This window comes from Triticum aestivum, chromosome 6B, assembly GCF_018294505.1.
Source record: "Triticum aestivum cultivar Chinese Spring chromosome 6B, IWGSC CS RefSeq v2.1, whole genome shotgun sequence".
In the NCBI taxonomy this organism is placed as follows: Eukaryota; Viridiplantae; Streptophyta; class Magnoliopsida; order Poales; family Poaceae; genus Triticum; species Triticum aestivum.
The window spans coordinates 574,220,570-574,292,139 of record NC_057810.1 but is presented as its reverse complement, the minus strand read 5'-3'; the positions used below and the strand labels follow the sequence as shown (position 1 = coordinate 574,292,139).

At 48.5% G+C, this 71,570-nt stretch overlaps 2 protein-coding genes, 8 non-coding genes and 1 pseudogene across 10 annotated transcripts; 1 reads left to right on the top strand and 10 right to left on the bottom strand.

Annotated features, from left to right (window-relative positions):
- Window positions 1-33,340: 33,340 nt before the first annotated feature.
- Window positions 33,341-34,686, bottom strand: LOC123138100 (uncharacterized). The gene is made up of 2 exons (XM_044558005.1): window positions 33,489-34,686; window positions 33,341-33,411 (listed from the first exon to the last, which is right to left on the bottom strand). Exon 1 carries the CDS (start codon window positions 34,525-34,527, stop codon window positions 34,000-34,002), a length of 528 nt encoding a protein of 175 aa, XP_044413940.1. The 5' UTR covers window positions 34,528-34,686; the 3' UTR covers window positions 33,341-33,411; window positions 33,489-33,999.
- Window positions 34,687-34,825: 139 nt separating this feature from the next.
- On the bottom strand, window positions 34,826-34,906 carry LOC123140339 (small nucleolar RNA R160). Its single transcript, XR_006469951.1, has one exon. It is a non-coding gene; the product is annotated as a small nucleolar RNA R160 (small nucleolar RNA).
- A 199-nt stretch (window positions 34,907-35,105) lies between these two features.
- Window positions 35,106-35,185, bottom strand: LOC123140338 (small nucleolar RNA R160). Its single transcript, XR_006469950.1, has one exon. It is a non-coding gene; the product is annotated as a small nucleolar RNA R160 (small nucleolar RNA).
- Window positions 35,186-35,611: 426 nt separating this feature from the next.
- On the bottom strand, window positions 35,612-35,781 carry LOC123140470 (small nucleolar RNA snoR143). The gene has a single exon (XR_006470025.1). It is a non-coding gene; the product is annotated as a small nucleolar RNA snoR143 (small nucleolar RNA).
- A 74-nt stretch (window positions 35,782-35,855) lies between these two features.
- Window positions 35,856-36,023, bottom strand: LOC123140467 (small nucleolar RNA snoR143). Its single transcript, XR_006470022.1, has one exon. It is a non-coding gene; the product is annotated as a small nucleolar RNA snoR143 (small nucleolar RNA).
- Window positions 36,024-36,099: 76 nt separating this feature from the next.
- Window positions 36,100-36,263, bottom strand: LOC123140468 (small nucleolar RNA snoR143). The gene has a single exon (XR_006470023.1). It is a non-coding gene; the product is annotated as a small nucleolar RNA snoR143 (small nucleolar RNA).
- A 49-nt stretch (window positions 36,264-36,312) lies between these two features.
- Window positions 36,313-36,474, bottom strand: LOC123140469 (small nucleolar RNA snoR143). Its single transcript, XR_006470024.1, has one exon. It is a non-coding gene; the product is annotated as a small nucleolar RNA snoR143 (small nucleolar RNA).
- Window positions 36,475-36,645: 171 nt separating this feature from the next.
- Window positions 36,646-36,723, bottom strand: LOC123140341 (small nucleolar RNA R160). Its single transcript, XR_006469953.1, has one exon. It is a non-coding gene; the product is annotated as a small nucleolar RNA R160 (small nucleolar RNA).
- Window positions 36,724-37,005: 282 nt separating this feature from the next.
- LOC123140340 (small nucleolar RNA R160) lies at window positions 37,006-37,083 on the bottom strand. Its single transcript, XR_006469952.1, has one exon. It is a non-coding gene; the product is annotated as a small nucleolar RNA R160 (small nucleolar RNA).
- Window positions 37,084-37,971: 888 nt separating this feature from the next.
- LOC123138099 (putative U-box domain-containing protein 42) lies at window positions 37,972-43,896 on the bottom strand (annotated as a pseudogene).
- A 19,578-nt stretch (window positions 43,897-63,474) lies between these two features.
- On the top strand, window positions 63,475-64,587 carry LOC123134458 (2'-deoxymugineic-acid 2'-dioxygenase-like). Its single transcript, XM_044553711.1, has one exon. The coding sequence runs from the start codon at window positions 63,492-63,494 to the stop codon at window positions 64,521-64,523; it is 1,032 nt and encodes a 343-aa protein (XP_044409646.1). The 5' UTR covers window positions 63,475-63,491; the 3' UTR covers window positions 64,524-64,587.
- The last annotated feature ends 6,983 nt before the right edge of the window (window positions 64,588-71,570 follow it).

Here is a 71,570-nt window from a genome sequence, read left to right as displayed (position 1 = left end):
ATTTGACGAGGAAGCCATAAAGCCCTCACAGTCAAAAAATAAAGAGGCCGCCTGGCCGGATAGACGGCCAGATGACAGGCCAAAAGCGACAAGCGGCGCCACAAACAAGCCGACTTATGATCCTGGGAAAATGGACGGCCCAACTAGGTCCATCTACGGGCCAAAAAAGAGGGCCCCAGGAAGTAACACAACACGACAAGTGTTCGAAGACAGCGGCACACCCAAATACAGGGGCGCCGCACACCCGTTATGTTTTACCGATGAGGTGCTGGATCATGAATTCCCAGCAGGGTTCAAACCCATAAACATAGAGGCATATGACGGCACAACAGACCCCGGAGTCTGGATAGAAGATTACATATTACACATACACATGGCTAGAGGAGATGATCTCCACGCCATAAAATACCTACCCCTCAAGCTCAAAGGGCCAGCTCGGCATTGGCTCAAAAGCCTCCCAGAAAACACTGTTGGAAGTTGGGAAGAGCTTGAGGACGCATTTAGAGCAAACTTTCAATGGACTTATGTCCGCCCTCCGGATGCAGACGATCTGAGCCATATAACCCAACAGCCCGGAGAGTCAGCGCGCAAATTCTGGAACAGGTTCCTTACCAAAAAGAACCAAATAGTCGACTGTCCGGACGCGGAAGCCTTAGCAGCTTTTAAACACAACGTCCGAGACGAATGGCTCGCCAGACACCTCGGCCAAGAGAATCCAAGAACAATGGCCGCGCTAACAAGCCTCATGACGCGCTTTTGCGCAGGAGAAGACAGCTGGCTAGCAAGATGCAGCACCAGCGACCCGAGTACATCCGAGATCAGAGATGGAAACGGAAGATCACGGCGCAAGAAAGATCAGCGCCGGAATAAAGAAAAAAGCCCAAAGGGCACGGCGGTCAACGCCGGATTCAAAAGCCCGCGGTCAAACAATAAAACACTACCTCTTAAGGACAACGGCGACGAGCTATCAAATTTAAACAAAATTTTAGATCGGATATGTCAAATCCACAGTACCTCCGGAAGGCCTGCAAACCATACCAACCGAAATTGTTGGGTTTTTAAACAGTCTGGCAGACTCAACGCCGGACACAAGGGGCTCGATGCGCCAAGCGAGGACGATGATGAACCCCACCAGCAGAGCACTGGAAGTCAAAAGACTTTCCCACAAGAAGTCAAAATAGTAAACTCACTTCATGTGATAGTACGGAAAACCAACACGGCACTCGCTAAGACAAGTGTCGCACGGTCCACCCCAGCGGAACACCGAGATTGGATGTCAAAACCAATCACTTTCGACCATTTGGATTAGTCCAGAAGCATCCGGAACGCAGGATAGACTGCCTTGATACTGGATCCCATAATAGACGGACTGCAATTCACGCAGGTTCCGATGAACGGCGGCAGTGACTTAAACCTGCTATATCCGGACACAATCCGCAAGTTGGGATAGACCCTACTACAATTCGGCATAGCCGCACTTCCTTCAAAGGAGTAGCGCCAGGCCCTTACGCCAGGTGCAAAATTTCATTATTACTAGAAGTTGTGTTCGGATCACCCGACAACTTCCGACGAGAAAAGCTAACCTTTCATGTCTCCCCATTTAAAAGTAGCTATCAAGCATCACTGGGACGGGAAGCTTTCGTCCGCTTCAATGCAATACCACATTACGCGTCTCTTACGCTTAAAATGCCCGGTCCACGTGGCATCATTTCCTTAAAAGGTCGCATGAGACCCCGGACACGGCTGGACGAGTCCGGAATAAATAAGCTAGGGGCTACCTAGCCACACACCCCTTCACAAGGGTTTGTACATATAAGCCATGATGAGCTAGCATAGGATCAGCTGTATTAATCTATATTTCAATTTTTTATGCACTTTCTCGCACGATTTCTTTTCAAACTAAGTTCCTCTCTTTTTTACAGATGAACAGTGTGCACACCCGTCCAGGATACGGCACAACGGAGACACAGGCGCAGACGTGCAGTAGGGACCCATTGCAAGGACTCTTTTCAGACTAAGACCCTACGTAAACCTTTCTTACTGTCTCTTGTTGCTATATTCCCCTGGTTTCTCATTATAACCAGAGTGGAGACTGGCGTTTTGGCATCGGCCGCGCCAGAAGAACTTGCCCGTACCTGGACACAAGGGGCTTAGGGCATTGTTTTGCCCGCTATTATAAAGACCGAACACCTTCGGGAGTGTTCGGCGTCTCGAGTTAGGCCTTATATGAATCAGCTCCGAATCATGTCTTTGGTCAAATGTTGGGTTTGCCCGGCTCCTGTGTTTTGCTGCCTTACGTTCCGTATCACCGGCTAACGCGGCACCAGGAGAACCACTGCGATTGTGCCCCAGTTCGGCTGGGCGAGCACCTCAGTAGAGAAAGCCGAAAACTGACTGTCATGATACAGCGAGAGACTGGTCAACCACTCGATCGACCATGGGAATGTTTAGAATTCCTCCGCTTTGACGAAGGGCCGTTTCCCGGTCAGGCACATACGCGCCCCAAATTCAGAGAGCGCGGTGCCCCCAGGGGCTATGTCGTAGCCCCACCCTCGAACTCCATGGCTAAGTGAAAGTGTTAAAGCATTATAGTCCGGTTGCCTCGTTTGCTACGCTACCACCTCGTTTACAGGACCGAGACGTCGGATTAAGTGTGAAAACGCGCTATTTTTTGCGAACACCCCCGCACCTTGTGCGTGGGGGCTGAAGCCGACGACTGCCATCTTTCAGGTTATACACATGTATACATGAACGGCCGCATAGGAGATATTCTATTACTTGAACGCACAAGTATAAAAGGCGCTTACATCATAAATATTGTTTTACATCGTAAAAACGTTCATTTGAACGTAACATTTTTTGAGCACTGCGACTCTATTACACGAGCACCACGCAGCACTTCGCCAAAATATTGCTCGGCGGGTAACCGGCTATCGTCCGAACCCGGGGTCGCAACAGAGGTGGCATCCATCTCTGTCCAATGTGTCTTCACACGGGCAAGTGCCATCCGCGCACCCTCTATGCAGGCTGACTGCTTCATCGCCTTGATATGCGGCACCGCCCCAAGAAATTGCTGCAATAAGCCAAAGTAAATCTTCGGCTTGGGCCTATCCGGCCAGACATGGGTCACTATATCCGTCATAGCAAGCCCGGACAACCTATTCAGCTCAGCCCACTCAGCCAAACGGTCGGTCAGCGGAAGTGAACGCTCCGGACTATGGAATTGAGACCAAAACAGCTCTTCCGTCTCGTGATCCTTCTGGCTTCGAAAATGCACAACGGCATCCGCCGCACTCGCTGCTAAGTCCATGTAAGGGTCCTCTGGACCCCACAGTTGGCCCAGCTGAGCATACTTTGGATCCGTAAACCTTCGGCGCAGCAGGAAAGGCTTGCCAGCTACAATTTCTTCGGCCTGGCGCAACTCTTCCTTTATAGCCCGCATTGCAGAGCGGGCATCCTTGGCTTCGGCGGTGGCCTTCTCCAGGTCTTCTTGCCCCGCTAGGCGCTCCTTCCCAAGAGCCTCATTGCGGTCGGTAGCATCTTTTAACTTCACGGCCATTTCGGCCATCTCTTCCCTGCTTCGGCAGTGTGCGACCCTTTCGGCCGCTAACTCCTCGGCCGCCCTCGAGGCCGCCGCATTACTCCTTCTGGCCTGCTCCTTGGCTTGAGCAAGTTCGGTCCGAAGGCTCTCCACAGCAGCAGCACTATCTGCATTTCACACACATGTTGTAAGAAGCCGGCTTCGGCTCCCTTACCAAGTGACCGCACAGAAACACTTACCTTGCGACTCATCAAGTCGCCTGTTGACCAGCGTGATGTCCGCATCCGCAACAACGAGTTGCCGCTTTAGTTCAGCAACTCCATCAGTCCGGCCGGCCCCCGGACGACCCGCCACCTGCATCGGCACGGTGGAAATTTAAACCTGCGATTTTGATCCTCGGCATGCTGTCGATTTCGACAACCTACCGAGTCTCAGGGGCTACTATCTATACAGGGTGCATTCTATATGCAAAACTGTTACAAGGTGTGTCATTTTTACGTACCTCAAACCCCGCCAGCAAACTCCTGACGGCATTATGCAACCCGCCTTTGGCGGATGAAATCCTTTCAATCACCATGCTCATCAATGCGTGGTGATCTTCTGAGATAGACGCCTTCTCAAGCAGATCCTTCAGCCGCACACCAGTTGGCGCCGAACTATCCGGCTTTGCCAAACCAGGGGGCTCCCTCCGTGACGACACTTCAGGCTCGTCCGCCCTATCCGACGGCACCCCAGACGGAGGCGTCTCGCTCTCCATCATCTCCGGACGAAGGTCCCCCGAAGACGAGCTCATTTGCGAAGGACAGAGATCCGAACTACAAGGTAAAAACTTTAGTTATCCTCAGAAGCACAAATAGGGATGTCCCTTATAATAAAACTCCTTTCTTTCTACTTACGGCTCGTTGGAGGGCTGATTCTCAAAGGGAGATTGTGCGGCCGGGGCCTCCCCGGACGCAGGGCCCTCCGGCGAAGATTTCTTCCCCCGTTTAGGGGCTTTTGCCCCCGGGTCCTCGGAGGCAGTCCTCTTCTCCCCTTGGGAGGGATTCTCGATCCCCCCCTCTTTCAAGAGCCTCCTTAGGCGAGGCAGTAGCCTTCCTGTTCTCCCCTTCGCCTTCCTCTGGAGGCGCAACCTCAAGCATCCGAACCAGCACGGAATCCGGCGCGGTCTCGGGGAGGGGGGCCGGACACCATATCAATTTTGCTTCCGCTATCCACTCCTGTTTAGAAGGAAGTTGGTCATAAGGCGAATTATCGAAAGGCAAACAAACGTTATGTCCGGACTTGGAACTACTTACTTGAGTATTCGGGCGATTGCAGCTTAGGCCAGCATCCTCGGTCAATTCCGGATGCGCCTCTTGCGATCCGAAGAATAATTTGTACATCTCCAGGGGTGTCATACCCATGAAGTGTTGAAGAATACGTGGGCCCTCCGGATTGAACTCCCACAGCCGGAGAGGGCGGCGTTTGCAGGGCAGGAGACGCCTAATCAGCATAACCTGCATTACAACCACCATATCGACCTCCCTCGTTTGGAGATCTCGAATCCGGCCCAGCAGTAGGGGCACGTCCTTTGACGGCCCCCAGTTGAGCCCTTGGTTGACCCACGACATCAACTGTCGTGGAGGTCCGGGGCGGAATAAGGGCGGCGGCTTTTGTCTGCGGCCCCTTGGAATGGTGACATAGAACCACTCTTGCTGCCACAGGCCAAGCTCCTCTTGGAAGGAGCCAGCGGGCCACGGGGCATCGGCCCTCCTACTTATGGCCGCCCCGCCGCACTCCGCTTGACGCCCCCGGATCATCTTCGGCGCCACATTGAAGGTCTTCAGCCACAGGCCGAAGTGAGGGGCGACGCGGAGGAAGGCTTCGCAGACGACAATAAATGCGGAAATATGGAGGATGGACTCCGGAGCCAAATCGTGGAATTCCAACCCATAGTAAAACATGAGCCCTCTCACAAAAGGATCCATCGGGAAGCCTAAACCCCGACGGAGGTGGGATACAAAAATGACATACTCGCCGGGCTCGGGGGTGGGGATGGCCTGCCCTTCGGCAGGCAACCTGTGCTAAATCTCATAAGCCAGGTACTTGGCCTCCCGCAGCTTTAACACGTCCTCCTCCGTGACGGAGGAGGGCATCCACCAGCCCTGAAGGCCGGAACCGGACATTGTTGAAGGTCCGAAGCGCTCGAATCTGGAGCTCTGGGTGCTGGAACTTGGAGCGGGGAGAGGATTCGATGGAGGATTGAAGAAAAGAAACGAGCCAGAGGGAGGATACCAAGAGCCGTCTCCGTGATCGTTTGGGACTCACCTTCGATAGAGGGGGCGGGGCGACGGGAGCGGTTGGGTTACCCACGTCCGTATTGATGAGATTCCCGGATTAAGGGGGAACACGATCTCTGCTTCAACAAGACGTGCCAAGGAAACCGCTTCGCTAAATGCGCTGAGGTGGTAGAGTAAAAAACGATTCAAGTAACGGCTTGGTAGTGGCGTGACGTCATGCCGCAAAAAAAACGTCAGCAGATTGAACTTGTGTATATATTATTCTCTCTACAGTGAAATGTGGAATTTATTTTGCAGAGCCGGACACTATCCTGGTGTTCAAAATCTTCTATCATTCGGAGGAGGAACCCGTCTTGCAATGCCAAGCAATACACGCGCCGAACTTATCGTCATTGAAGCCTGGTTCAGGGGCTACTGAGGGAGTCCTGGATTAGGGGGTGTCCGGATAGCCGGACTACCATCATCAGCCGAACTATCATCAGCCGGACTATCATCATCGACCGGACTCCAAGACTCTAAAGATACAAGATTGAAGACTTCGCCCCGTGTCCGGATGGGACTTTCCTTGGCGTGGAAGGCAAGCTTGGCGATACGGATATGTAGATCTCCTACCATTGTAACCGACTCTATGTAACCCTAGCCCTCTCTGGTGTCTATATAAACCGGATGGCTCTAGTCCATAGGACATAACCACAACAATCATACCATAGGCTAGCTTCTAGGGTTTAGCCTCCTTGATCTCGTGGTAGATCCACTCTTGTAAACATCCACAATATCAATATCAATCAAGCAGGACATAGGGTTTTACCTCCATCAAGAGGGACCGAACCTGGGTAAAACATCGTGTCCCTTATCTCCTGTTACCATCCGCCTAGACGCACAGTTCGGGACCCCCTACCCGAGATCCGCCGGTTTTGACACCGACAATGTGCAACACATGAAGAAACGTTTTTCTTCAATCAATGAAGAATAACACTCTAAGTGTGAAGAAATTAATGAAGAATTCGATTCCCAGAACCCTACGACAATTGTATGCGGTGTCTGAAATCATCATTCTTATACGGTGGGTCACGCCACCACAAAAAGTTGAAAATCTTCAATTTGAGTTTTTCCTCAGTTTTGAAATTCTTCAGTTTTTCAAATTCTTCAACTTTGCAAAATCTTCACTGTTCCCTTCGTTTTTCTTCATTGGCTATATATATATATATGAGTTTATGTCCTCTACAACATTCACTTATAGCTATTTCTTCAAGTTGTTTTTTTTGCTAAGTGAATGTGATCGGACCCTTCCCCCTCTATGCTATACTCAACCCAATCTATTCACAAATTCTTCATGTGCGTTCTATTTGAAACTCGTTCAAAATCTTCACTGTGTCCTTGTCAGCTGAAGAAATTGTGAACGAAACTTTAAAACAAATCTTATCCAAATTTTCGGTTTTGCCGCTCAAACTGTTCCGCATCCCACGATGCATTATTCTATTCACCCACGATCGTACACGATCTCCACTACACAGTACGTGGGTGACACATGTCGTGTGAAGGAGAAAGGGCAGGGGCACGTTCGTCCTAAATCTTCGGGCGAACAGTTTTTCACCGTGTCTATAAATACCCATGTCTCCTTCCTCACTTCATTTACTCCGCTCGACCTCTCTCTCCTGCTCGAGCTCCTCAAACCCTAGTGCCACCGCTACTCCATCATCGCCGGTGAGGAAGAGCTTCGCTGCCTCGACCTCGTCACCGCCGTACTCACGCCGACCGCGGAAATCTTCACTCCGCCGCCGCCGTAGCTGTCTTCCTCCGCCGAGTTAGGGCAAGGAAGATCTAACCTGACGAACTTCCCGTCTGTTCTTCTTAGTTCGTCTTGTTCTTCATTTCGGGTAATTAAAAGTTACTTTTATTACTCACTTTGATTCTCAAACTTTCCTGGAAATCTTCAAAGGTGTTTATTCTTCAAATCTTCACATATATGAACACCTCAAACAAACTATGCTCTTGATTCATTTCTCTAAGCAATGATTTTCCTCAAGATTCCTCAGTTGTGTGGATCCTCGATCTATACAACTCCGGAACCTAAGACAAAGATCGCTTAGTGAAATTCTTCAAGGCTCATCTGGTCAAATTCCTCAAAACTTGTTCTTTTTGAAAAACCTTCTCAGAACGCATATGACCTCTCCAAATTCCTCGCACCTGTACTCTGTTCACAGGTACTCATGTCTGCTGCTGAATCACTAGGTTCTCATCAACTTAACTCATTTGCAGCGTTCCTTGAAGAAAAACTGCATACTTCTTCAGAGAACTCATTTGTTCAAATTCCTCAACTGAAGAATATGGCAGACGGTAAGAAGCCACAGAAAGGAGGAAAGAAACCTGAGGTTATGACTGCATTTGAAATCCCTGAAGAAATTTATGCTGACTATTGCACACCTGATGAAGCAAAATATGGCAAAGAAAACAAAAATTAGCGCAAGGTGCGCATTCAGAAGATTGAACGGAGATGGGCAAGGGAATGGAGGGAATACAGATATGTGACTCCAAAGTACATGAAGAAATTCGTCCTCAATCCTCCGTGCCCAAGAGCTCCATTGGCACCTGGCCAAGTAGCTGATCCCACAAGCATCAAACGTGGTGAGGACTTTCCTGAAGAATGGGCTAAGCGCCAAGCCAAATTGGCAAGACAAGCCAAGGAGGCAGTGAAGAAATTCAATGAGGATTCTGCCACTGCTACTGCTACTGAGGCCTCAGTCAAACCGAGGAAATCCATGCCAAAGAAGCCTGCTTGTAAGCCAAGTGCTTCACCATCAGCGCCCTCACGGCCCAGTTCCTCAGCAGCGCCCTCATGGCAAATTCCTCACACTGCTACTGCTCCTTCAAAGTCATCAGCTCCTGTGCATCTGACTACATGTCAAAGGACTGCTGGTTTCTCGATTGCCTCTGGTGTCTCAGCAAGTTCCTCAGCTGCACCAATTTCATCATCTGGCCCGACTCTGCTGAAGACCAAAGCAACAGCTGGACGAGGTCCTCGGCCAAGTCCAAAGAAGAAACAGGTCGCATTCCATGTCTGATGATGAAGCTTCTGATGATGAACTTGCAGAAATCATCAGAGACAGACAGGTGAAGGCCGCTAGAGCCAAAGGCACATCTGTGCCACTGCTGTTGGATCCGAGGAAAATCCTCGATTATATTGATCTCCGGCACAAGGATCCAAACACCCCCATGCCTGATTTTCATCTAACCGCTGGTCAAAATCACATGCTGACCCATTTCATCACTGAAGAGAAATGGAAGTTTGAAAAGGCAAGAGAGATTAAGAAAGCTCAATACAGAAAGGAGAAGCTCCTGAAGAAAAACGTTGTTAGAATGACACCTAAGGAACTTCTCCAAGCTCAGTCTGAAATTCAAGCCCTCAGCAAGGACTTTGATGCCTACTATGCTGATTGGCAAGGAGCCAAAGTCAGATTCATCAATCTGACGAAGAAATTCACCAATGTTGCAGCCCCAACGCAACATGAAATTCGTCAGGCTGAAGTCTTAGCTCAGCCGACTGAAGAACATGCCAGCACCGCTGATGAAGTTCAGGCTGCTAATGAAAATGCTAGTTCCAGGGCTGATGATCCCATTCCAGCCGCTGAAGAAATTGCCAGGGCATCCACTAGTGGTGCGCCTGAAGAAACTAAAGAAGTCAGGGCAACTGCATCAGTTGCGCCTGAGGAAATTCAACCAGATTCCTCAGCTCCATCTGCACCTACACCAACACCAATTCTTCCATGTGCATTTGATGTGAAGAAAGCCAAGGCTGCAGAGCAAGCTGCAGTGAAGAAAAGGAAGGCATCAGCTGTGTCAAATTCTTCGGCTGCAAAGAAAATGAAGCCAATGACCAGCTCACTCGAAAATCCAATTGATGTTGTTCCGATTTCCTCCATGCCGTCAAAGGACCTTGTTCCTTTTGGAGAAGACTATGAGATCCCCATCGGATCTGATGAAGAACATCATTCTGCTGCTTCGTCAGAGCAGATTGATGAAGAAATTGAAGTGGACGCAATCCCTTCAACGCCAGTCATTTCCTCACCTATGCCTCAGTTCACAGCTGAAGAGGCTGGTGTTGAGGAAATTGAAGATGAAGATGTGGATATAGGATGCACCACACCTGTGATGAATGATGACTTTGGGAAAGTCAGCATCCCAATACTCCTCTCTTCATCCCGCTCCAACAGATTCCTCAGTCCCCGACACCGACAGTTCAAATGGGCTCTGAAGAAACTCAACCCACTCTCTTTGTGCATGAAGAAATTCCAGCCACTAGTGCTGATGAACCTGCTGCTACTGATCCTCAGTCTGCACCTATTGAGGAACAAGAAATTCCTCAGCCTGAAGAACCTGAGCTCGCGATTCCTGAGGTGGTGATGCAACTCACTGACATTCCTCTGCCAAAGCAAAAGAATCCGTTCTCAAGCAAACAGAAGTTCAAGGCTGAAGATTTCTTTGCCGAGCATGTATTCTTCACTGATTATAATCCATATGATTCTGCTCGCATAAGGAAGAGGCGTTTCTGGACTGCCAGCCAAGCCAATTTCTATTCCTCATTGCTCTTCAACAAAGACAAAGTCTTTGATCATGCACATATTCCTCATGTGGACATGGAGTCTCTGCCCGGCTTTGAGCCAGTCCTCAATGTTCTTCACGATGCAGGACTTCTAAATTTCTGCATTGATATCTGTGACTGGAATGAAGAACTCATTCTTCAATTCTATGCAACTCTGCACATCACCGGAGACGCTGAAGACGTGAACTCCTGGGTATTAGACTGGATGTCTGAAAATACTCACTACAAGGCACCTGCAACTGAATTGCTTCGTGCTCTACCACTCAGTCCTCCACTTGATGATGCTCGTTGTATCTACAACAAACCAGAACTTTCAAATCACTATATGCAAGTGCTGATGAAGCCACTGAAGCCAAGGTAGGCCCCACGAACCAAATTCCTCGTCAAGGAATTACTCTATGTGCCTCGGACTGTCTATCGAATTCTGACGAAGACAATGAGTCCCATCAAAGGCCATGACTCAAATGATGAAGAAGTCATTGGCATCATGAAGAATATGCTTTTCAACCTCATTCATGGCGTTCCCATAAACTTCCATGATTTCTTCATGAGGACTCTGGCCAATATTGCTATGTCACCATTCGAGCTGAAGCCCTATGCTCCTTGGATTATGAGATTCATCAGGGCAAGATCTTCACTGAATTACAAAGCTGACACTCTAAACCATGGTAGCTACTTGCCTCCCATTGAAGTCCTCAAACGGACAGTTTCATCAAATGATGACAAAGGCAAGGTCGTTGCTGTGATCGATGAAGGCATTCGTCCTTTGGATGGTCAATTTCGCAAGGCTGCATCTTACTCTACCAATGACGATTCTGCCACACATGACTCTGCCGCCAATACCTCAGCCAAGCAAAATCCTCAAGCCACAGCACCCAGGGTGATGACTGACCGTGAGTTACTCCTCAGTCTTCATCAGAAGGTTGATCGCAATCATAAATGGGTCAAGCGTCAGTTTGGTTCAATTCTTCACAACATGACCTCAACACACAATGCAGTGAAGAAAAACCAATACTACCTCCATGAAACCTTCAACCGCACCTGGGCTCTTCTCTCTCATGTCTACAGCACTGCTGATCTGAAGAATATGGGTCTCAAGGAAGAATTTGACTGGTCTGCACCTCCACCGAAGAAATTCAAGAAAGTCAAAGTTCCTTCCTTGGTGGCCAGCTCTTATTCTTCATCGTGTGACACTGATGAGTATGAAGATTTGGACGACACTGCGGCAGGCCCTGCTATAACAAACAACCCCGACAACACTGGCGCTCCTCCATCAACTTGAAATTCTTCAGGGGCGTTAGTCCTCAGTTTCAATCCTTTTGGTCATTTGATGACAAAGGGGGAGAAATCTGAGTTAGTCTTCAAGCGGGTCTATATTAAGGGCATTTTTTTAAGTTACAACTCTCGTTCTTCTGAGACTTTTATTTGGATCGAGTTGTAATCTTAAACCCGATGGTGCGCTGATACTTTTGTTGCATTATGCTTTGCATGCTTATTCCTCGTTAATAACATTGCACGCATGCTGAATCTCATCAGGCACCATATTTCATCATGCATCTCAAATTCTTCATATTATATATCAAATGCGTGTATGAATTACAAGATATAGGGGGAGATCTCCATGATTCAACTCTTCAAATGTGCAATGCTTCAAAAGCAAATTCCTCACTATGCACATCTTCAGGGGGAGTTCTTCTATATCTTGTAATCAAATTCCTCAATATCAGTGTATACACTTCATATATTTATCCCCGTTGAAAACTTAACCTATGTTGTCATCAATCACCAAAAAGGGGGAGATTGTAAGTGCATCTAGTGCCCCTTAGTGATTTTGGTGTATTGAAGACTTATAGGTTAAGGGACTAATGCGTTTGTGAGTGTACACAGGTCTATAAGTCTATGAGGAGTTTGATATTTACAGAGAAAGTCGACCCCTAAAAATGAAGTTCTTCAACTGAAGACTTTGATATTCTGAAGACTTTCTGAAGACTTTGAAAGTGAAGAAATTGGTGTGACCTTGAAGACTTGGTATTCATTTGTGGAACATGAAGCGTGAAGACTTTTTTTTCGTAGTTTCATTTTCTCTTTCTTGAGTCATAGGAAGCACCGTACTGTTAAAGGGGGTCGAGGAAATACTAAGGAAAAATTTCCATGTGATGCTCAACTCAAAATCCTACACCTACCAATCCCTTCGAGTGAAGCCTTTGGAAATCTCATACAGTTCAGTCACTTTCTTCAGTGACAGAGACGAAGTTCTTCTTGTCACTGATGAACTTGTTCTGACTGAGGAGTTAGGAATTCGCCAGTGCGAATTACCTACACAGTGAGGAACATGATAGCCCTGAGGAATTTGAGAGTCAAATTTCCGACCGTTGCTGTGCTGCGCGCCAGCTGTCCCAAAATATCTTATCCACCTAACGGTCATATCATTGAGGGGCATTTATGTCTTATCATGTCGGGCTGCTCCCTAGGCTATAAATAGCCGCCCCCTACAACCACTAGCCGGTTGGCTGCTCCGAGAGAACTTAACACTTGTCATTTGAGAGCAACCCATCCTCCGAGGACTTTGAGCAAAAATCATCAAGTGAGGAAAATCCCAAACCCAAACACCTACAAACCCCAAAGTGATTGAGCATCACTAAAGAAATTGATCCTGCGTGGATCCGACGCTTGTTACCTTTGAAGACTGTGCTTCTTCCATACGGTTAGGCGTCAAGGTCTAGAGCATCCAAGAGGAATTGTGGACCGCCGAGTGACCAAGTCTGTGAAGGTTTGGAAGTCGCCTGAAGACTTACCACGAGTGATTGGACGAGGTATGCGTGACCTTAGTTCAAGGAGAATACGGTGAGGACTGGGTGTCCTGAGCTGCGTGCTTAGTGACTGGGTGTCCGGGACTGCGTGTCCTCGAGTTTAAATACTCAGCCGCTCCAACCAGACGTACAACTGAGACAGCAGTTGGAACTGGTCTACCAAATCATTGTCTTCACCAACCTACTGGTTCTATTTCCTCAACCCTTCCATTTCCTCATTGATTGTGTTGAGTGTTTGTTCATATATGTGTTTGAAGACTTTGACTGAAGACTTTCTCAATTTCCTCAGTTCAATTTCTTCAGTCTGTTTGTCTTCATCTTGAGTTATCCTGTGATTACGCTTCATGTACTCTGTGCTAGTCTTCATTTCATCATGATGACCATGCTTGTATTCTGTTATGCTTACTTCTAAGTACTTATTCCGCTCCTAATAGTTCTTTGCTAAGGAATTTCCTCACCAGCAAATTCCTCAGTGAAGAATTCATAAAAATTGCCTATTCACCCCCCCCCCCTCTAGTCGACATAACACACTTTCACATATCATCTATATTAATCAAGCAGGAGTAGGGTTTTACCTCCATCGAGAGGACCCGAACCTGGGTAAAAACATCGTGTCCCTTGTCTCCTGTTACCATCGGCCTAGACGCACAGTTCGGGACCCCCTACCCGAGATCCGCCGGTTTTGACACCGACATTGGTGCTTTCATTGGGAGTTCCTCTCTGTCGTCATCTTTTAGGCCCGATGGCTTCTCCGATCATTGACGACGATGCGGTCCAGGGTGAGACTTTTCTCCCCGGACAGATCTTCGTATTCGGCGGCTTTGCACTGCGGGCCAATTCGCTTGGCCATCTGGAGCAGATCGAAAGCTACACCCCTGGCCATCAGGTCAGATTTGGAAGTTTGAACTACACGGCTGACATCCGTGGAGACTTGATCTTCGACGGGTTCGAGGCACAGCCGAGCGCGCCGCACTATCACGATGGGCATGATCTAGCTCTGCCGCCGAACAGTGCCCTGAAGGACGCACCAGTGTCCACTCCGACCCTTAGCTCGGAGCCGACTGCGCCAATCGAGGACGGGTGGCTGGACACCGCCTCGGGGGCTGCAATCTCTACGGCGATCGAGCCGAACACCAGCCTTGTCCTTTGTGAAGCCCGTGACTCCAAGGTGCCGGACTCCTCTCCGGACTCCGAACCTTCCGCGCCCCTGCCGATCGAATTCGATTGGGCGCCGATCATGGAGTTCGCCGCCGCGGACATCTTTCAGCACTCGCCCTTCGGCGACATTCTGAATTCACTAAAGTCTCTATCTTTATCGGGAGAGCCCTGGCCGGACTATGGTCAGCAAGGATGGGATGCGGATGACGAAGAAATTCAAAGCCCACCCACCACCCACTTCGTAGCCACTGTCGATGATTTAAGCGACACGCTCGACTTCGACTCCGAAGACATCGACGGTATGGATGACGATGTAGGAGACAAACAGGAACCAGCGCCTATAGGGCACTGGACAACCACCTCATCTCACGATGTATACATGGTGGACACACCTAAAAGAAACGATGATGAGGAACAAAGGAACGCAACGAGGGATCGTTCCCTTGAAAAGCAGTCAAAGCGGCGGCGTAAGCGCCGCTCCAAACCCCACCTCGACAGAGACAACAGCCATACAGACCCAGCCACAGAGAGGGCGCACCGGCAGACGACGAACATGCCATCAAGAAACCGTCCGAATAGGGCAACTCAGATAAACAAACCAAACAACCCGTCCCCGGCGAAGATAATAGTCCGGACGACCTCACGCCGGACAAGTTGCTGGAGCAGAAGAACCTCCACAAAAGGCTTGTCGCCACTGCGCGTAGCCTGAAAAAGCAGAAGCGGAAGCTCAAAACAGCGGAAGATGCACTCAGAATTAGATGGAGCAAAGTACTCAACACCGCAGACAAATACGGCGACAGTCGCCACACAACATCTATCCGAAGCGAAAATTACTACCGGAATTTGATGAGGAGGCCTTAGAGCCCCCGCAATCAAAAAATAAGGAAGCCACCCGGTCGGATAAACAACCCCATGGCCAACATAGAGCGGCAAACGGCGCCGCACACAAGTCGGGACGTGATCCGCACAAGGATTCGCATCAAAAAGACGGCCCAGCCAGATCTATCTATGGGCCAAGAAAGCAAGCTCTAGTAAGCAATGCAACGCAACAAGTATCCAAACATCACGGCGCACCCAAATACAGGGGTGCCGCACACCCCCCATGTTTCACCGATGAGGTGCTGGACCATGAATTTCCAGCGGGATTCAAGCCCGTAAACATAGAGGCATACGACGGAACAACAGACCCTAGAGTCTGGATTGAGGATTATATCCTCCACATACACATGGCTAGAGGAGACGACCTCCACGCCATAAAATATTTACCCCTCAAGCTCAAAGGGCCAGCCCGGCATTGGCTTAAAAGCCTTCCCGAAAACACCATTGGAAGTTGGGAAGAGCTCGAGGATGCTTTTCGGGGAAATTTTCAAGGGACCTATGTCTGACCTCCGGATGCAGACGATCTAAGTCATATAACTCAACAACCCGGAGAGTCAGTCCGGAAACTCTAGAATAGATTTCTTACTAAAAAGAACCAGATAGTCGACTGTCTGGACGCCGAAGCCTTAGCAGCTTTCAAACACAGCGTTCGAGATGAATGGCTCGCCAGACACCTCGGCCAAGAAAAGCCAAGAACAATGGCCGCATTAACAAGCCTCATGACCCGCTTTTGTGCAGGAGAGGATAGCTGGTTGGCAAGAAGCAGTACCAGCGACCCAAGTACATCCGCAGTTAGGGATGGAAACGGGAAACCGCGACGCAGCAAGGACCAGCGCCGGACCAAGGCAAACAGCCCGAAGAGCATAGCAGTCAACGCCGAATTCAAAAGCTCTCGGCAGAATCAGAAAAAGCTGCCCCTCAAGGATAACAGGGACGAGCTATCTAACCTACACAAAATCTTGGACAAGATATGCCAAATCCACTGTACTCCCGGGAAGCCTGCAAACCATACCCACAGAGATTGTTGGGTCTTCAAGCAATCTGGCAAACTCAACGCCGAACACAAGGGGCTCGACATACCAAGCGAGAACGATGACGAACCCCACAAGCAGAGCACCGGAGAGCAAAAGAATTTCCCACAAGAAGTCAAAACTGTAAATTCACTTCACGTGACAAAAGGGAAAAACAGAGTGGTGCCTATAGAGATACGCGCCATACGGTCTATCCCAGAGGAGTCCCGCCACTAGTTGTTAAAACCAATCACCTTCGACCATCAGGATTACTCTAGAAGTATCCAGAACGCAGGCTGGACTGCCTTGATATTAGATCCAATAATTGACGGACTCCACTTTACACAAGTCCTAATGGACGGCGGCAGTGGTCTAAACCTGCTATATCACGACACAATCCACAAAATGGGGATAAACCCAACAAAAATTTGCCATAGCAACACCTCCTTTCAAGGGGTAACGCCAGGCCCAGATGCCCATTGTATGGGTTCTCTCCTGCTAGAAGTTATGTTCGGCTCCCCCGACAACTTCTGCCGCGAAAAGCTAACCTTCCACATCGCCCCATTTACAAGTAGCTATCAAGCACTACTGGGACGCGAAGCTTTTGCCCGCTTTAACGCAATAGCGCATTATGCATCCCTTACGCTTAAAATGCCCGGTCCGCGAGGCATCATCTCATTAAAGGGAAATATCGAGTGTTCCTCGAGCGCGGAAGACAATGCGGCTGCCTTGACAGCCACACACTAAACCGGCTTCACTAATCAAAGCACCTAAACAGGTCGTTCAGACCCCGGACATGGCTAGACGAGTCCGGCGTAAACATACAAGGGCTTACTAGCCGCATACCCCCGTACAAGGGGCTCCGCGCGTGTACAGGAGACAATAAAGCTCAATTTTACCCATTTTCTGAATTATACTTTGTTTATTTAATATAACATAGATTTTCGCACGATCTTTTTTCAACTAAGTTCCTCTCTTTTACAGATGAACACCGTGCTACACCCGTCCAGGATACGGCACAACGGAGACACAGGCACAGACGTGCAGTAGGGACCCGTTCCAAGGATTCTTTTTAGATTAAGACCCTGCGTAAACCTTTTTCACTGTCTCTTGTTGATACACATCCCCCGGTTTCTTGGTATAACCAAGGAGGAGGCTGGCGTCTTGGCATGTGGCCACGTCAGAATTTTGCGCGTACCTGGACACCAGGGGCTTCTTACCAAGGGCGTTGTTCAGCCCGTTTTCATAAGACCGAATACCTTAGGGAGTGTTCGGCGTCGCGAGTTTGGCCTTATATGCATCAGCTCCGAATCATGTCTTTGGTCAAATGTTGGGTTTGCCCGGCTCCTGTGTTTTGCTGCCTTACGTTCCGCTCTATTGTCTAAGGTGGCACCAGGAGAACTACTACGATTGTGCTCCGGTTCGGCCAGGCGAGCACCTCGGTAGAGAAAGCCGAAAACTGACTGTCATGATATAGCGTGAGACTGGTCAACCACTCGATGACCCGCCGGAATCTTTAGGATTCCTCCGCATTAACAAAGGGCCATTTCCCAGCCAGGCACACACGCGCCCCGAATTCGGGTGAGCGCGGTGCCCCTAGGGGCTATATATAAGCCCCACTGTCAAACTCCTATGGCTGAGTGAAAGTGATAAAGCATTATAGTCCGGTTGCCTAGTTCGCTGCGCTATCACCTCCTTAATAGGACCAAGACGTTGGATCAAGTGTGAAAATGCGCCTTCTGCAAACACCCCCGCATTATATGCGTGGGGGCTGAAGCCGAAGACTGCCATCTTTCAGGTTATATACACATATACATTAACGGCCGCACAGGAGGTATTCTAATTCTTGAAGGCACAAGTATAAAAAGCTTTTATATTCCATCGAAACATTGTTCTACAATAATACATGTTATTCGAACATAATATCCTTCTAGCACTGCGTCTCTATTACACGAGCGCCCCGCAGAACTTCCTGAAAATAGTGCTCGGCAGGTACTCGGCTCTCGTCTGAATCTTGGGATGCAACAGCGATGGCCTTCATCTCCGCCCAGTATGTCTTGACACGGGCAAGAGCCATCCACGCACCCTCTATGCACGCTGACCTCTTCATTGCATTAATATGCGGCACCGAACCAAGGAACTGCTGCACCAAGCTAAAATAACTCTTTGGCTCGGGCCTTTCCGGCCACAGATGACTCACGACACATTTCATGGCGAGTCCGGATAACCTATTCAGCTCCGCCCATGTGGCCAAACGATCGGTTAATGGAAGTGGGCGCTCTGGATTGTGGAACTGCAACCAAAAAAGCTTTTCCACTTCGGGGTCCTTTTGATCTCGGAAGTGTTCAGCCGCGTCCGCGGCACTCGCCGCCAAGTCTAGATAAGTGTTCGCCGCACTCCACAGCCGGTCCAATGGAGCATATTTAGGATCCCCGAACTTCATCCGCAGCATAAAGGACTTTCCAGTCATGATATCTCCGGCCTGACGTAGCTCCTCCTTCATAGCTCTCATCGCAGAGCGAGTATCCTTGGCCTCGGTAATGGCCTTCTCTAGGTCCTTCTATGCCGCCCGATCTTCTTTTTCAAGCAGCTTGCAGCGGTCGGCAGCATTCTTCAACTTTACACCATCTCGGCCATTTCCTTCTTGCTTTGGCAGTGAGCAGCCTGTTCGGCTTTCAGCTCTTCAGCCGCCTTTAAGGCAGACGCATCGCTTTTCCTAGCCTGCTCCTTGGCTCAAGCAAGTTCCGCCCGAAGGTTCTCCACGGCAGCGGCACCATCTGCATCAAGCACACGTGTTGTAAGGTACGGGCATCAAGCTCCTCTTACCAGGTGTCTTCGGAGAAATTACATACCTTGTGCCTCGTCAAGCCGCTTGTTGACAAGTGCGACGTCGGCATCTGCCACATCAAGTTGCCGCTTTAGCTCGGCAAATTCATTAGTCCGGCTAGCCACCGTACACTTCGCCACCTACATAGGAAAGGCGACATATTATACCTGGGATTATGATCCTCGGCACGCCGTCATTTTTGACAACGCACAAAGTCTCAGGGGCTACTATCTATACAGGGCGCATCTTATATATGCGGATCTGTCAAAAGGTACATCATTTCACGTACCTCAAAACCTGTCAGTAAACTCCTGACGGCCTCGGACAACCCGCTCTCCGCGGATGAAATCCTTCCAATCACCGTATCCATCAACGCACGGTGTTCTTCTGAGATAGACGCTCGCCCGAGCAGATCCTTCAGCTCCTCCGACCGTGCACCGGACGGTGCCAGACTCGTCCGATGGCCTTTTTCGAAGGCCGGACACGGAGGGCCTTGGGGGCCATACAACTGCCTTCCGGCCCTGCCGGATTCGGAGAAACCCTTCGTGACGACACCTCAGGGTCGCCCGCCTCGCAAGGTGGTACGGCAGGGGGAGGCGTTCCGCTCTCCATCATCTCCGGACGAAGATCCCCTGAAGATGAGCTCTGCTGAGAAGGGCTGAGATCCGAACTACAAGGTAAAATTTCGGTTATCTTCCTCAGAAATAGAACAGGGATGTCTCTCATTCTAAAACTCCCCTCTTTACTTACGGCTCAGTGGAGGGCTGATCCCGTTGGGGGCACAATGCGCCCGAGGCATCGCCCGGCGCCGGACCCTCTGACGAAGATTTCTTCCCCCGCTTTGAGACCATGGTCTCCGGGTCTTCAGAGGCGGTCCTCTTCTTCCCCCGATTAGAGGAATTCTCAATTCCTCCTTTCCTGACAGCCTCCTTCGGGGAGGCGGTAGCTTCCTTGTTCCCCTCTTCGCCTTCTTCCAAAGGCGCAACCTCCAGCATCCTGGTTAACACGGGATCCGGCGTAGTCTCAGGGAGGGCGCCGGACACCTGATTAGCTTTGCCTTCACTATCCACTCCTGTTTAAGGGACAACTCTTTTAAGGGCAATTTTATGATAAATATACAGATAGCGTGTCCAGGTATAGGGCTACTTACTTGAGTATCCGGGCGATTGCAGCTCAGACCTGCGTCCTCGGACGAGTTCGGACACATTGCTTGTGATCCGAAGAACAATTTGTACATCTCCATGGGCGTCGCGCCCACAAAATGTTGGAGGGCTCATGGTCCCTCCGGATTAAACTCCCACAGGCGGAGGGGACGACGTTTGCAGGGCAGGATGCGGTGAATCAACATAACCTGCGTCACTATGACCAGATTGATATCTCTTTCTAGGAGATCTCAAACGCGGCCCTGCAACAAGGGCACGTCCTTGGACGGCCCCCAGTCAAACCCTTTATTGACCCATGACGCTAGCTGTGGTGGGGGACCCGAGCGAAAGGCGGGCGGCGCCACCCACTTGGTGCCCCTGGGAGCTGTGATATAAAACCACTCTCGTTGCCATAAGCTGAACTCCTCTTGAAAAGAGCCCTCGGACCATGGAGCGTCAGCATTCTTGCTTATAACAGCACCTCCGCACTCCGTGTGCTGCCCCTCGATCATCTTCAGCTCTACTTTGAAGGTCTTAAGCCACAATCCGAAGTGAGGAGTAATACGGAGGAAGGCCTCGCAGACGACAATGAACGATGAGATATGGAGGATGGACTCCGGAGCTAAGTCGTGAAATTCCAGCCCATAATAAAACATGAGCCCCCTCACGAAGGGGTCCGTCGGGAAGCCTAGCCCCCGAAGGAAGTGAGAGCGAACACCACGCTCTCGCCAGGCTTGGGAGTGGGGATAACCTGCCCTTGAGCAGGCAGCCTATGCGAGATTTCGCCGGTTAGATACCTGGCATCTCTTAGCTTTAGCACATCTTCTTCCGTAATGTAGGAAGGCATCCACCGGCCTTGAAGGTCGGAGCCGGACATCGTCGGAGGTCCAAAGTGCCTGAATCTGGAGCTTTGGGTGTTGGAACTCAAGGGGAGAGGCGGATTCGATTGAGATTGAAAGAAAGGAGTCGAGCCTTGGTCTCTTTATAAAGAGGTTGAATGCCAAGAGCACTCCCCGTGACCGTTTGGGACTCGCCTTCGATCGAGGAGACATACCCACAGGCACGGTTGGGTTACCCATGCCCGTATTGATGAGAATCCTAGAATAAGGGGACACGATCTCTGCTTCAACAAGACATGCCAAGGAAACCGCCTCGCTAAACGTGCTGAGGTGGGACAGTAAAATGATTTGAATAAAGGCTTGGCCGTGGTGTGATGTCATGCTGCGGAATACGTCACCAGATTAGATTTGTGCAAATATTATTCTCTCTACGGTGGTATGTGGAACTTATTTTGCAGAGCCGGACACTATCCTTGTGTTCAAAATCTTCTATGAAGTATTCGGAGGAGGAACCCGCCTTGCAATGTCGAAGACAATCTGCGCACTGGACTCGTCATCATTGAAGCCTGGTTCAGGGGCTACTGAGGGAGTCCTAGATTAGGGGGTGTCCGGATGGCCAGACTATAGCCTTTGGCCGGACTCCTGGACTATGAAGATACAAGATTGAAGACTTCGTCCCGTGTCCGGATGGGACTTTCCTTGGCGTGGAAGGCAAGCTTGGCGATACGGATATGTAGATCTCCTCCCATTGTAACCGACTCTGTGTAACCCTAGCCCTCTCCGGTGTCTATATAAACCGGAGGGTTTTAGTCCGTAGGACGAACAACAATCATACCATAGGCTAGCTTCTAGGGTTTAGCCTCTCTGATCTCGTGGTAGATCTACTCTTGTACTAGCCATATCATCAATATTAATCAAGCAGGAGTAGGTTTTTACCTCCATCGAGAGGGCCCGAACCTGGGTAAAACATCGTGTCCCTTGTCTCCTGTTACCATCCGCCTAGACGCACAGTTCGGGACCCCCTACCCGAGATCAGCCGGTTTTGACACCGACAGCAAGAAAGATCAATCTAGTAGGCCAAACCAAACTGATAATTCAAAGAGACTTGCAGAGATAACTCAATCATACATAAAAGAATTCAGAGAAGATTCAAATATTTCTCATAGATAAACTTGATCATAAACCCACAATTCATCGGATCTCGACAAACACACCGCAAAAAGAGTTTACATCGAATAGATCTCCACAAGAGAGGGGGAGAACATTGTATTGAGATCCAAAAAGAGAGAAGAAGCCATCTAGCTAATAACTATGGACCCGAAGGTCTGCGGTAAACTACTCACAACTCATCGGAGGGGCTATGGTGTTGATGTAGAAGCCCTCCGTGGTCGATTCCCCCTCCGGCGGAGCGCCGGCGAAGGCTCCAAGATGGGATCTCGCGGATACAAAAGGTTACGGCGGTGGAAATTGTGTTTCGGTGGCTCCCTGGATGTTTTCGGGGTACGTAGGTATATATAGGAGGAAGAAGTACGTTGGTGGCCACTCGAGGGGCCCAGGAGACAGGGGGCGCGCCCTCCTATCTCCTGGCCGCCTCGTTTGTTTCTTGACTTGCACTCCAAGTTCTCCGGATCACGTTCGTTCCAAAAATCACGCTCCCGATGGTTTCATTCCGTTTGGACTCCGTTTTATATTCCTTTTCTTCGAAATACTGAAATAGGCAAAAAAACAGCAATACGGGCTGGGCCTCCGGTTAGTAGGTTAGTCCCAAAAATGATATAGATGTGTAAAATAAAGCCCATAAACATCCAAAAGGGGTAATATAATAGCATGGAACAATCAAAAATTATAGATACATTGGAGACGTATCATTGTCCACCTCGGGACAATACCAATCTGAGACGGTGAATGCTTCACCGCGAATACACCTTTAGTTGCTCCTCCTGCTCTGATGTCCACCTTGGCACACTACCAACCTGAGCTGGTGCACCAATCTGCAAATCACCAACGGAAGTCGATGCTTCTATCACAGGATCCACATGAGTTACTGTGGAGTCGTCTGTTGCTTGAGGTGACTGATGCATCATCCGCATTTGTGTGCTACTACTCTCCCCCTCTTGACCAATTTCTGGTTGGAGACATTGGTCAAGGTCTTCAAACAAGACACTTAGATCAGTTTTCTCACCACAGAAAGGTTCCAATTCACGAAATGTAACATTCATGCTCACAAATGTCCGCCTCTCAGATGGACTCCAGCATTTGTACCCTCTTTTTCCTGAAGAATACCCAACAAAGATGCACTTGATGGCTCAAGGATCCAATTTTTTGACTGATGGCCTATGATCACGAACAAAACAAGTGGAACCGAACACCTTGGGAGGAACAGGAAGTTTATTTTCTGCGAAAAGCAACTCACACGGTGATTTCATACCTGTCACTCGGGATGGCATGCAGTTGATCAAGAAGGTGGCCATCATGATAGCTTCACTCCACAGGAACTTGGGCACATTCATGGTGAACATTAGTGCTCGTGTCACCTCTAGCAGGTGGCGATTTTTCCTCTCTGCCACCCCATTCTAAGGAGGTGTGTCCGGGCAAGATGTTTGATGCAGGATGCCCTTGTCTGACATGAAGGTACCAATGGCCTTGTTAACATACTCGGTGCCATTGTCAGGTCTGAGTGCTTGAATCTTCACATTAAATTGAGTCTAAACAAGTGTTTGGAGTCATGTAGTTTTACACGCTCATGACCAAACTGCATAATATTATTCCCCTTTGTCTTTGATACGTGGAAATCTACCAAGTATTTCCTATCTGCGGTAATTCGGTTACACACCGATATCACCACCCCGACATACATCATTGGCCCCTCAACATATAGTTGGGATCTATGTGAGGAATAACTGTAATACCGCCAATACCTCAAGCCTCTCACATGGGGAGTTATTCAAGGCCAGTATGTTGATTCAATGAGGACATTCCAGGCATTAGGGGGAGATTTCAAGTACCATAAAAGAATTCCAGGAAATTAGTGGGATGTTCAACACATTTCTGCCTCAAATCCACGTACTCAAAGATCTAAACCATGCGTTCAAAAGATTTGCAACACATTGCAAATAACCTGCCAGATTCATTTAATGACTATAAAGGTGTCACGCAATCCTACAATCCTGCAAAAGTACGCCTAAAAGAGTGGAGGTACCAACAAAATCCACTCCACTCCTCGTTCAAAGCAACAGGGGGGATGTATGGCAGAAATACATCAGGATTCAGCTTCTTGCAAGCAAGGATATCAAGGCCTATGAATCAGTAAATGCAAGTCAACTTCATGTTGACAGACACCTAATGGGTAGTATACACCCAGTAGATGGGAAACCTCCACCAACCCAGGTCATAGTGCACACAATGACCGGGACATCGGAATACCCGACGCAATCCCATTGGGAAATCGCAAGCAGTCACCATGGGTAACGATATTTCCATGAACTATATATTGATATATAGATTCTGGAGAAACATATAACCGGGAGTCTACAATTGTTGACATACATTTCTCAACTAGATTGAAAAAACCTTTCAAGTGATTCAGATCCAAAGACCATGGCCATGGCAAAGTGTGAAGAACACTCAGACTGAACTCAAGCAAAGGGTATAATCTAGGTAGAAATAATATTGCTCAATAATGGGAAGGTATTCATAAGCAATACCTACACCAGTTTTCTTCTGGAAACAGAATTGAGAACAACGAGGTGGTGAAACAAAGAGCAAGTATTGTAGCACAAGGGTTCACGCAGATAACCAACTATTCTCCAGAGGTGGAATCTCATTCCGATAACTTATATCATTGGCAGTTCAAAATCATCTATCTCTGCAATTGATAGATGTAGTGATTACGTACCCATATAGATCACTAGATTCAGATATAGATGGTTCCCGGCGGAACCTCAGTTCTGAACCGAAGTACAAAATGCAACATACATTGTGTAAAATCAAGAAGTCACCATATGACTTATTATTTTTGTCGGTACATTTGGTACACCCGACGTAGTGAGTTCCTTATTCATAAGGATTACTCCTGCAATAATGATTATCCATGTTTGTGTGTCTACAATGACGACACATGTAATCATCTAAATGACAGAGTTTAAAATGAAGGTTTTGGGTAAACCAAAATACCGCGCGTTACTACAAATTGAGCACCTTCATTCATACATTATGATATACTATGTTGTCTATATCCATAATATATTGGAGAAATTCATTGTGGACAAATCTTATCCATCCATAACTCTCATGGTAGTTCATTCTCTAGTCATAGAGAAAGATCTATTTAAACCAAGAGATGATGGGAATGAGATATTGGGACTCAACATTCCATAATGCCATTGGATTCACCAAACACAATTAGTTGGTACTTAAGAATATCTTTCGATATCTCCAAGGCATCAAACAACTTGTCTTGGTTTTTCAGTTTCACAGAAATGTGAACACTGATATCATTGGATACACCGACCAGATCCCCACTATGTCAGATCGTAGACAAGCTTAGTGTTCCTAATAGGTGTGGTAGCCCTCTCATGAAGAGTCTTCAAAACAGACCTCATGGCTACATCCACCAACCATTCTCTCAAAGATAATGTTGCTTGTGTTGCCCGGATGCAAACATGTTACTAATAAGCAATATCTTTATATTGCATATCTTGCAAGTCAAATCATGCAACTGATTTGTTCACCAAGTCTCTATCAACTTTTACATTCCAGAAACATGTTCATGGAATTGGTACGTGGCGGCTTTGGAATTTGCAAGAATCAGGGAGGGTATCTTCCTAAATTGTTCATGTTCAATGCATCATATTATACTCTTTTTCCCTTTATGAGTTTACTATACAGATTCTCATAAAGGTTTTTAATGAGGTAATATCAACATGAGATCATATGTCATACTTTCTGTTTTCCCCACCGGGTTTTTTGGGAAAGTATATATGACATATTTATTGTCCTATCAATTCTATGAGTTTCTCATATTGAGTTAAAAGAGACAATAACCATTATATGTTGCATCATTTTCTCCTTATTTTTTCCATCGGGTTTTGAAGGAGTTTTGGCAACATATCAAACACCTATCTCCTCACATTTTTCCCACAGGGTTTTCCGAGGAGACTTTCTCAAGTTGATGATGATGAACATACTCAAGGACAAAACATACAAGGAGGAGTCTTTTTCAATATGATGCACATTCACAAAACAAGCATAGATTAGGGGGAGTGTTAAGGATTAATTATAATCTGAATAATCTCTGCTTAATTAAGCACCGCCTTAGTAGAACCGTCCATGCGGTTGTCCCTTCAGGGAGACGTATCCCCTCTCCCTCTCTATCTCAACAGATACGGCCCTTTACTCGTGTCCCTTGTAATAGTATATATACCATCGTCATCAATAAAGAGAGTGACTTGATTCATTGAACCTCTCTCGATTCTCTCTCTCGATTTTCTACTTTAACAGGTAACACTCCACTTCTTCCATTCTGGGCTCGCCTTGTCAGCCGGTTCTTCAACCGTTCCAAGAACATACTCTGTCAGGCCCTTTGTCTTCAAGATCAACAAGGTCCGCCTCGACCAGCTCAGGTAGCTGCTCACGCCATTCAGCTTGACATCATTTGGCATGAGCTCAAACTTGAACACCTGATCCCCGTGGGGCACAACGATGGTGCCACTTGCAGGAGGTAACCCCTCGGCAGTTTTCGCACTCATGAGCTGCGCAAGTTTCTCTAGCGCGGCAGTGAGTTCAGCCCCCATGATAGCCTCCCCTCTTCTTCTTCAACCAGCAGCAGAGAAAAAAATCAACCACAGCAGTAGCAGCACCTGCAGTTCAGCAGCTGCAGACAAGCAGAGGACCTTGGTACCAGTCCCAGCAGCAGCCCTCAGCAGAAGCACAACCAACAGCAAGTAGCAGCAAGCACCAGTACAACACTCCTCTTCTCTTCAACCAGCGGAAATAGCAGCTCAGCAGCTTCGGCAGCTAATTCAGCAGCAGTGGCACGGCAGAACAGTAGAGGCTCTAGTCTTGCCCGCGGTAGGGGAACTTGACCTGCCCGCAGCTTCTTCTCAGGCTCCGCCGCGCGAGTCCCCCGTGCAGCCGCCTCTCCTCTCCAGCTCTACTAGCTCCAGCGCCCTTCCGTCGTGTGCTCCACACAGCCCCGCAGCGCTCGCACGTCCCCTGCGCAGCCGCGCGAGCAACTACCCTGCCACAGCAACGCGAGCAGGCTCCTCCCGCCTGACCCCGCCAGGCCCCACCGCCTCGCCAGCGAGCGACTACGCCGGCGCGGCCGCAACCTCGCTCGATACCATGTTGAATCGGGAGAATACCTGTGTGTTTAGGCAAGTGGCGGCTAAGACTTGTCAGGGACCTTCCTAGCCCATACATATATACTGGGCTGGGCCTTGGATATCACATGGGTCGGGCCTGGCTATGCATTAGCGACTGCTACCAGCTACAAGTACTGGGAGAGGAAGCAACGAAGGATCCATCCAGTGGATCACGGCAAACGGCACCCGGCGACTCCCTTATCCTACCTCGCGCTCTCTTCCACCTCTTCTTCTTACCGTACCTCGAATCGAAGCTTGTATCCCTTGTAATTGAGCAATAGATCGAGAGAGAGACTACTGGTACCTAACATCTTGTATTCAGAGCCAGTACAAATTCCTCCAAAAATTTCCACCCACCACCACATCTGATTTCCCCAATTTCCACCGGCTACGTCACCATGTCCGATCTGGAGAAGGCTCCTTGTTCCCTCGTCTATCCACCGGAGTGGGACGCCATGACCGTAGACGAGCAGATGTTGTGGTTTCTCGCGCAGCTATCGGCGCAGATGGATAGCATCAAGGCCGAGTTCGCGGCCACGCGCGCGGGCGATCCAGTTGGGGCTACCTCGCAAGTCGATCCGCCTACCTCCCCTCCTCCTGCTACTGCTGCCTCGACGGTATTGTCTCACATCGGCCTCGCATCCACGGCTGCCTCACCCACCATCGACGAGGAGGTCCACGACCGTCGCGTCCCAGACACCGGCATGGATGAGCACACATGGGTGGAGGCCACAGAGGTCCTCGAGGTCATCTGTGATGCGTCCACTGACTGCATTGTCAAGGCGCCCATCAACTGTTCGATGGATTGCTCGACCCAAGTCTCTACCGTCATCAGCCTCAACGAGATCCAGGACGCCACCACCACCGTCCACCCTGAGCCCGTGGTTAATCTCATCCACCAGGAGGTCGCCGCTTAGATCGTCACCCTGGTGCCAACCACCACCAACGTCGGCCCCAAGACCAGCGTGCAGCAGCGGGACGACTCGCCACTACCCTCCATCCACACCTCCAACCAAGTAGCGAGCGAGGCGGACCACATTGTCGTCCTCATTGTTCCCAGCAACTTGGCTGCACAAGAGCCAGCCAAGTGCTCGGCAGAATGCCCCGCCCATGTCGAACAACAACCATGGCCATCACCGGTACAAGTGAAGATTAGGCACAGGGGACACGTATTCAGGCCAAGACCATGGCCATCGTTCAAGTATCATTCAGGTGCAGGCTGCTGCGAGGAGCCATGTTCAGAGCGTTTAGACAAGACAGTGGTGAAGACAATAACGGGCAATGGAAGCTACAGTGTGCAGCCAATTGTACTCACAGAGCATCGGCCACATGGTGTTCATCTCGTGGTGGACAGAAACGGTTTGCTGCTGCCACCATTGCGGAAGGGAACCAAGACGCAACAGTGGCCGCACCCTGTTCAAGTGCAGTTTGCAAAGGATGACATTGTTCTGTTCCGTGGCATCGTTCGTGGATTTATCACTAGAGATTATGGTTGTGTGTGGTGGCCACCTGACCATCAACCGAGGAGCAAATTGCAGGAATGGTTCTATCATACTCCCTGGCAGAATTTGATTGTTACTTTGGTGGAGTTGCAACCATGGCCGTCTTGGGATTTTTCCCTCATAGTTCTTCCAATACTGAGAGGTCTTAGTCGTTTCAGTGCTGGTGCTGCTACTTTTCCAAGCTTGAAGTCCACAAACTTTGCTTGTTGGGAATATCTGTTCTTGGTTTCTACTGAGCCGAGCGATTGGGGAATATCAATACAAGGGATAATTCAGATTATGCCTATGTCAGTGTACTGGACAAGTTCGTGTCAAGGGGCATTCATAAGAAGTGGTCGTACTGCAATCAGCTTACACATTGGCAATGCATGGGCAGGGTGGTTCAGTCTACTGGGAAAATGCATAAGGATACTCACAGATGTACAACTGAAGCTTGGGTTCAGTCAAAAAAATGTTCAGCCGAAGCTGCAATTTTTTGCCAGTGATTGTCAAGCAGTATGTGTGTGGTCAGTACTACTCAAAACCGAGCTCTATGATAAATTCTGTTCCAGTGTTACTAATGAGTGTTGGCTTGCAACTACACCTTCCCATGACCTTGGTTTAGTGGAATATATTAAGGATCTGTTTCCAGTTATTCATGAACAATCCAGGAAGTTGGATACTACTAGAAACCTCGTGTGTAAAACCCAAGGGCATTGGAACTTGACCGAGCATCACATTCTGGAGCAGGCTACTGTATGTGTTCCTATGAGCGACAAATCGCAAAGGAAAATTCAGCTTATAAGCTTGTCAGTGCGCCGGAAAAATTTGAGTCAAGAGGAAATTGACGAGAGTGTCCATTTCACTCAAGGATGCAATTCTGACCATCGTGGTGATCTTTCTTTCCTTCTAGCATGTTGGACAATGCAACATCTTATGAGGCATTGCTTTCTTTCTAAACCAACACCATGTGAGGTCAATCACGGGTACTATCTGAAGATTCTTAGATTGTTTACAATTCAGGCTATACAATTTGCAACGGTGCTTCATTATTCAAATGATTTAGTTGTTCGTATCCCTGCTTCCCTCATGCATAGCAGCAACAAATTGTTCTTTTCTGAATCTCCTGTTACTCGCCAGCTTATTGACAGTATTCACAAATGTAAAATGCAATATAAGGCAGCAAAAATGTAGAGCATTATGGTACATCTAAAAAGATCAGTGCACTGGCAGTTCCGGGAAAAAGAAGAACAAGAGGGCCATGGACCTTGTACCGGCAACATGATAGGTGGGCGTCAGGAAGTGATCAGCACAATGTTATCCACCATTATAAACTTCTACTGCATGTTACAACACTCAGCCATGGGAGTTGTGATCAAGGAGTTGTGGCGCTTGTCATCCACTTCACAACTGTCCAGCGGCACTACTTGGACTACAGAAGCTGGCAAACCTACAGTTGAGGATGAAGAGGGCAATGACCAGTGGTGGACTAAATCAGTGGATGGACCTCATTTTCTTGCGTGGAGCATTGGAGCTTGATCATTATGGTACAGGTTTCCTGTCGACATTCTCTTTTCAGTCATTGAAGTCCATGAGGAGCAGCACAAATTGGGTGTTGGGCACACTCGAGGATCCTGGGAGCTTCGTGACTGTCCAGGGAGGCTCTTTGATTTCAGCTTCCAACCAAGAACACTTTCAAGGAAGGATGGGCGTCATCGTTGTCACTGTGGTCTTCATGCAGGGCTATGCTGACCATGAATACTACCTCGGTTTCGACCACTATGGTATTGACAAGGGCTACGTCCTCTACACCTTCTTCGGCTGGGTTCCCTTCAACCACAACAATTACTTCTCCCTCGTTGAAGTCTACCCCGACTCCGACCAAGGCCAGGAACATCGAGTACAATGGGATCCGGGTGGTTCTCGGTGGCGTCAGCTTGGGGTCAAGCCGCATTTCAAGGAGGGGGGATGTCAGGGACCTTCCTAGCCCATACATATATACTGGGCTGGGCCTTGGATATCACATGGGCCGGGCCTGGCTGTGCATTGGCGACTGCTACCAGCTACTAGTACTCGGAGAGGAAGCAGCAAAGGATCCATCCAGTGGATCACGGCAAACGGCACCCGGCGGCTCCCTTATCCTACCTCGCGCTCTCTTCCTCCTGTTCTTCTTACCGTACCTCGAATAGAAGCTTGTATCCCTTTAATTGAGCAATAGATTGAGAGAGAGACTACTGGTACCTAACAAGACTTCTCTCGTCTATGCCTCACGCACCTCTGCAGACAGGTGTCTGGTGCTCTCATCTAGGTCAGATACACATGGGCTTGGGCCCTATGCCAACAGTGGGATGGGCCAGGCCGCTATACCGGTCAACAACATGTAGTTCGTCTCAGATCAAACATAAACAAGGTTAACTTTTTAACATCCAGATGTTCTGCTTAGTCACAGCACACATAAAAATCAATATATTTCAATTGGAAATGGTTTGTTTACATTGCACCAAAGTAATACAACTGTACTAAAAAAATCATACACCAGGTCAAAGTAATACATAAATATTTTATGTATGCCATCGCTAAGCATCCTGCCTCAGTGTCTTACCATCACAGGATCTTCCTAACACCTGGTAATTAGACATTCAAAACCAAGTACAATGGCAGCATTGTAGCAAGCTTGTCAGCATGATGAACACACAAAATATACCCTTCTGTCAACCTTCCACAGAACGTAGGCAAACTTATTCAAAATGAATTGCCATTTTTTAACCTGTGATAACCGATAGTCTCCGAATCGATTAGTTATGCAAAGCAAGAAAAAGCGAAGGAAAAGAGTGCCATACTTTCCCTTTAATAAAGATAAAAGAAGAAAAACCATGAGATATGCTAATATTTGTTTGGCTACAAATTCAAATCATGCTTGAAAAAGCTAGTGCAGCAAAAAGTTATTACAAAGAGCACAATTCATGAGAAGCAACCAGAGAACTTTGAAGACCATGTATGGTTGTATCAACATTAGAGCATCTCCAACAGCCGCGCTATAGCGCCGCGCGCAAAAAACCTTTTAGCGCGCGCGCTGCGGCTGGTTTTGCGCGCCCGCCTGCGCTGGCTCCAGCAGCCGCGCTAAAATGCAGCGCGCGCGACTCGCCGGGCATTTTGCATATATGGATATTTTGGACAAAAATGAACATGTAAAATTTGACACAAACAAGTTGATGAATAAAAGTTCATGCCCACAAGTTCACCAAAATCATGCCCACAAGTTCATCCAACCAAGTTCAAATGCAAACTAAAAGTTCAAGACATGAAAGACACATCAAGCTTCATCTTCATCTTCTTCTTCTTCGTCTTCGTCCTCATCTTCCGAAGACGACTCTTCCGCCTCCGAAGATGAACCTTCCTCCCTATCCTCATCACGCACCGCATCACGCACCGCATCATGTGAAGCTCCGACGGTGTTGGCAAGATCTTCAACGGCATCTTCATGGGAATGTGTGTGAAAAGCCATGGCGACCGGAGGTGCACCCATGGCGGCCGGAGGTGCACCCATGCCTCCCATGAGAGAAGCAAAACTCATGCCTCCCATGGCGGCCATAGCATCGGAGGGTGCTCCAAAGCCACCCATGCCTCCCATGGCGGCCGGAGGTGCACCCATGCCTCCCATGGCGGCCATAGCGTCGGAGGGTGCTCCAAAGCCACTCATGCCTCCCATGGTGGCCGGAGGTGCACCCATGTCTCCCATGCCTCCAAGGCCACCAATGCCTCCCATGGCGCCGAGGCCACCGCCTCCCATGGCGCCGAAGCCACCCATGCCTCCCATGGCGCCGAGGCCATCGCCACCCATTGCACGAACCAAGGCTCTTTTTCGGATCAAGACTTCTTGTTGGGCAAGATTGACATACTCCTTTTGCGCCGCATTGAGGTTATATGTGTCCATGAAGAACAAGTGCTTCTCCCATTCCAACAACTTAGCTCGCTCCTCGTTGCTCACCTTCCTCTCCTCCAAAGTCACCTTTCTCTCCTCGACCGCCACTCTTCTCTCCTCGGCCGCCAACCTCCTCTCCTCGGCCACGGCATCTTGGTTCCTTGCCATTTTCCTCACCTCATTCGCTTCGACCCTTGCCTTCACAATAGCTTCCATAACATTTTTGAGCTCATCATCTCCTTTCTTCTTCTTCTTTTCGGTTTTGTCTTTTTTGCACCCATCCGGTCGTTTTGGCTTCGAGTATGAAACCGAGTTGGGTGTGGGGCTTCTCTTGCCGTCATCACTTGATGCATCATCCTCCTCATCATCATCATTCATCTCAATTGCTCGCTTTCGTTTGTTGCTCAAATGCAAATCCTCCAAATCATCACGCTTCTTCCATTTCTCATCATCCTTTAACACTTCATAGCAATGAGGCAAGGTAAAGATCCTGCCTTTCTTGATCTTCCCCTTCTTGGTTGTCCTTGTCTCTTGGTTGAACAAGTTTTGTGCAATGTTGTACTACAAGAAAAACAAAACAAGTTAGCACTTCGGTCACCAAAAACAAGTACGATGAACATATATGAGATGCCACTTACTCGATCATCCTCATTTGTGCCACTTGGGTTAATCTTGTCCACCGACTTTTGCGCGGCCGCCCACTTTTGACAATCCGAGTTGATTGTCGACCATCGGGACCAAAGTGATCTCTCGAAGCGGTAAATTCCACTCTTGTTGTGAGCATTAAAGTGTTCTGTCATTCGCCCCCAATACGCGTCTCTACTTTGATCACCTCCAATGGATGGATCCTTTGACACATGCAAATAAGTGGAGCATAATAACTGTCATCGGTGGTGGAGTAATTGCCCGCTCTTCCTCTCGGTGCCTCAACAATTCCCTCACCCTCCTCGTCCATCTCAAACTCATGGTCTTCGAAATGGATGTCATTGGTTTGAGACCAATGCGATTTGTTGGACCCAACACCCATAGTGGACATGTATGCATCATCGTTGAGACTACAATTTTTTTTGAACAATGCAAATAAGCTATCTATATGTAAAATGATGATGCATTGAACAAATAAGAAGAAAAAAATACTTGGAAATTTTTTCACCTTGGGGGCATTTCGTTGAACACGTGGTGCACGTCGGCGGCCGGCTCAACAAGTGAGCTCGCCGGCGCTTCAATAGCCGCCACGGCCGTCGAACGCCCTGCAAGCTTTTTCCCCCTCGCCATGCCGGAGCCATCCGCCGCCTTGTTCTTCTTCGCGGATGTTTTGGCCTTCTTCGCCCGCGCCGCATTGGGTACCTTCTTCGACGGTGCGGCGGCGGCACGGGATGGCGCCGACGCAACGCCACCCTGCGCCGTAGTCATCCGCGGCGGCAAGAAGAGGCTGCTCACGAGGCCGACGCTCGACGAAGCTCCGACGATGGCGACGCCAGCGCTCGCCGCGCTAGGGTTTCCGGCGGCGGCGGGGGAGGGGGGGGGGTCGCGGATGTACAGCGGGGTGAGCGAGGCGCCGGTGTGCGCGTCCATGGCGGGGGGCAGGGCACCAACGCCGGCGCGCGCGGGGCGTAGGACGAGGAGAGGGAGAGTGCAAGCGCGTGCGCTCGAGTGTGCCGCGCGCTCCAAATACATCGCGCGGATAAGTGTTTTTGACCGCGCGCCCAATCCGTTATCGCACGCGTGCCGTTTTAGCGCGCCCGCTGGAGCGAGCCGCCGCGTTGCGCGCGCGCTAAAAAGGCCTATTTTGCGGCGCGGCGCTAGTTTAGCGCGGCTGTTGGAGATGCTCTTAGATACTTCAGATTATATAACCTCCTCATTTTGCTTCTGAATGGCATAAAACACTTTTTTTATCCAGGAATCATCATACAACATAAAAAAATTGCCACAAAAAAGAAACAAATACCAGCATGTGTAGGTACAAGCTACAATAAACAATCAGAGAACTTTGAAGGCCATGTATGGTTGTATCAACAGCAGATACTTTCAGATCATATAATCTCCTCATTTTGCTTTTCAACTACATAAAGCACTGAAACTTCAACTCAAACAATACCCATTACACACTAAAAAGATATATCCACCAACAAAGGAAGAAAACAATACCAATAGGAGAACTTTGAAGACTGTGTATGGATATCATTTTGCTTCATAACAACTTTAACATGTTTTTTCTTCCTCGGGTAACATCAATGAAGAAAAGAGTTATGAGAAACAATCAGAGAACTTTGAAGACCATGTATGGTTGTATCCACATTAGATACTTCAGATCATATAATCTCCTCACTTTGCTTTTCAACCACATAAAACACTGTAACTTTGACTCATAGACATCAGTAAGACGTAAACACAACAATCAGAGAACTTTGAAGACCATATATGGATGCATGGAGCATTTCATTTGTGCACCATGTTTAACATCACACAATCATAATAAGAACAGAACTACTCTACATACAATTTTTTGTTATGATTTATGTACAATAGTCAATCTAATGGTTCTGCTGCACTTTGATTTATTCATTATGGATTGTGTGTCAGTACTGTCATACGAAAATCCTGCCAACTAACAAGAAAGCAGATATGTACAAATTAAAGGTGCAGTAATGCACAAGTGAACACCAACAAATATATTTTTTGAAACAACAAGCATTTTGACACAATGCACAGCTATCTTGACAAGCATGTTAGAGCAAACATGCCAACCGTTGCAGGCAAGAAATGTGGGATAGATTTAGTAGACAAACAGCATGTTAGCCATTCATCTGTGGATCTATCTCTACGGTTGTCTGGCCGCTGCTGCTCCAAGGAGCAGCTTTTCCTTTCTGCACCAGTGTTATATCCTACTAGCATGGCAAGAAAGTAGGACAATACAACACACAGGTGCAACATAGACACTACATACTGGATATTTGTGCAACGCTTAATTATCCCATGACACTAAAATACAGGAAAATAACCAGAAATGTGAGATAGAATTAGTAGACAAGCAGCAGATTAGCCATTCATCTGTGGACCTATCTCTACGGTTGTCTGGCCGCTGCTGCTCCAAGGAGCAGCTTTTCCTTTCTGCACCAGTGTTATATCCTACTAGCACGGCAAGTAAGTAGGACAATACAACACATGTGCAACATAGACACTACATACTGGATATTTGTGCATTGCTAAATTACCCTATGTCTCTAAATACAGGAAAATAATCATTCAAAATGTGAGATAGAATTAGTAGACAAGCAGCAGATTAGCCATTCATCTGTGGATCTATCTCTACGGTTGTCTGGCCGCTGCTGCTCCAAGGAGCAACTTTTCCTTTCTGCACCAGTGTTATATCCTACTAGCACCGCAAGTAGGACAATACATCACAGGTGCAACAGACACTACATACTGGATGTCTCTAAAATACAGGAAAATAATCATTAGAAATGTGAGATAGAATTAGTAGACAAGCAGCAGATTAGCCATTCATCTGTGGATCTATCTCTACGGTTGTCTGGCCGCTGCTGCTCCAAGGAGCAGCTTTTCCTTTTTGCACCAATGTAAATACCCCACAAACAGTCAGAGAGCAGGGCATACAAAGCAGAGGTGCAACAATTCTCACTTCCTTACGAACTGTGCAAACACACATAAAACATGCATTTTCATCCTCGGTCAACATCAAGTTTCAAGAAAGAATGAATCATTTTGCAAAGAAAAGAAAATGTCAAGTAAACCTAGATATTCACCAATTGGATAAGAGGGCTGTGCGCGCAAGTAAGCAATCAGAGAACTTTGAAATCATATACGGATGTATCAGCATCAGATACTTCAGATCACATGAGTTCTCATTTTTCTTCACAACTTAAAACATGCATATTTTTCCCTCGGCAACAAGAGTGTACACATATGGCAATGAAGATAAGAAAAATGCAAAGGTAAATCTAGATAGGCACCAATTGGATAAGATCCACAGTAGGTAGACTTCAGATGTGTTGATTTCCTTGGCTATAGTACATCTAGCAGAAATCAGGTAAGCAAAACTTCAGATGTGTTGATTCCTCATTTTGCTTCTATGTTGCATCTAGCAGAAATCAGGTAAGCAAAACACATCAAGCTACACATGAGATTTGAACATGAAGCGATCAGAGAACTTTGAAGACCATGTAGGTAATATCCACAGCATAAATTCAGATGATTTCGCCTCCTCATTTCGCTTCTAAACAACTGTAACATCATCATGTGCTCGACAAAATCGATCTAAAACATACTAAGCGAATCCAAACTACAGAACACCAAGGTGAATGTGGACAGAAAAATTGATTCCGAGGAAAATCGCTGGCTTCCACAGAAGTAACATAGCCCATGTCCAACTGGATTGATTTTGCACCCATAGATACCCTTTTCCCGCAGTTTTCCCTGCTCCAAACCTCAACAGCACAGGGGGCTAATGGTGCGAGTTAACCATAACATAACCATCAAATCCAAGAAACAATAGAAAGAAAAGCATGCGCTCTAGCAATCAGCACTCAAAAGTGGCCAAGATGCAAACAAACGCGATGAACAAACGAAAAAAAATAAGCAAAAGCTGGAGATCTGAGAGATGTTCCGCTAAGCTGTCGCTGGCGGCGGCTAGGGTTCCAAGGTTTGGAGGAGACGAGGGTTTGCCTCTGCGGTACATATGGGCAGGATGGGGAGGCAACGAGTCTTCCAAGATATAAATGGGCTGGGCTGACGACTTTGGACTTAACTGGGCCAGCTCTCCATCCGCTCGACTTAACTGGGACCCTCAATAAACAAACTGGGCCAGCTCTCCATCCTCTCTTATACCTGTGAGATATGAGACAACAAAGAAAAACCTGTGTGGATTCTCAAAAAAAAAACTGTGTCTTCTAAAAAAAACTGTGAGATATTCTCCCCCTAAAAAAACTGTGAGATATTCTTTCCAAAAAAGAAAAAAACAGTGATATACTTTCAGAAAAAAAAACAAGGAGAAAATAGCTCATTTGAATAGAAATTAGAATGGATTCTGCTTTACTGATTTTGTTATGCATTATCTGTTCATGGTTCTACATTTTGTGAGCTTTCGTTATCTGCTAGTGAATCACACTACCAATTCAATCCTTCCATCTCCATCACAAAAATTCTATTTTCATGAATACGCAAAGCTTGCGTATCTTTTCATCGATAAAGAGAAAAGTGACAGCATAAAGATCACAACAGCTCACCGGGCCTTGTACACAACATGGCATGCCAGTGAGCAGCGGAGCATACAGAGAAATAGAGGGGATGCTCAGCCCCACATCACAAAAAAACTCATTCGTTTGATTCACATGTGCATATATACAAGAACCAGAGGTTCACAAATTCACAGTGATGGAAATGAAACGAGCAATTAAACACCGTAAGTATACAACATGCTTCTGTTTTAATCGATCACCAGCAGTAAGTATGACAAGGAGTCACTAAATCTCCACGGACATATAGGTCGCCGAGTAGTCGGGCATCCTGTGCAGCCGCGTGAGGATGCCCTCGGCGGCCTGCTTGGCGCCGGCGTCGCCCTTGTGGAAGGCGCTCACCAGCGCCGACGGCAGCACCCTGTCTCCGGTCACCTCCCTCACGCACCGGTCGTCGCCGTGCGCTAGGAACTTGTCCACCATGCAGAAGCACTTGTGCCACAGCACGTTCTCCCTGTGCTGCCTCAGCGCCCCGAGCACGCGCCGAGGGGCGTCCAGCTCCGCGAGGGCGGACACGCTCCTCTCCACGTCCACCCGGTCGTTGACGAGCGTGCACAATGCTCCCAGCGCGCCTCCACGACCCGGGGGCTGTCGCTCTCGAGGCAGCCGAGGAGACCCTCGACGGCCCCGGCCTCGAGGAGGCAGAAGGATGTCACCGTGGAGCAGACTCCCCGGTGCACCGGGCAGACGGGTTGTTGGTGTTGGAGGGTCTTGTTGCCTTGCACCCTTGTGGTCATTAGGCGCTTCAGCATTGTCTTCTTCTTTGGCCGTGGGTCCTCCTCCGGCGGCATCTGCGACAGCTTGATGGACTGGTAGCTGAGGTTTTCTAGCCCCACGGCGGCGAGCCGCTGCACCTCAGCGCTTCCGGCAGCTCCGGCGAGGAGTTCAGTCAGCACCGAGGCCAAGCTGTGGTCCATCACTTCCTTCAGAACGGTCGGGTTGTACAGCGTCGCGGTGAGCCGCACCAGCGAGCCCACCAGGCCCTCCATGTACTGTACCGCGTACCTGCTCCTTCTCTTTGCACTGCTCTGCATCTCTTCTATCCCGCTCAGCAGAACCGGCACGGCGCCCTCCTGCACCAGCGCAAGGTTGAGCGAGATGTTTCGGTGTGGTAGCCTTGAGAGGAGTGTCACCGAAGCAGCATGCCGCTCGGTGATTTGCCTGGCATGGCTGATGCTTTTGACTAGCCTGCCCGGCTGCCCCTGCGTCTTGCAGAGCCTCTCAGCGATGGTGTGGCCAATGTGCGCAGACAGAGTAATGAGCAGCCTCGTCGCAGCAATGCTAAGCGCCTCCATTGGGGAGCTCATGAGCTCCACAATGGCATGGCCGCGGTGGTTCTCCCTGACGACTGAGACCATGACATCCAGGGGCTTGGCGAATGCGGTGAGCGCGAGCAGTAGGCGGATGATGCTGAGGTTGAAGTCATCGGGTATGAAGCACTTGAGCATGCACACAAAGTTATAGATGCAATACTTGGACGTGAGGACGTGGCCTTCCTTGTTCACCACGGTGGTGTCTGGATCAATGCCGGACTCAACAATGTTGGCTAGGGCGGTGGCAGCCTTGGCCTTGTAGCTCTCGGGTTCGTCATCTATCTTCCTTATGAAAAGCTCCTCGACCATGACCAGGACAGCACCTGCCTCAACGAGCACCTTGCTGTTGGGGTGGTGCGAGGAAAGCTGGACCAGCACATCGAGTGCTGCCTTATGGACCACCTTGTTGCAACTGCGCACCATCTTGATGAGGACGCCCGACGTGCTCTCCGTGATTTCAATGGTGACTTCCTGGTATAGGACCAACTCGCTTAGGTAGCTGATCATCTCCATCTGCACCTCTTCAGGACCTGTTTTGGAATCTTCATGTCAGCTTAAAGTTCAATTAATTATAGGAGCAACAGGCCTGAGTCTCAAAACCCTTATTTGGGATGTTAAGTTGAGGCAATCCTAACATGTGCAGCTGTAGTGGAACAACTATTAAATGACAAGGGGGTTTATACTTTGTGAAAATCTAGGTGGTTCAAATACAATCAGACTTGCAAGAAAACAATAGCAGATATGCTCTCTTACTGTGCTTAACTAGCATAACACACTTTAATGAACCAAAAAAACGTTATGAAATTTCTTCAGAGGCATACCTTCAACAAGATGACTCCAAAGGGGTTCTAGGTAGCCACTTTCGGCCATGTACTTGATGTTCTTTGGACACTTTTCCAGGTTCTTGAGGACTGCTCCAGATTTCTCAGCAGCAACTGGATCATCAGAATCATTAATCTTCATTGTGGTGAGAATCAGAATACTTCCAGCAGTTGACCCAATTTTCTCCAGCAATAACTGAGACTCTGAAAGCTCTAGCAACAAAGAGACAGCCGCGTGCCTTTCATCAATAGTACTACTTGACAGTAGCTTAACTGTCCTGGCAATGGCCTTGGTTTTTCCAATGATTTCCTGTAATATGCAGCAATTGTTAAAATTCCATCATAATATGCAGCACAGACTTGGTGCCAAGCAGCCGATCAGTTAAGTACTCCCTCCGTAAAGAAATATAAGAGTGCTTAGATCACTAAAGTAGTTATCTAAGCACTCTTATATTTCTTTACAGAGGGAGTACTTGTGTATGCTATTCTAAATTGTAGATGAGTTTACGTAGGGACAAGAAGTTCCTTCTTACCCTTCCTTCTTCATCCTTAACTAACAAGGACAAAAGCTCCAATGTGTCAAGCCGAATCTGTTCATTGTGGTTGTCCAACAAACGTGATAGGACCTTGGTGACACCAATTTTATGCATCAGCTCCTTGTTCTTCCCCCTCAGCTTGGCCAGCGATTTCAGCTCATGTATGGCCTCGAGCACCATAGCCTCACTAGTCGACAAAGAGAGCGCAGTTCGCGCAACTCTAATCCGCATTGCCTCATTCCTCATTCCCCATTCTGCAATCACACTCTTCAGGGAAGCATTACTCATCACTGCCTTACTCTGCAATGGAGCTTTTGTGACAGGGCAGCAGACAGGTTCCAAACTGTCTGCAGACCTCGCAAAATGCTCCTCTATGGCTCTCCTGTCATATGTCACACCGCCCACTGTCATCACAGGATCAGTCATCACCTCTTTTGTCAGTGGACAGAAGAATCCATCATACAGAGGTTCAACATATTCTGTGACCTCTGGGAGAGAGTTAAACGTCTGCCCGCCAAATTCATGTGATTCATGGTACATTCCCTGCAGAAAGTCCACCAGCCTCGGCATGTCACTCTCGTAGACAGACCTCCTATTGGGTATGTCAGTCACTGCATTCATGGACATAGCAACATCGGTGTAGCCCCTCCTTGAGTTTGACTTCATTGCCACGTCAGTGTAAGCATTGTTGCCAAGTGCTGATGCTGGTATCCTGCCAAGATGATCACATATGTTCTGAATGACACTCTCCAGGTCATGTGCTATGCTTTGCATCTCATCATCTGTGAGTTGCAGCGCTCTTCCTCTGCACCTTACAGTGATGTCTTTAGCAAGGTTGACACTGGCAAATAGAGATTCCAGTATCTGTGTCATATTGATTGGGGCCCTGCGAGCTGTTTGACGCTCCATTATGGCCTTGCTAGATGCCATGGAGTCCTCTTGGCTAAAATCGGCAGCGGGTACTATCAACATGACTGCATATCCAAACAGAAGCAGACAACAACAATGCAAATTATCGTTCAGATATGGGAGATAATTATATGCTAGAAAAACAGTGTGACATATTGGACTAGATGCATAGAATTTTCCTGAAGATCGAAGATTTTTCAGAACAACCAAAATCATTGTAAGAGCATAAGCAGAAGGCTTAAGCTACTCAACGATTACTCAAAGTATACCTGTATTTGTTTTTGGCATTATCATCTGGTGTTCCTCTTATAGCATGACTATTTTTCTAACTGACTAAATTAGAGATGTAAAGGCAACAGCCTTTTCTGCCTGAAGTATATCGATCACAAAAGACACCTAAAAACTATGAAATTGTAATCCTTAGGGAGGCAAAGCATAATTTGATTACTCCGAGAACAGAAATCTCTTTGACAAAAGGATAATATGTTCTCCCCAGGAGCACTTACTGCCATGTCCCTCCACAAAGCCTCCAAACGAGTAATCTCTCCAAACAAACGAATGAAGATTACAGCTATAATAAAGAACCTTACCTGTATCCATAACATCCAAGAGATTTGAGCACTGTGACTCTGTGTGGACTGTAGAGGAGTTATAGAATTAGCGGCTTTGCCTCCTTTTTCGCCAGAACAGCACCCGCTGTATCTCCTCTGAAGCACATTCTACGACAGAAGAATGCAGATATAGAAGACCCAGCAGAATGGATGCACTATGTGACCCCTTTTAATACTGCACTTACTTATCAAAGGAAAGGACAGTTGATGACGCTATCCACATAAAAGAAGAACACAATCAATGAGTGACAGTCTTGGTGATGGAATGAAATATTTCTGCAAGCAAGAAGCGTGAAGTTCTTAATAGGAACAAAGTTAGGTGATAGGTAGGTTTGGCAAGCTAACCCAAAAGAACCTAATGACAATGCCATCCTTATCGCTGAAAACTATATAGCGTAGATTAATGGGAAATTGGGATTGGTAAGCATGCCCCTCCAAAGTTTGCTGTTATGAAGTATGCCATTGGATGTTGCAGTGGAATGTCATACTCAGGTACAGCAATTCAAAAGTGATAGCTTTGCTGTTGCATGGTTCCAAATTTCCCTAGATTAATAGAGGATAGCAGTCGATACCATCAGCAGCCAAAAAGTCATAACGCCTGATTGCCACAACTCAGCATGAAGTAATGGATGTTTAAAATATATATAAAAAAAGATGCAGATTATAATCGCAGGTGATAGCGACAGCAATCTTCTTTGAACAATTTAGACTGGGCTAAAACGTAAGCACTTGAAAAATGGCACCACAACTAACTTGTCATCATAATATAATACATCTAGGCAGGTTTGAACTAATGTCTTCAGAATTCTATAGGACAAAATTCACTGAAGTCAACACAAGTTCAACTGCACAAGCTACTTCTCACAAATTTAAGCTTGTGAAACGAAGGGATAGAGATTATTCCATAGTCCCACAAATGAAACCGAGGGACGAACTCGTACCAAACCTTTACTAGCTACTGCTATAATCTGATAATATGCTCGGATGTAGACATGGAGTCGATGCAACAAAGTCAGGTTATAGCTATGAAAAAAGCATCACAAGCGACATAATGAATGTTGATCGTTGAACAACCATAGAATAAGGGTGGCGGCATGACAGAAGGGCAGATTCTTTTTGTAAGCATCTATCAAAATGCTGAAGTCATAACTTTGTACGCATCAACCAAATTGCTGAAGTCAATGGCGTGCACCAGTCTAAGACAAAACTAGTCAACTACCATGTACCAAATCCAAATGCATCGCGCGGCCATGATATTCTATGACTGTGCGGCGGAGACCGGAGGGAGGTACCGGAGGCTGCGGACGGAGGTGCTCCCGGGGCCCAAAGCCCGGCAGGGCGGCGCGGCGGAGCTCATCCGGCTCCGACTTGGGCTCTAGGTTTCTCGTCATTTGGAGCTAAGAGTTGAAATTGGCTCCACACGCGCGCGGAAGCGCGCGCCACGGGGTCGCCGTGACGTACGCCTGCTTTTCGCGGACGGACGGCGGAGACCGACCTCTGCTTCGCCGCCGCCGCCGCCGCCGTGTAACCCCCCAGCACGGCGACGTCGGCGAGGCGGCGTCCCGGGCGGATCGGGACAGATTCTGCCCAGTCCGAAACTGGGCCTAATCAAGCCCAGCGATCTACACGGCCCATGTCTTCACACAGATAATTTTCTTAAGATGTAGAGCCCAACACAAATAACCATCCACTGCAGCACACTTTCTCTCAAAAAAATAAAATATCCACTGCAGCACAAACTTAATCTGAAAGAAAAGACTCAAAAAAAACTTTAAGTTCAAAGTTGCCTTCCGACACGTAAAAAAGAAACTTCTTTCGGACGTACTTCAAAAAGAAAATTTGTCTTTTGACGGCGTGGGCACTCACGGAAAGTCGAATTTACCTGGCCAAACCCACCAGAACAGGATCCGACCTGACCAAAACATAACTATAATTGAAGGATATTGGTAGCGTACACATATTGTCATTGGTGGGGACCAGTTATGTTATGGTGACGACGGTGCAGGAATAATGCGAAGTGGGCGTCACCCCCCCCCCCCTCCCTGTGTTTTTCACCGCCATGGAGGTGAAAGAAATGGGGAGGTTGGATCAGTGTACTGTGTACAACGCTATAGGATCTGTCGTTTCACGGGTTTGGAAGCCGACATGCAAGCTCATCACCAGATCTTTTACCATTATACATTGACCTTCACCCTGGAACAACATATCGAAATCGAAGAAGTAATTGGTTCAATTGAGCTTCTATTTAATCTCCATGGTGAGGCTCTCTTCCCCTTGCTCGATGCTACCAAGTTTTTGGCCAGAAATGGTGGCCAGAGCACCTCTAGTGAGGTTGTAAGATGCAGTTGGACCAAGTTGCAATCTAGGTTTTATCTTTATGATTCTATTTGCTAAAAGGAAGGATATGCACGTAATTGCTATTTTTTTCAAATTTTTTAATATTGTGACAATTTTGGTACTATAAGGACCTCCACTATATTATCGGTGCCAAATTACTGAAAAAGGTGCCACATCACCATCGATCCCAAATGAAAATTGTATGGCACCGGCTTCACAACGGAGGGCACCACTCGATCAAAGAAGGCGACCCCACACAAATAAACATCATTGACCTACTGTCAGGTGCCTTGGCCGAGTTCTTCCTCTCCCCCAAAAAAATCCCCTTCGTCTATCCAAACCAAATCAGAAACTTCGTTCTTATCCCTTTCCAAATCCACACGGTGCTGCTTATCCATGTATGCCACCCTCCTCAACACCAAGCAGAGCGAGTGGAGTTCGCAAGCAGGATGACCTTGAGGAGGGGATCAGATATGGCAGAGCGGGTTGACCTCGGACGAAGGTTGCCGGTGTCGGGCTATGCGTTAGTGATGTGCGTGTTGGGGAACGTTGCAGAAAATAAAAAATTTCCTACGGTTTCACCAAGATCCATCTATGAGTTCATCTAAGCAACGAGTGAAAGGGGAGATGCATCTACATACCACTTTGTAGATCGCGAGCGGAAGCGTTCAAAAGAACGGGGTTGAAGTAGTCATTCTCGCCGTGATCCTATCGCCGGAGATCCTAGCGCCGAACGGACGGCAGCTCCGCGTTCAACACACGTACGGTCAGCGTGATGTCTCCTCCGTCTTGATCCAGCAAGGGGGAAGGAGAGGTTGATGATGATCTAGCAGCACGACGGCGTGGTGGTGGATGCAGCAGAATTCCGGCGGGGCTTCGCTAAGCTGCTGCGGGAGGAGGACGAGGTGTAGCAGGGGAGGGAGGCGCCAAGACTTGGGTGCGGCTGCCCTCCCCCCTGCCCTCCTTTATATAGGCCCCCAGGGGGGGCGCCGGCCCTGGGAGATCAATCTCCCAAGGGGGGCGGCGGCCAAGGGGGTGGAGTGCCCCCCAAGGCAAGTGGTGCGCCCCCCCACCTAGGGTTTCCAACCCTAGGCGCAGGGGGGCCCAAGGGGGGCGCACCAGCCCACTAGGGGCTGGTTCCCCTCCCACTTCAGCCCACGGGGACCTCCGGGATAGGTGGCCCCACCCGGTGGACCCCCGGGACCCTTCCGGTGGTCCCGGTACAATACCGGGTGACCCCGAAACTTTCCCGATGGCCGAAACAGCACTTCCTATATAGTTTTCTTTACCTCCGGACCATTCCGGAACTCCTCGTGACGTCCGGGATCTCATCCGGGACTCCGAACAACACGGTTTTCTGCATACTCATATTCATACAACCCTAGCGTCACCGAACCTTAAGTGTGTAGACCCTACGGGTTCAGGAGACATGCAGACATGACCGAGACGGCTCTCCGGTCAATAACCAACAGCGGGATCTGGATACCCATGTTGGCTCCCACATACTCCTCGATGATCTCATCGGATGAACCATGATGTCGAGGGTTCAAGCAACCCCGTATACTATTCCCTTTGTCAGACGGTATGTTACTTGCCCGAGACTCGATCGTCGGTATCCCAATACCTCGTTCAGTCTCGTTACCGGCAAGTCACTTTACTCGTACCGTAATGCATGATCCCGTGACCAGACACTTGGTCACTTTGAGCTCATTATGATGATGCACTACCGAGTGGGCCCAGTGATACCTCTCCGTCATACGGAGTGACAAATCCCAGTCTCGATCCGTGTCAACCCAACAGACACTTTCGGAGATACATGTAGTGCACCTTTATAGTCACCCAGTTACGTTGTGACGTTTGGTACACCCAAAGCACTCCTACGGTATCCGGGAGTTACACGATCTCATGGTCTAAGGAAGAGATACTTGACATTGGAAAAGCTCTAGCAAAACGAACTACACGATCTTGTGCTATGCTTAGGAATGGGTCTTGTCCATCACATCATTCTCCTAATGACATGATCCCGTTGTCAACGACATCTAATGTCCATAGTCAGGAAACCATGACTATCTGTTGACCAACGAGCTAGTCAACTAGAGGCTTACTAGGGACGTATTGTGGTCTATGTATTCACACGTGTATTACGATTTCCGGATAATACAATTATAGCATGAATAAAAGACAATTATCATGAACAAGGAAATATAATAATAATACTTTTATTATTGCCTCTAGGGCATATTTCCAACAGTCTCCCACTTGCACTAGAGTCAATAATCTAGTTACATTGTGATGAATCGAACACCCATAGAGTTCTGGTGTTGATCATGTTTTGCTCGCGAGAGAGGTTTAGTCAACGGATCTGCGACATTCAGATTCGTATGTACTTTGCAAATATATATGTCTCCATCTTGAACATTTTCATGGATGGAGTTGAAGTGACGCTTGATGTGCCTGGTCTTCTTGTGAAACCTGGGCTCCTTGGCAAGGGCAATAGCCCTAGTGTTGTCACAGAAGAGTTTGATCGGCCCCGACGCATTGGGTATGACTCCTAGGTCGGTGATGAACTCCTTCACCCAAATTACTTCATGTGCTGCCTCCGAGGCTGCCATGTACTCCGCTTCACATGTAGATCCCGCCACGACGCTCTGCTTGCAGCTGCACCAGCTTACTGCTCCACCATTCTGTTGGGAAACGTAGTAATTTCAAAAAAATTCCTACGCACACGCAAGATCATGGTGATGCATAGCAACGAGAGGGGAGAGTGTTCGTCCACGTACCCTCGTAGACCGTAAGCGGAAGCGTTATGACAACGCGGTTGATGTAGTCATACGTCTTCACGATCCGACCAATCCAAGCACCGAACGTACGGCACCTCCGAGTTCAGCACACGTTCAGCTTGATGACGATCCCCGGGCTCAGATCCAGCAAAGCTTCGGGGGTGAGTTCCGTCAGCACGGCGGCGTGGTGACGATGATGATGTTCTACCGGCGCAGGGCTTCGCCTAAACTCCACGACGATATGACCAAGGTGGAATATGGTGGAGGGGGCACCGCACACGGCTAAGGAACGATCCGTAGATCAACTTCTGTGTCTATGGGGTGCCCCCTGCCCCCGTATATAAAGGAGGGAGGGGTGAGGCCGGCTGGCCCTTGTTGGGCGCGCCAGGAGGAGGAGTCCTCCTCCTAGTAGGAGTAGGACTCCTCCTTTCCTACTCCTACTAGGAGGGGAAGGAAGGGGGAGAGGAGGGGAAGGAAAGAGGGGGGCGCCCCCCTCCTAGTCCAATTCGGACCAGAGGGAGAGGGGGCGCGCGGCCCTTCCTGGCCGCCCCTCTCTCTTCCCACTAAGGCCCATGTGGCCCATTAACTCTCCGGGGGGGGTTCCGGTAACCCTCCGGCACTCCGGTTTTCTCCGAAATCACCCGGAACACTTCCGGTGTCCAAATATAGTCGTCCAATATATCAATCTTTATGTCTCGACCATTTCGAGACTCCTCGGCATGTCCGTGATCACATCCGGGACTCCGAACAAACTTTGGTACATCGAAACTTGTAAACTCATAATAAAACTGTCATCGTAACGTTAAGCGTGCGGACCCTACGGGTTCGAGAACTATGTAGACATGACCTAGAACTATTCTCGGTCAATAACCAATAGCGGAACCTGGATGCCCATATTGGTTCCTACATATTCTACGAAGATCTTTATCGGTCAAACCGCATAACAACATACGTTGTTCCCTTTGTCATCGGTATGTTACTTGCCCGAGATTTGATCGTCGGTATCCAATACCTAGTTTAATCTCGTTACCGGCAAGTCTCTTTACTCGTTCTGTAACACATCATCTTATAACTAACTCGTTAGTTACAATGCTTGCAAGGCTTAGGTGATGAGTATTACCGAGAGGGCCCAGAGATACCTCTCCGACAATCGGAGTGACAAAACCTAATCTCAAATTATGCCAACCCAACATGTACCTTCGGAAACACCTGTAGAGCACCTTTATAATCACCCAGTTACATTGTGACGTTTGGTAGCACACAAAGTGTTCTTCCGGTAAACGTGAGTTGCACAATCTCATAGTTGCAGGAACTTTGTATAAGTCATGAAGAAAACAATAGCAACATACTAAACGATCAAGTGCTAGGCTAACGGAATGGGTCATGTCAATCACATCATTCTCCTAATGATGTGATCCCATTAATCAAATGACAACACATGTCTATGGTTAGGAAACATAACCATCTTTGATTAATGAGCTAGTCAAGTAGAGGCATACTAGTGACTTTATGTGTGTCTATGTATTCACACGTGTATCATGTTTCCGGTTAATACAATTCTAGCATGAATAATAAATATTTATCATGACATGAGGAAATAAATAATAACTTTATTATTGCCTCTAGGGCATATTTCCTTCAGTCTCCCACTTGCACTAGAGTCAATAATCTAGATTACATAGTAATGATTCTAACACCCATGGAGTCTTGGTGTTGATCATGTTTTGCTCGTGAGAGAGGCTTAGTCAACGGGTCTGCAACATTCAGATCCGTATGTATCTTGCAAATCTCTATGTCTCCCACTTGGACTTGGTCCCGAATGGAATTGAAGCGTCTCTTGATGTGCTTGGTCCTCTTGTGAAATCTGGATTCCTTTGCCAAGGCAATTGCACCAGTATTGTCACAGAAGATCTTCATTGGTCCCGATGCACTAGATATGACACCTAGATCGGAAATGAACTCCTTCATCCAGACTCCTTCATTTGCTGCTTCCGAAGCAGCTATGTACTCCGCTTCACATGTATATCTCGCTACGACACTTTGTTTAGAACTGCACCAACTTACAGCTCCACCGTTTAATAAAAACACGTATCCGGTTTGCGATTTAGAATCGTCCGGATCAGTGTCAAAGCTTGCATAGACGTAACCGTTTACGACTAGCTCTTTGTCACCTCCATATACGAGAAACATATCCTTAGTCCTTTTTAGGTATTTCAGGATGTTCTTGACCGCTGTCCTGTTATCCACTCCTGGATTACTTTGGTACCTTCCTGCCAAGCTTATTGCTAAGCATACGTCAGGTCTGGTACACAGCATTGCATACATGATAGAGCCTATGGCTGAAGCATAGGGAACATTTTTCATTTTCTCTCTATCTTCTACTGTGGTCGGGCATTGAGTTTGACTCAATTTCACACCTTGTAGCACAGGCAAGAACCCTTTCTTTGCCTGATCCATTTTGAACCTTTTCAAAATTTTGTCAAGGTATGTGCTTTGTGAAAGTCCTATTAAGCGTCTTGATCTATCTCTATAGATCTTGATGCCCAATATGTAAGCAGCTTCACCGAGGTCTTTCATTGAAAAACTTTTATTCAAGTATCCTTTTATGCTATCCAGAAATTCTATATCATTTCCAATTAATAATATGTCATCTACATATAAAATTAGAAATGCTACAGAGCTCCCACTCACTTTCTTGTAAATACAGGCTTCTCCAAAGGTCTGTATAAAACCATATGCTTTGATCACACTATCAAAGCGTTTATTCCAACTCCGAGATGCTTGCACTAGTCCATAAATGGAACGCTGGAGCTTGCACACTTTGTCAGCACCTTTTGGATCAACAAAACCTTCCGGCTGCATCATATACAACTCTTCTTCTAAAAATCCATTCAAGAATGCAGTCTTGACATCCATTTGCCAAATTTCATAATCATGAAATGCAGCAATAGCTAACATGATTCGGACGGACTTAAGCATCGCTACGGGTGAGAAAGTCTCATCGTAGTCAACCCCTTGAACTTGTCGAAAACCTTTTGCAACAAGTTGAGCTTTATAGACAGTTATATTACCATCAGCGTCAGTCTTCTTCTTAAAGATCCATTTATTCTCGATGGCTTGCCGATCATCGGGCAAGTCAACCAAAGTCCATACTTTGTTTTCATACATGGATCCCATCTCAGATTTCATGGCTTCTAGCCATTTTGCGGAATCCGGGCTCATCATCGCTTCCTCATAGTTCGTAGGTTCATCATGGTCAAGTAACATGACTTCCAGAATAGGATTACCGTACCACTCTGGTGCGGATCTTACTCTGGTAGACCTACGAGGTTCAGTAGAAACTTGATCTGAAGTTTCATGATCATTATCATTAGCTTCCTCACTAATTGGTGTAGTTGTCACAGGAACTGGTTCTCGTGATGAACTACTTTCCAATAAGGGAGTAGATACAATTATCTCATCAAGTTCTACTTTCCTCCCACTCACTTCTTTCGAGAGAAACTCCTTCTCTAGAAAGGATCCATTTTTAGCAATGAATGTCTTGCCTTCGGATCTGTGATAGAAGGTGTACCCAATAGTCTCTTTTGGGTATCCTATGAAGACACATTTCTCCGATTTAGGTTCGAGCTTATCTGGTTGAAGTTTCTTCACATAAGCATCGCAGCCCCAAACTTTAAGAAACGACAACTTTGGTTTCTTGGCAAACCACAGTTCATAAGGTGTCGTCTCAACGGATTTTGATGGTGCCCTATTTAACGTGAATGTGGCCGTCTCTAAAGCATAACCCCAAAACAATAGCGGTAAATCAGTAAGAGACATCATAGATCGCACCATATCAAGTAAAGTACGATTACGACGTTCGGACACACCATTTTGTTGTGGTGTTCCAGGTGGCGTGAGTTGTGAAACTATTCCACATTGTCTCAAGTGTAGGCCAAACTCATAACTCAAATACTCTCCTCCATGATCAGATCGTAGAAACTTTATTCTCTTGTTACGATGATTTTCCACTTCACTCTGAAATTCTTTGAACTTTTCAAATGTTTCAGACTTGTGTTTCATCAAGTAGATATACCCATATCTGCTCAAATCATCTGTGAAGGTGAGAAAATAATGATACCCGCCGTGAGCCTCAACATTCATTGGGCCACAAACATCAGTATGTATGATTTCCAACAAATCAGTTGCTCGCTCCATAGTTCCGGAGAACGGTGTTTTAGTCATCTTGCCCATAAGGCACGGTTCGCAAGTACCAAGTGATTCATAATCAAGTGATTCCAAAAGTCCATCAGTATGGAGTTTCTTCATGCGCTTTACACCGATATGACCCAAATGGCAGTGCCACAAATAAGTTGCAGTATCATTATTAACTCTGCATCTTTTGGTTTCAACACTATGAATATGTGTATCACTACTATCGAGATTTAATAAAAATAGACCACTCTTCAAGGGTGCATGACCATAAAAGATATTACTCATATAAATAGAACAACCATTATTCTCTGATTTAAATGAATAATCGTCTCGCATCAAACAAGATCCAGATATAATGTTCATGCTCAACTCTGGCACCAAATAACATTTATTCAGGTCTAAAACTAATCCCGAAGGTAGATGTAGAGGTAGCGTGCCGACCGCGATCACATCGACTTTGGAACCGTTTCCCACGCGCATCGTCACCTCGTCCTTGGCCAGTGCTCACTTATTCCGTAGTCCCTGTTTCGAGTTGCAAATATTAGCAACAGAACCAGTATCAAATACCCAGGTGCTACTACGAGCTCTAGTTAGGTACACATCAATAACATGTATATCACATATACCTTTGTTCACTTTGCCATCCTTCTTATCCGCCAAATACTTGGGGCAGTTCCGCTTCCAGTGACCAATCTTCTTGCAGTAGAAGCACTCAGTTTCAGGCTTAGGTCCAGACTTGGGTTTCTTCTCTTGAGCAGCAACTTGCTTGCTGTTCTTCTTGAAGTTCCCCTTCTTCTTCCCTTTGCCCTTTTTCTTGAATCTAGTGGTCTTGTTGACCATCAACACTTGATGCTCCTTCTTGATTTCTACCTCCGCAGCTTTTAGCATTGCGAAGAGCTCGGGAATAGTCTTGCTCATCCCTTGCATATTATAGTTCATCACAAAGCTCTTATAGCTTGGTGGCAGTGATTGGAGAATTCTGTCAATGACGCTATCATCCGGAAGATTAACTCCCAGTTGAATCAAGTGATTATTATACCCAGACATTTTGAGTATATGTTCACTGACAGAACTATTCTCCTCCATCTTGCAGCTTTAGAACTTATTGGAGACTTCATATCTCTCAATCCAGGCATTTGCTTGAAAAATTAACTTCAACTCCTGGAACATCTCATATGCTCCATGACGTTCAAAATGTCGTTGAAGACCCGGTTCTAAGCCGTAAAGCATGGCACACTGAACTATAGAGTAGTCATCAGCTTTGCTCTACCAGACGTTCTTAACGTCGTCAGTTGCATCAGCAGCAGGCCTGGCACCCAGCGGTGCTTCCAGGACGTAACTTTTCTGTGCAGCAATGAGGATAATCCTCAGGTTACGGACCCAGTCCGTGTAATTGCTACCATCATCTTTCAACTTTGCTTTCTCAAGGAACGCATTAAAATTCAACGGAACAACAACACGAGCCATCTATCTACAACAAACATAGACAAGCAAAATACTATCAGGTACTAAGTTCATGATAAATTTAAGTTCAATTAATCATATTACTTAAGAACTCCCACTTAGACAGACATCTCTCTAGTCATCTAAGTGATCACGTGATCCAAATCAACTAAACCATAACCGATCATCACGTGAGATGGAGTAGTTTTCAATGGTGAACATCACTATGTTGATCATATCTACTATATGATTCACGCTCGACCTTTTGGTCTCCATGTTCCGAGGCCATATCTGCATATGCTAGGCTCGTCAAGTTTAACCTGAGTATTCTGCGTGTGCAAAACTGGCTTGCACCCGTTGTAGATGGACGTAGAGCTTATCACACCCGATCATCACGTGGTGTCTGGGCACGAGAACTTTGGCAACGGTGCATACTCAGGGAGAACACTTCTTGATAATTTTAGTGAGAGATCATCTTAAAATGCTACCGTCAATCAAAGCAAGATAAGATGCATAAAGGATAAACATCACATGCAATCAATATAAGTGATATGACATGGCCATCATCATCTTGTGCTTGTGATCTCCATCTCCGAAGCACCGTCATGATCACCATCATCACCGGCGCGACACCTTGATCTTCATCGTAGCATCATTGTCGTCTCGCCAACTATTGCTTCTACGACTATCGCTACCGCTTAGTGATAAAGTAAAGCAATTACAGGGCGTTTGCATTTCATACAATAAAGCGACAACCATATGGCTCCTGCCAGTTGCCGATAACTTCGGTTACAAAACATGATCATCTCATACAATAAAATATAGCATCACGTCTTGACCATATCACATCACAACATGCCCTGCAAAAACAAGTTAGACGTCCTCTACTTTGTTGTTGCAAATTTTACGTGGCTGCTACGGGCTTAGCAATAACCGTTCTTACCTATGCATCAAAACCACGACGATAGTTCGTCAAGTTAGTGTTGTTTTAACCTTTGCAAGGACCGGGCGTAGCCACACTCGATTCAGCTAAAGTGAGAGAGACAGACACCCGCCAGCCACCTTTAAGCACAAGTGCTTGCAACGGTGAAACCAGTCTCGCGTAAGCGTACGCGTAATGTCGGTCCGGGCCGCTTCATCTCACAATACCGCCGAACCAAAGTATGACATGCTGGTAAGCAGTATGATTTGTATCGCCCACAACTCACTTGTGTTCTACTCATGCATATGACATCTACGCATAAAACCAGGCTCGGATGCCACTGTTGGGAAACGTAGTAATTTCAAAAAAATTCCTACGCACACGCAAGATCATGGTGATGCATAGCAACGAGAGGGGAGAGTGTTCGTCCACGTACCCTCGTAGACCGTAAGCGGAAGCGTTATGACAACGCGGTTGATGTAGTCGTACGTCTTCACGATCCGACCGATCCAAGCACCGAACGTATGACACCTCCGAGTTCAGCACACGTTCAGCTCGATCACGATCCCCGGGCTCCAATCCAGCAAAGCTTCGGGGATGAGTTCCGTCAGCACGACGGCGTGGTGACGATGATGATGTTCTACCGGCGCAGGGCTTCACCTAAACTCCGCGATGATATGACCGAGGTGGAATATGGTGGAGGGGGGCACCGCACACGGCTAAGGAACGATCCGTAGATCAACTTCTATGTCTATGGGGTGCCCCCTGCCCCCGTATATAAAGGAGGGAGGGGTGAGGCCGGCCGGCCCTTGTTGGGCGCGCCAGGAGGAGGAGTCCTCCTCCTCGTAGGAGTAGGACTCCTCCTTTCCTACTCCTACTAGGAGGGGAAGGAAGGGGGAGAGGAGGGGAAGGAAAGAGGGGGGCACCGGCCCCCCTCCTAGTCCAATTCGGACCAGAGGGAGAGGGGCGCGCGGCCCTTCCTGGCCGCCCCTCTCTCTTCCCACTAAGGCCCATGTGGCCCATTAACTCTCCGGGGGGGGGGGTGGTTCCGGTAACCCTCCGGCACTCTGGTTTTCTCCGAAATCACCCGGAACACTTCCGGTGTCCGAATATAGTCGTCCAATATATCAATCTTTATGTCTCGACCATTTCGAGACTCCTCGTCATGTCCGTGATCACATCCGGGACTCCGAACAAACTTCGGTACATCGAAACTTGTAAACTCATAATAAAACTGTCATCGTAACGTTAAGCGTGCGGACCCTACGGGTTCGAGAACTATGTAGACATGACCTAGAACTATTCTCGGTCAATAACCAATAGCGGAACTTGGATGCCCATATTGGTTCCTACATATTCTACGAAGATCTTTATCGGTCAAACCGCATAACAACATACGTTGTTCCCTTTGTCATCGGTATGTTACTTGCCCGAGATTTGATCGTCGGTATCCAATACCTAGTTCAATCTCGTTACCGGCAAGTCTCTTTACTCGTTCTGTAACACATCATCTTATAACTAACTCATTAGTTACAATGCTTGTAAGGCTTAGGTGATGAGTATTACCGAGAGGGCCCAGAGATACCTCTCCGACAATCGGAGTGACAAAACCTAATCTCGAATTATGCCAACCCAACATGTACCTTCGGAAACACCTGTAGAGCACCTTTATAATCACCCAGTTACGTTGTGACGTTTGGTAGCACACAAAGTGTTCTTCCGGTAAACGTGAGTTGCACAATCTCATAGTTGCAGGAACTTTGTATAAGTCATGAAGAAAGCAATGGCAACATACTAAACGATCAAGTGCTAGGCTAACGGAATGGGTCATGTCAATCACATCATTCTCCTAATGATGTGATCCCATTAATCAAATGACAACACATGTCTATGGTTAGGAAACATAACCATCTTTAATTAATGAGCTAGTCAAGTAGAGGCATACTAGTGACTTTATGTTTGTCTATGTATTCACACGTGTATCATGTTTCCGGTTAATACAATTCTAGCATGAATAATAAACATTTATCATGACATGAGGAAATAAATAATAACTTTATTATTGCCTCTAGGGCATATTTCCTTCACATTCAACATATACACGTATCCGGTTTGTGACTTAGAGTCATCCAGATCTGTGTCGAAGCTAGCGTCGACGTAACCCTTTACGACGAGCTCTTCGTCACCTCCATAAACGAGAAACATGTCCTTTGTCCTTTTTAGGTACTTCAGGATATTCTTGACTGCTGTCCAGTGTTCCTTGCCGGGATTACTTTGGTACCTTCCTACCAAACTCACGGCAAGGTTTACATCAGGTCTGGTACACAGCATGGCATACATAATAGATCCTATGGCTGAGGCATAGGGGATGACGCTCATCTCTTCTTTATCTTTTGTCGTGGTCGGGCATTGAGCCAAGCTCAATCTCACACCTTGCAGTACAGGCAAGAACCCTTTCTTGGACTGATCCATTTTGAACTTCTTCAAAATCTTATCAAGGTATGTGCTTTGTGAAAGACCTATGAGGCGTCTCGATCTATCCCTATAGATCTTGATGCCTAATATGTAAGCAGCTTCTCCAAGGTCCTTCATTGAAAAACACTTATTCAAGTAGGCCTTAATGCTGTCCAAAAGTTCTATATCATTTCCCATCAAAAGTATGTCATCTACATATAATATGAGAAATGCTACAGAGCTCCCACTCACTTTCTTGTAAACGCAGGCTTCTCCATAAGTCTGCATAAACCCAAACGCTTTGATCATCTCATCAAAGCGAATGTTCCAACTCCGAGATGCTTGCACCAGCCCATAAATGGATTGCTGGAGCTTGCATACTTTGTTAGCATTCTTAGGATCGATAAAACCCTCCGGCTGCATCATATACAGTTCTTCCTTAAGATGCCCGTTAAGGAATGCCGTTTTGACGTCCATCTGCCATATCTCATAATCATAGTATGCGGCAATTGCTAACATGATTCGGACGGACTTCAGCTTCGCTACGGGAGAGAAAGTCTCATCGTAGTCAACCCCTTGAACTTGTCGATAACCCTTAGCGACAAGTCGAGCTTTATAGATGGTAATATTACCATCCGCGTCCGTCTTCTTCTTAAAGATCCATTTGTTTTCTATCGCTCGCCGATCATCGAGCAAGTCTGTCAAAGTCCATACTTTGTTTTCATACATGGATTCTATCTCGGATTGCATGGCTTCTAGCCATTTGTGGGAATCTGGGCCCGCCATCGCTTCTTCATAGTTTGAAGGTTCACCGTTGTCTAACAACATGATTTCCAGGACAGGGTTGCCATACCACTCTGGTGTGGAACGTGTCCTTGTGGACCTACGAAGTTCAGTAGCAACTTGATCAGAAGTACCTTGATCATCATCATTAATTTCCTCTCCAGTCGGTGTAGGCACCACAGGAACATTTTCCTGAGCTGCACTACTTTCCGGTTCAAGAGGTAGTACTTCATCGAGTTGTACTTTCCTCCCACTTACTCCTTTTGAGAGAAACTCTTTTTACAGAAAGGATCCGTTCTTGGCAACAAAGATCTTGCCCTCGGATCTTAAGTAGAAGGTATACCCAATGGTTTCCTTAGGGTATCCTATGAAGACGCATTTTTCCGACTTGGGTTCGAGCTTTTCAGGTTGAAGTTTCTTGACATAAGCATCGCATCCCCAAACTTTTAGAAACGACAACTTATGTTTCTTCCCAAACCATAATTCATACGGTGTCGTCTCAACGGATTTAGACGGTGCCCTATTTAAAGTGAATGTAGCTGTCTCTAGAGCGTATCCCCAAATGATAGCGATAAATCGGTAAGAGACATCATAGATCGCACCATATCCAATAGAGTGCGATTACGATGTTCGGACACACCGTTACGCTGAGGTGTTCCAGGCGGCGTGAGTTGTGAAACGATTCCACATTTTCTTAAGTGTGTACCAAATTCGTGACTTAAATATTCTCCTCCACGATCTGATCGTAAGAATTTTATCTTTCGGTCACGTTGATTCTCTACTTCATTCTGAAATTCCTTAAACTTTTCAAAGGTCTCAGACTTGTGTTTCATCAAGTAGACATACCCATATCTACTCAAGTCATCAGTGAGAGTGAGAACATAACGATATCCTCCGCGAGCCTCAACGCTCATTGGACCGCACACATCGGTATGTATGATTTCCAACAAGTTGGTTGCTCGCTCCATTGTTCCGGAGAACAGAGTCTTGGTCATTTTGCCCATGAGGCATGGTTCGCATGTGTCAAATGATTCATAATCGAGAGACTCTAAAAGTCCATCAGCATGGAGCTTCTTCATGCGCTTGACACCAATGTGACCAAGGCGGCAGTGCCACAAGTATGTGGGACTATCGTTATCAACTTTACATCTTTTGGTATTCACGCTATGAATATGTGTAACATTACGTTCGAGATTCATTAAGAATAAACCATTGACCATCGGGGCATGACCATAAAACATATCTCTCATATAAATAGAACAACCATTATTCTCGGATTTAAATGAGTAGCCATCTCGTATCAAACGAGATCCAGATACAATGTTCATGCTCAAACTTGGCACTAAATAACAATTATTGAGGTTTAAAACTAATCCCGTGGGTAAATGTAGAGGTAGCGTGCCGACGGCGATCACATCGACCTTGGAACCATTCCCGACGCGCATCGTCACCCCGTCCTTCGCCAGTCTCTGCTTATTCCGCAGCTCCTGCTGTGAGTTACAAATGTGAGCAATGGCACCGGTATCAAATACCCAGGAGTTACTACGAGTACTGGTAAGGTACACATCAATTACATGTATATCAAATATACCTTTAGTGTTGCCGGCCTTCTTGTACGCTAAGTATTTGGGGCAGTTCCGCTTCCAGTGACCCTTCCCCTTGCAATAAAAGCACTCAGTCTCAGGCTTGGGTCCATTCTTTGACTTCTTCCCGGCAACTGGCTTACCGGGCGCGGCAACATCTTTGCCGTCCTTCTTGAAATTCTTCTTACCCTTGCCCTTCTTGAACTTAGTGGTCTTATTGACCATCAACACTTGATGTTATTTCTTGATTTCAACCTCTGCTGGCTTCAGCATTGAGAATACTTCAGGAATGGTCTTCACCATCCCCTGCATATTGTAGTTCAACACAAAGCTCTTGTAGCTCGGTGGGAGCGACTGAAGGATTCTGTCAATGACCGCCTCTTTCGGGAGGTTGATCTCCAGCTGGGACAGGCGGTTGTGCAACCCAGACATTTTGAGTATGTGCTCACTGACAGAACTGTTTTCCTCCATCTTACAACTATAGAACTTGTCGGAGACTTCATATCTCTCGACCCGGGCATGAGCTTGGAAAACCATTTTCAGCTCCTCGAACATCTCATATGCTCCGTGCTTCTCAAAACGCTTTTGGAGCCCCGGTTCTAAGCTGTAAAGCATGCCGCACTGAATGAGGGAGTAATCATCAGCACGTGATTGCCAAGTGTTCATAACGTCTTGGTTCTATGGGATGGGTGCTTCACCTAGCGGTGCATCTAGGACATAATCTTTCTTGGCTTCTATGAGGATGATCCTCAGGTTCCGGACCCAGTTCGAATAGTTGCTGCCATCATCTTTCAGCTTAGTTTTCTCTAGGAACGCGTTGAAGTTCATGTTGACATGAGCGTTGGCCATTTGATCTAGAAGACATATTTTGCAAAAGTTTTAGACTAAGTTCATGATAATTAAGTTCATCTAATAAAATTATTTAATGAACTCCCACTCAGATTAGACATCCCTCTAGTCATCTAAGTGTTACACGATCCGAGTTGACTAGGCCGTGTCCGATCATCACGTGAGACGGACTAGTCATCATCGGTGAACATCTCCATGTTGATCGTATCTTCCATATGACTCATGTTCGACCTTTCGGTCTCTATGTTTAGAGGCCATGTCTGTACATGCTAGGCTCGTCAAGTTAACCCTAAGTGTTCTTCATGTGTAAATCTGTCTTACACCCGTTGTATGTGAACGTAAGGATCTATCACACCCGATCATCATGTGGTGCTTCGAAACGACGAACTTTAGCAATGGTGCACAGTTAGGGGGAACACTTTCTTGAAATTATTATAAGGGATCATCTTATTTACTACCGCCGTTCTAAGTAAACAAGATGCATAAACATAATAAACATCACATGCAATTATATAGTAGTGACATGATATGGCCAATATCATATAGCTCCTTCGATCTCCATCTTCGGGGCTCCATGATCATCTTCGTCACCGGCATGACACCATGATCTCCATCATCATGATCTCCATCATTGTGTCTTCATGAAGTTGTCACGCCAACGACTACTTCTACTTCTATGGCTAACGCGTTTAGCAATAAAGTAAAGTAATTTACATGGCGTTCTTCAATGACACGCAGGTCATACAAAAATAAAGACAACTCCTATGGCTCCTGCCGGTTGTCATACTCATCGACATGCAAGTCGTGATTCCTATTACAAGAACATGATCTCATACATCACAATATATCATTCATCATTCATCACAACTTCTGGCCATATCACATCACATGACAATTGCTGCAAAAACAAGTTAGACGTCCTCTAACTGTTGTTGCATCTTTTATGTGGCTGCAATTGGGTTCTAGCAAGAACGTTTTCTTACCTACGAATAACCACAACGTGATTTTTGTCAACTTCTATTTACCCTTCATAAGGACCCTTTTCATCTAATCCGCTCCAACTAAAGTAGGAGAGACAGACACCCGCTAGCCACCTTATGCAACTAGTGCATGTCAGTCGGTGGAACCTGTCTCACGTAAGCGTACGTGTAAGGTCGGTCCGGGCCGCTTCATCCCACAATACCGCTGAAGCAAGAAAATACTAGTAGTGGCAAGCAAGTTGACAAGATCTACGCCCACAACAAAATTGTGTTCTACTCGTGCAATAGAGAACTACGCATAGACCTAGCTCATGATGCCACTGTTGGGGAACGTTGCAGAAAATAAAAATTTTCCTACGGTTTCACCAAGATCCATCTATGAGTTCATCTAAGCAACGAGTGAAAGGGGAGATGCATCTACATACCACTTTGTAGATCGTGAGCGGAAGCGTTCAAAAGAACGGGGTTGAAGTAGTCGTTCTCGTCATGATCCTATCACCGGAGATCCTAGCGCCGAACGGACGGCACCTCCGCGTTCAACACACGTACGGTCATCGTGACGTCTCCTCCGTCTTGATCCAGCAAGGGGGAAGGAGAGGTTGATGATGATCCAGCAGCACGACGGCGTGGTGGTGGATGCAGCAGAACTCCGGCAGGGCTTCGCCAAGCTGCTGCGGGAGGAGGACAAGGTGTAGCAGGGGAGGGAGGTGCCAAGACTTGGGTGCGGCTGCCCTCCCCCCTGCCCTCCTTTATATAGGCCCCCAGGGGGGCGCCAGCCCTGGGAGATCAATCTCCCAAGGGGGGCGACGGCCAAGGGGGTTGGAGTGCCCCCAAGGCAAGTGGTGCGCCCCCCCCACCTAGGGTTTCCAACCCTAGGCGCAGGGGGGCCCAAGGGGGGCGCACCAGCCCACTAGGGGCTGGTTCCCCTCCCACTTCAGCCCACGGGGCCCTCCGGGATAGGTGGCCCCACCCGGTGGACCCCCGGGACCCTTCCGGTGGTCTCGGTACAATACCGGGTGACCCCGAAACTTTCCCGATGGCCGAAACAACACTTCCTATATAGTTTTCTTTACCTCCGGACCATTCCAGAACTCCTCGTGACGTCCGGGATCTCATCCGGGACTCCGAACAACATTCGGTATGCTGCATACTCATATTCATACAACCCTAGCGTCACCGAATCTTAAGTGTGTAGACCCTACGGGTTCGGCAGACATGCAGACATGACCGAGACGGCTCTCCGGTCAATAACCAACAGCGGGATCTGGATACCCATGTTGGCTCCCACATACTCCTCGATGATCTCATCGGATGAACCACGATGTCGAGGGTTCAAGCAACCCCGTATACTATTCCCTTTGTCAGACGGTATGTTACCTGCCCGAGACTCGATCGTCGGTATCCCAATACCTCGTTCAGTCTCGTTACCGGCAAGTTACTTTACTCGTACCGTAATGCATGATCCCGTGACCAGACACTTGGTCACTTTGAGCTCATTATGATGATGCACTACCGAGTGGGCCCAGTGATACCTCTCCGTCATACGGAGTGACAAATCCCAGTCTCGATCCGTGTCAACCCAACAGACACTTTCGGAGATACATATAGTGCACCTTTATAGTCACCCAATTACGTTGTGACGTTTGGTACACCCAAAGCACTCCTACGGTATCCGGGAGTTACACGATCTCATGGTCTAAGGAAGAGATACTTGACATTGGAAAAGCTCTAGCAAAACAAACTACACGATCTTGTGCTATGCTTAGGAATGGGTCTTGTCCATCACATCATTCTCCTAATGATGTGACCCCGTTGTCAACGACATCTAATGTCCATAGTCAGGAAACCATGACTATCTGTTGACCAACGAGCTAGTCAACTAGAGGCTTACTAGGGACGTATTGTGGTCTATGTATTCACACGTGTATTACGATTTCCGGATAATACAATTATGATATGAATAAAAGACAATTATCATAAACAAGGAAATATAATAATAATACTTTTATTATTGCCTCTAGGGCATATTTCCAACAGTGCGGGCTGGCCAGACTCGCTTCCAAGGGTCGAGGGCATGACCAGAGGGTTGCGGTCACGGACAGGCCAGGCTGACAGTCAGAGTTGTTGGTGTCAGGCCACATGGAGTTGGTGTGCAGGATGGTCGAGCTCGTGTGCAAGGGCGAAGGTCATGGCAAGGATGGTGGTCGAGGGCCGTTGGAGTCAAGCGTTGGAGGCAGGCAACGAAGAGCTCATCGGAGATGGTGGACGGAGCGGAGGTAGTCACTGCAGTTGGTTCGCACGAGAAGAACGAGATATGGAATTTTTTATCGCCTCGGTGAATTTGGCATTGGAGCAACTACTTGCTCCGGTTCCCGGAATTTTTGTTGTGCCACCGATTGGGCAATGAAGGGCACCGGTGCCAAATGAAGTAAAAGTCAATTTAACACCGGTTTTGGCCTATAGTGAAGGGTTAGCCAAAATATTGAGACCTTCTGTTGAGACTTCCGGTCCCTCCCTCTTTATTAAAAAAATGAGGATGCCAAAATGTACTTAAACAATCACAAGTAGCCACATTTGGACCATTCAGCTATAAAAAATCACAAGTAGCCACCATCCAAAGGAAAATAGAACCTACCACCTAGAACAGTACTCATGCTCACAATATTGTTTGCCCACAATTGCATCAAGCTAGTTAGCCGGCCAATTATTTAAAAGCCGGCCAAAAAATATAAAAAAAGGTACGCATTGGTTCCAATCAAAAGTCAAATGTTCTCTGAAATAGAAGATGCTTTTCTTCACCACTAATTTCAGCATAAAGTGCTGCAGATGATAAACTGATCGGCATATGCAAGTCAAGCAAAGCTATAGCTCGAGATGGCAGCGGAGCCTCTCTCCAATGGCGCCGCCCACCAGTCAGTGCCTGGACGCTACATACTCCCCGTGCACAAGAGGCCGTCTTATTCCGGGAATGGCAAGGTGGCACCGCCGATGCTGCCTGTAGTTGATCTCGGCGGAGATGACGACGGCAGGATCGCCGAGGAGATCATCCGCGCGGGGCGGGAGTTCGGTTTCTTCCAGGTGGTCAACCACGGCGTGCCGGAGGAGGTAATGGGCGCCATGATGCGCGCGGCCGAGGAGTTCTTTGGACTGCCGGCGGATGAGAAGATGGCGTACTACTCGACCGACGGCAAGCAGCTCCCGCGGTTCCACACGAGCGTCCGGAACGGCGCCGGCGAGGAGTTCCTGTACTGGCGGGACTGCCTCAAGCTCGGCTGCCACCCGCCGGAGTGGCCGGACAACCCGCGCGGGCTCGGGGCGGCCCTGGAGCCGTACACGGCCGCCGTGAGTGCAGCGGCGCGGCGCGTTCTGCGCCTCGCCGCGGTCGGGCTGGGGCTCGGCGAGGAGCACTTCGAGGGGTCGCTCAGCGGCGGCGCGATGATGAACGTGAACCACTACCCGCCGTGCCCGGACCCGAGCCTCACCCTCGGCATCGCGCCGCACTGCGACCCCGGCCTCGTCACCGTGCTCATGGAGAACGTCGGCGGTGGCCTACAGATGCTGCTCCACGACGAGGGCGAGGCTGGCGGCGGAGGAACGATGTGGGTGGACGTGGACGCCGCGCCGGGGGCGCTGGTCCTCAATTTTGGGCATCAGATGGAGGTGGTCAGCAACGGGCGCCTGCGCAGCGGCGAGCACCGCGTCGTCACCGGCGCGCGCGTCGCGCGGACCTCGCTGGCCTCGTTCGTGTGGCCCGAGCTTTGGTGCACCGTCGCGCCGGCGCAGGAGCTGGTGCTGGACGCAGGCGAGGGCCCTCTATACAGGCCCTACTCCTACGGCGAATTTCTCGGTGTGTACGTCGCCGAGGCTGGGGACAGGGACGCCGTCATGGCGCATTTCAAGCACTGATCACTTGTCGGCTTAATTTTCTGTACACGCATGTTTTTTGGATAATACTGTAATTCTTCTTGTATTACGCAAAGAATTTTAAGGGTTACAATCTCGTCTTACAATGTGTATGACGCCCGCTAGACTAGAAACAAAAACAAGCCACACCGCGGTCTGGCATTGGGTTCTACCGCAGTTTGCCAGCCATAGAATAACGACTAGGTCTCAACATCTTAGACTAACTCCACCGCGCGACCTCAAACGGACGTCCGTTTTGTCCGGATTCTGTCGTTCGGGCAGGGGAATGGGGTCGTGTCCGGGTCTACCTGGGATGCGGTGGCCGTGCGCCCAGCGCGCGGCCGCATCCTTTACCCCATCCCGTCCGCGTCCATTTAAAAAAAACGTTTCAAATGCCAAGCCCTACGGCCCCAGTTCAGCACGCACGCCGGCAACAAAGCCAGCGGCCGGCAACACAACCAGCCTTCAAAATGAATGGTTGTCCTCGCCGGCAACACAGCCAGCGGCCGGCAACACAGCCGGCCTTCAAAATGAAATGTTTTTCTCGCCGGCACACGGCCCAGCGGGCGGGCGGCACCCATGACAGCCTCCAAAAAAGAACGACCACGGCCGATCGGACGACCTAGTTCAGGTCGTCGGCGTCGAGCATCTCCTTCTGCCTGGCCTCGAACCAGACCCTCGTCTTCTCGCTCATCTTCGACAAGTCCACGCTCATGATCGCGAGGGCCACCTCCTTCGCTTTGGTGGCGGCATTGGTGGCCTCGATGTCGAGCTGCCTTTGCCTGGCCTTGACGTTCTCGGCCTCGATGTCGAGCTGCCTTTGCCGGGACGCCTCCTCCATGTCGAGCTGCCTCTGCCGGGCCGCCTCCTCCATCTGAAGCTTCCTTCTCTTGGTCGCCTCCTCCATCTCAAACTTCTTCGTTTGAAGCTCTAGGTATTGCTTCATTTGCTCGTCCTTGCTTTGCCGCTTCTTCTCGTCCCTCACATCCTTTTGCGACATCATGCCATGCAAAGTGTCATGCAATGCCATGGATGAGGCATCACGAATGTCATCAACCTTGGAGTTGGTCTTGCCCCTCGGCCTCTTCAACGCCTCGCCATCTCCACCTCCGACGAACTTGGCCGTCTTGAGGCCTCTCTTCCTTTGGAGTTCACGGTATTGGTCCTTGAACTTAGGGCAATTGTTGATCATAGTCCAACAATGCGTAAGAGTGAACGGCTTGTCATTGTGCCGGGCCTTGAATGCCTCCAAAGATTGAAATGCCTACACCATATGATGAACAACAAGTGACCATGCAAACATGTACAAGGCCGAAGTTTCATGGCCGTAGCAAGGAAAGGGCAAAGAATGAGAGCATACCATGTCTCCAACGCCGGTACCACTCACGGGCCGTGCTTGAACGCTCTCAAATGCGGCTTGATACTTGTTGCACTCTTGTTGGATGAACAACCATCTCTTTTGAATCGAGCCGACGCCACGGGTGCTTTCAAATTGGTAGGGCTCAAACATCTTCCTTTCATGGAATGTTTTGTGGACTCTCGTCCAAAAAACAATACCCTTTTGTTGCGCGCCGGTCCTTGGATCTTGGCTAATCTCCATCCAAGCTTGGCAAATCAACTTGTCCTCATCTTGTGTATATGAACCCGTGCGAATGCTCTTCCTCTTCTTTTGTGCTTCCGCTCTTTGTGTCAGCTCGTCGATGAACAATGGCGCGCCACTAATGTCAACGTCATTGCTTTCTTCTTATTCACCATCACCTTCGACATAGATGTCATCGTCTTCATGCCACGAGTCACCATGGTCGTAGTCAGCACGGTCGTCGGCCTCTTCATCGGCAGTGAACTGGCCGCAGCCATCCTGACTTTGGGTCTCCTCGGGGTCATAGAAAGGGACGTGGCCGCCGTCGTAGATCACTTCCTCCATGAACTGGTCGTAGTAGGGGTCGTCGACCGGTGCCGTTGGGGTTGGCATTTCGTCGAACAAGACGCGGGGGGACGGCATGCTGCTGGTAAACGACGACCGTGCTTGCTTTCTTTACATCTCGACGGACGGTCGGCCACTGCTGCTGGACCCAGGGGTGAAGTTGAGGTCGATGACGGCTGAGGTGCGTGGTGTGCACGGCGCGATCACGCTCACTTCCGGCGACCCCCCGAAATGGGTCTGGGCGTCGTGCCTTGGCGGAGGAAAGCCGGGCGACAAGGGCGTGGCCCGCAACGTCGACGACTGGCAGTGCGGAGGCCGGGCAACCGACTACCCTATGCTCGCCGGACCGACGGCCCCTCCAGAGAAACCAGGCGGGCGACAAATGTCGGCCATGAGAAGGGTGTGCGCTTTGCTGACGATGGCCTCCTTCTCCTCGACCTCGGCCTTGTGCCGCGCGGCCTCAATCGCAGCGCGCTCGGCGGCTCTCTTGGCCGCGACGACGTTCATCTTGACGACCGCCCTCCGGCTCCTCCTCTTCGCCGATTCCGCATCCAACTTGGCGATCTCCTTCGGCGTGCACTCCGACCGTGGCTTCCTTGGCGCCTTGCCCTTCTTCTTCTTGGCCATTACGGGCGGGTCGACGGCCAGCCCGCCGGAGTTCGGCTGGGGGTCGACCATGGACGGGGGAGGGAATGGGACGGGCGGGACATGGGAGGGTTTGGGGGGGGGGAATGGCGCCAAAGGGGCCACGAGAAGGGGGGGGGGTTGCTCTGTGTCACCGACACGCGGGCCAGGGGCGGACAAGTGCGCGCGTCCCGCCCGTCCGTGCGCTGTCCGTTTCGCCCCAAAAGCGGCACAAACTTGGGCCGCGGATGGGTCGAAAGCGGACACAAAACGGACAAAAGTCCGTTTGCCCCCGCGCGCTGGGCCACCTCGTTTGTCCGTTTTACCCCAAACGGACGGGGCCGGACAGGATAGGGTCGTGCGGTGGAGTTGGCCTTACAAGGTCTAAATGTAGTTTTTGTAGTATTACTTAGATTGGTCGTACTGCTAATTATGCTAGTCAATATTGGCCCTGTTTGGATACTCTAACATAGTTAGAGTTAGATGGAACTAACCCTGTTTGGGTTTCTCTGGAGTACTGCTAATTATTTTCTAACCCACTCTAACTCAAATAAGCACCTCTCCACCGGGATAGTTGGGTTAGATGGAACTAACCCACTTGTCGGTGTCAAAACCGGCGGATCTCGGGTAGGGGGTCCCAAACTGTGCGTCTAGGCGGATGGTAACAGGAGACAAGGGACACGATGTTTTACCCAGGTTCGGGCCCTCTTGATGGAGGTAAAACCCTACGTCCTGCTTGATTAATATTGATGATGTGTGTTACAAGAGTGGATCTACGATGAGATCAAGGAGGCTAAACCCTAGATGCTAGCCTATGGTATGCTTGTTGTTCGTCCTATGGACTAAAGCCATCCGGTTTATATAGACACCGGAGAGGGCTAGGGTTACACAGAGTCGGTTACAATTGTAGGAAATCTACATATCCGTATCGCCAAGCTTGCCTTCCATGCCAAGGAAAGTCCCATCCGGAACACGGGACGAAGTCTTCAATCTTGTATCTTCATAGTCTTGGAGTCCGGCCGATGATGATAGTTCGGCTATCCGGACACCCCCTAGTCCGGAACTCCCTCAGTAGCCCCTGAACCAGGCTTCAATGACGACGAGTCCGGCGCGCATGTTGTCTTTGGCATTGCAAGGCGGGTTCTTCCTCCGAATAATTTATAGAAGATTGTGAACACCAGGATAGTGTCCGGCTCTGCAAAAATAAATTCCACGTACCACCGCAGAGAGAATAATATTACACAAGTTCAATCTGCTGACGTATTTTGTGGCGTGACGTCACACCATTACCAAGCCTTTACTCGAATTGTTTTTATTGTTCCACCTCCGCGCATTTAGCGAGGCGGTTTCCTTGGCACGTCTTGTCGAAGCAGAGATCGTGTTCCCCTTATTCCGGGATTCCCATCAATACGGACGTGGGTAACCCAACCGCGCCCATTGCCACGCCCCCTCCATCGAAGGCGGGTTCCAAACGGTCACGGGGACGGTTCTTGGTATTCTCCCTCTTTATAATGAGACCAAGGCCCATTCTTTTCCTTCAATCCTTTATCGAATCCGCCCCTCGCCCCGAGTTCCAACACCCAGGGCTCCATATTTGGGTACCTTCGATCTTCGACAATGTCCGGCCCCGACCTACGAGGCCGGTGGATGCCCTCCTCCGTCACGGAAGAGGACGTGCTAAAGCTAAGAGACGCCAGGTACTTAACCTACGAGATTTCGCATAGGCTGCCTGCCCGAGGGCAAGTTATTCCTACTCCCGAGCTTGGCGAGAGCGTCGTGTTCGTGTCTCACCTCCGTCGGGGTTTAGGCTTCCCGACGGATCCCTTCGTGAGGGGGCTCATGTTTTACTATGGGCTGGAATTCCATGACTTGGCTCCGGAGTCTATCCTCCACATCTCATCATTCATTGTCGTCTACGAAGCCTTCCTTTGCACTACCCCTCACTTCGGCTTGTGGCTCAAAACCTTCAACGTGGAGCCGAAGATGATTGAGGGGCGTCAGGCAGAGTGCGGCGGGGCAGTTATAAGTAAGAGGGCCGACGCTCCATGGCCCGAGGGCTCTTTTCAGGAGGAGCTCGGCTTGTGGCAACAGGAGTGGTTCTATATCACCGCTCCCAGGGGCAGCAGGCAGAGGCTGCCGCCCGTCTTCCGCTCGGGCCCTCCACAACGGCTGACGTCATGGGTCAACAAGGGGCGTGACTGGGGGCCGTCCAAGGACATTCCCCTATTGCAGGACCGGATTCGAGGCCTCCAAGAAAGGGAGATCAATCTGGCCGTAGTGGTACAGGTTATGTTGATCCGGCGCCTACTGCCCTGCAAACGTCGCCCCCTTCGCCTGTGGGAATTTAATCCGGAGGGGCCACGAGCTCTTCAACACTTCATGGGTTTGACACCCATGGAGATGTACGAACTGTTCTTCGGGTCGCAAGAAATGCGTCCGGAATTGACCGAGGATGCTGGCCTAAGCTGCAATCGCCCGGATACTCAAGTAAGTAGCCCTGTGTCCGGACACATCGTCCATTTATTTACTGTGGATTTGCCTTTTAACCAGCTATCCCTTGGACAGGAGTGGATAGCACAAGCAAAATTGATACGGTGTCCGGCCCCCCTCCCTGAGACCACACAGGATCCCGTGTTAATCAAAATGTTAGAGGTTGCACCTTCAGAGGAGGGCGAAGAAGGGCACAGGGGATCTACCACCTCAGCCACGGAGGCTTTCAGTAAGGGAGGAATCGAGAGTCCCTCCTTCCGGGGGGAGAAGAGGACCGCTTCCGAAGACTCGGAGGCCAAGGCCTCAAAGTGGGGAAAGAAATCTGTAACGGAGGTCCCGTGCCAGGAAGAACCCCGGCCGAACTGTCTCCTCGGAGGAATCAGCCCTCTAGCGAGCCGTAAGTAAAAGGGGGAATTTTGTAATAATGGACATCCTTGTTTAATTTCTAAGGGTAACCGAAGTTTTCACCTTGTAGTTCGGATCTCAGCCCATCTCCGCACAGCTCATCTTCGGGAGACCTTCGTCCGGAGATGATGGAGAGTGAAACGCCTCCATCTGCTGCCCCATCGTGCGGGGCGGACGACCTTGAGGTGTCGTCGCGGAGGGTCTCTTCGAGTCCGGCGGGGCCAGAGAGTTCGGCACCCATTGGAGTACGGCCGGTGGAGCTGCAGGATTTGCTTAAGAGGGCGTCCATCTCAGAAGATCACCACACATTAATGGGTATGGTGATTGAGAGGATCTCGTCCGCCGAAAGCGGGTTGTGTGAGGCCGTCGGATGTTTGCTGACGGGATTTGAGGTACGCAAAAAATGACACACCTTTTGATAGTTTTGCACATGAAGTGCGCCCTGTATAGATAGTAGCCCCTGAGACCTGGTATGCTGTCGAAAGCGGCAGCGTGCCAAGGATCATAATCTCAGTTATAGATTGTCGCCTTTCCTATGCAGGTGGCGGAACGTTCGGTGGCCAGCCGGACTGATGGATTTGCCGAGCTGAAGAGGCAACTCGACGTTGCGGATGCGGACATCTCGCTGGTCAATAAACGACTCGATGAGTCACAAGGTATATGGTTGCTCTGCGGTCGCCTAGTAAGGGAGCTGACGCCCATTCCTTACAATTTGTATGCCTGATGCAGATAGTTCTGCTACTGTGGAAGGCCTTCGAGCAGAACTTGCTCGGGCCAAGGAGCAAGCCAGAAAAAGCGAGGCGGCTGCCTTGAAGGCAGCGGAAGAGCTAGAAGCCGAGAAGGCTGCTCACTGCCGAAGCAGGGAGGAGATGGCCGGAATGGCCACGAAATTAAAAGTTGCTACCGACCGCCTGGAGGTTCTTGAAGGAGAACGCCGAGCGGAGCAAGAGGACCTGAAGAAGGCCGACGCCGAAGCCAAGGATGCCCGTAGTGCGATGCGGGCTATGAAGGAGGAACTGCGTCAGGTTGGAGACATTGTGGCTGGAAAGCCCTTTATGCTGCGTAGGAAGTTCACGGATCCGAAGTATGCTCAGCTGGGCCGATTGTACGGTGCGGAGGATCCTTATCTGGACTTGGCGGCGAGTGCGGCGGACGCAGTCGTGCACTTTCGAAGCCAGGAGGATCATGAAATGGAAGAGCTTTTCTGGTCTCAATTCCATAGTCCGGAGCGTCCACTTCCGTTGAGTGATCGGCTGGTTGAGTGGGCTGAGCTGAATAGATTGTCCGGACTTGCCATGACGGATGTGGTCGCTCATCTATGGCCGAAAAGGCCCAAGCCGAAGAGTTATTTTGGCTTGTTGCAGCAATTCCTTGGGGCGGTGCCGCGTATTGGGGCGATGAAGCGGTCGGCATGCATAGAAGGTGCACGGATGGCTTTCGCCCGTGGTAAGACATACTGGGCGGAAATGGATGCCACCGCTGTTGCATCCCGGGGTTCGGACAAAAGCCGATTCCCCACCGAGCACTATTTTGAGGAAGTCCTGCAGGGCGCTCGTATAATAGAGTCGCAGTGCTCGAAAGATGTTATGTTTGAATGACATGTATGA

Excerpts from the sequence above, each read along its gene's own strand:
- LOC123138100 (XM_044558005.1), bottom strand. The coding sequence starts at position 34,527 with ATGTATTTGGAGCGCGCGGCACACTCGAGCGCACGCGCTTGCACTCTC.
- LOC123134458 (XM_044553711.1), top strand. The coding sequence starts at position 63,492 with ATGGCAGCGGAGCCTCTCTCCAATGGCGCCGCCCACCAGTCAGTGCCT.